The following is a 72,089-nucleotide window of genomic DNA, read 5'->3' on the forward strand; positions in this document are numbered from 1 at the left end:
GCAGTGAAGAAGAAACTAGGAATAGGCAAGAATCAGATGTATGCGTTAAGAGACAAAGGCGGCAATACCATTACTAACATGGATGAGATCGTTCAAGTGGCTGAGGAGTTCTATAGAGATTATTGAATGGTGGAAGGTGGTGGAATGGTGGTGGTGGAACAATAATGGAAGAGAGAATAGTCTAGAGGAATTTGAAATCCCACAAGTAACGCCGGAAGAAGTAAAGAAAGCCTTGGGAGCTATGCAAAGGGCGAAGGCAGCTGGGGAGGATCAGGTAACAGCAGATTTGTTGAAGGATGGTGGGCAAATTGTTCTAGAAAAACTGGCCACCCTGTATACGCAATGCCTCATGACGTCGAGCATACCGGAATCTTGGAAGAACGCTAACATAATCCTAATCCATAGGAAAGGGGATGCCAAAGACTTGAAAAATTATATACCGATCAGCTTACTGTCCGTTGCCTACAAACTATTTACTAAGGTAATTGCAAATTGAATCAGGAACACCTTAGACTTCCGTCAACCAAAGGGCCAGGGAAGATTGCGTAAAAGCTACTCAACAATAGACCATATTCACACTACCAATCAGGTGATAGAGGAATGTGCGGAATATAAGCAACCCTTATCTATAGCTTTCATTGATTACGAGAAAGCGTTTGATTCAGTCGAAACCTCAGCAGTCATGGAGGCATTGCGGAATCAGGGTGTAGACGAGCCGTATGTAAAAATACCGAAAGATATCTATAGCGGCTCCGCAGCCACCGTAGTCCTCCATAAAGAAAGCAACAAAATCCCAATAAGGAAAGCGTCAGGCCGGGAGATACGATATCTCCAATGCTATTCACAGCGTGTTTACAGGAGGTATTCAGAGACCTGGATTGGGAAGAATTGGGGATAAGAGTTAATGGAGAATACCTTAGTAACTTGCGATTAGCTGATGATATTGCCTTGCTTAGTAACTCAGGGGACCAACTGCAATGCATGCTCACTGACCTGGAGAGGCAAAGCGGAAGGGTGGCTCTAAAAATTAATCTGCAGAAAACTAAAGTAATGTTTAAGAGTCTCGCAAGAGAACAGCAGTTTACGATAGGTAGTGAGGCACTGGAAGTGGTAAGGGAATACATCTACTTAGGACAGGTAGTGACTGCGGATCCGGATCGTGAGACTGAAATAATCAGAAGAATATGAGTTGGTTGGGGTGCGTTTGGCAGGCATTCTCCGATCATGAACGGCAGGTTGCCATTATCCCTCAAGAGAAAAGTTTATAACAGCTGTGTCTTACCAGTACTCACGTACGGGGCAGAAACCTGGAGGCTTACGAAAAGGGTTCTACTTAAATTGAGGTCGACGCAACGAGCTATGGAAAGAAGAATTATAGGTGTAACGTTAAGGGATAAGAAAAGAGCAGATTGGGTGAGGGAACAAACGCGAGTTAATGACATCTTAGTTGAAATCAAGAAAAAGAAATGGGCATGGGCAGGACATCTAATGAGGAGGGAAGATAAGCGATGGCCATTAATATAAGGGTTACGGACTGGATTCCAAGGGAAGGGAAGCGTAGCAGGGGGCGGCAGAAAATTAGGTGGGCGGATGAGATTAAGAAGTTTGCAGGGACAACATGGCCACAATTAGTACATGACCGGGGTAGTTGGAGAAGTAGGGGAGAGGCCTTTGCCCTGCAGTGGGCGTAACCAGGCTGCTGCTGCTGCTGATGATGATGATGTAGCAGAACTTTCACTTGTGATCTGGGAGGGAAAGCTGAAATTTCACATAATTTCGTTGAATTATTCCACAAATTCTAGCTACGGCAATGGAAAGAAAGAAAAGGCCATTTGAGGATTTATCTCGACAGCAAAAATGTCGTCGACTTAGTGCTGTAGTCGAAACTTTGGTTTGCGATCTTCGCGTGCCAGGAAGTGTCGAACGAGAGTCACTTTCAAATGACGATACGGACAAAGTGCATACACTGGATTCAGCTTCTTTTCCATCTGTTAGTGTCGCGTCAAACGATGGTGTCTCGGAGCACAGTTCCGGCTCTACAAGTGAAGTGTAGCGAAACTCGCATGAGAGGACTGTGTCAGGACCTATTGGTGCGCGAGACAAAGAAGCAACTGCTGCGTTCTTTCGTGACGAACAGGACAGTTCAAGCTCTACTACATCGCTGCCAAGTGAGACTTGTGAGCCACTTGAGTTCGCGGTAGCGTTTCATCCGTCCGGACAGAGTGGTTAGTTCGACAAAGATGGCTCGCCACTTGAGAAATGGGGCGTACGAGCAAAATGCTACGCATACGGCGGTGTCCGCACTACTCAAAATATTGAAAATACACTCCTGTCTTTCGGACTTGCAATCTGACGCACGGACGCTGCTTAGAACTCCACGAGTGGCTTTGAGTGAGGACTGTGCTAATGGCACGTACTGTCATTTTGGCATTGCAGACATCATTAATTCAATGTTAGCGAACAGTACGAATTTATTGCGAGTGTCGCAAAGCATTGCACGGTCTTTTTATATTGATGGGCTTCCACTCAATAAAAGCTCATTAAGCCAGTTTTGGCAAATTCTTGCCAGCACATCTGACATTCCAGGAAGTGGCGTGTTTTTGGTTGGATGCTATCATGGAAATCGGAAACCATCTTCTCTGACTTGCTTCATTGGCCCTCTAGTCAAAGATTTGCTTCATCTTCTTGATAATGGACTGCAAGTTCACGGCAAGCCAGTTACCATTAGTGTGACAGGTTTCATTTGTGATGCACCTGCACGTGCATTTATTTTAGGCACAAAGTTGCACTTTGGCTACTATGGCTGTGGAAAGTGCAAACAAAAGGGTGAATATGCAGAAGGAAGAGTTGTTTTTCCAGAAACGCAGGCGCCATTGCGAACAGATGCCGACTTTGATCAAAGAGTGCAGGAAGAACACCATGTTTCTGAAATGCCACTTTCAGCACTACCAATTGGCCTTGTTTCACAGTTTCCCTTAGACTACATGCCGCTAGTATGTATCGGGGTCACTAAAAAGTTCATACTTCTTTGGTTGAGAGGCCCATTGCCACATCGTTTGCCTTAAACATTTATTGAAAGGATGTCAAGACGGCTGTTGGCGCTAGCACGGACACATTGTGAGGAGTTTGCCAGAAGGCCACGATCTCTCAGAGAGATTGGTCGCTGGAGAGCAACTGAGCTTCACTGCTTCCTTTTGTATTTAAGTCCATGTGTTCTGAGAGGTATTTTGTCGAAAAATATGTAGTCACTTTCTGATTCTTCACACAGCAATCACCATACTTTCGAGCCCTTCTCTCTGTCGCGAGTACTGCAGCTGTGCAAAGGAGCTCCTTATTTGTTTTGCTTCATCATTCCAGTCCATTTATGGAAAATACAGTCTTTCCTATAATGGTCATTCATTGGTTAGTCTGGCTGATGAACCTCAAGAAGTTGGTAAGGCACTCAAAGAAACTACTAGAGCAGCTTGTTAACCGAATAGTAGAACGACTGTCCTCAGGCACGTTGTTTGCCATCAAACAACTTTCTTTGCAAAGAGTAGAATGATCGCAGATTCACAGCAGTTGCCCACTTGCAGAGAGTTGCATTGGGCCTCAGTACCACATAGCAAGCTTTCCATAATTTACCTTAAGGACTTCTGAGGGCAACAATGTCTGTACCATGACAGATTCCACTATATTCAGGATATCAAACTTTGCACATGATAGTCAGGGAAATAAAGAGCTAATTGGGAAAGCCCTTGAATGTTCTGGTGACCTTTACACTACACCTTGTCCATCATCTCATCTTAGAATAGTCATTGTGAAAAAGGTTGACAGTCCTTTTTCGTCAAGGATGTTATATGATGTTATCTCCAAATGTGTGCTGCTGCCTCTTGCAGGTTCACCCTCCGAATATGCACCGTTGCCCCTAATCCACTCAACTGTATTGCCCCCCCCCCCCCCCCCTGTACATATAAAATCTGAAACTGTGGAATAGTCCATGCTTGTTAAGTGCAGACATCTTCTTGTTCTTTATTTCACTGTAGACCTCACGAAGCTGAATAGCTTTGCTGAGCCACCTTACAGGTGACCTGAGCCATCTGGCTACTAGGTCGCACTTGGGACATTAGTTTCGAACTGGCAGATGTGGCTCTGTTAACAGCTGCAGCGTGTCGTCCAACTGCCACTATCAGTAGCTAAATTGCACATGACATCTCCTCATAGTGGCAATGGCAGTACTTATCAGCATACAGAAACGTAAGCGTAGCTACAACAACACTTGTTACGCTGCACCTGAAAAATGAATGGACTGCACATTACCACATGTAAAATCACCATTTCTGACAGCTTAAGTGGATGTCCCAGTGTGGCCAGGATGCCAGATGGCCTGGCCACTGGGTGACTCGGCAAACTGGCATGCCATTGGTCTGCAAACATTTCTCCCAAATATATATTGAAAAGTAGAATGATAAACTACTCATACAAGGATATTGTATATAAAATACTATGTATTTGGGCCTTATGTGATGTGGTAAACTTGAATGTTTGCATGTAAACCTGTAAATAATGCACATCATGCAATAATACTGATAATCACTGAACACTAGATTATGCCTCTACTACATAACTGTTCCTGAAATAAATTTTGGGTCAAGTTTAACGTTTAAACACAGCACATCTCAATATTTGCACTTTTGGGGGGGGTTTGCTTTTTTATGCCTTTGTTTTTTACATCTGTGGTGCCCTGGACCAAAGCTGTGTCTATTGTGTTGACCTGTACACCCGTTAGAAGTTTTCTGTTCTCTTTTTGTTCTCTATGCCCACAATGATAGGTTATGTATGCTGTCTTGAGGTTTGTTGATAACAACAGTGTTGCTGTTGTCCCAACCAACTGGTTGTTGAAGAATAAAAAGATGTGTTTGTGGCCGACTATGCTGGGTACCCATGAATTGACAAAAGCTGTGAAACGACCTGCCCATCTCAATCCTTCTACGACGCCTACCTTCAAGGTGAAGGCGATCAAAACTACAGGTGTGAAACAGTTTTTTGCAAATTGGTTTTATCATTTTGAGATTGCTGTTACTCTTAAAGCCATTAAAAGCCTGGGCAGCGGTTGAATAAGGGAGTTTGGGGAAGCGTACAGAAAGAAAGCTGTTCAGCATGAATAACACAGATAAATAAATATACTATGGTATGGTATGGTATGATGAACTTTATTTAATGTCCTGAAGATCAACCCTTAGGTTGACGCAGGCGGCTCCCACGTCGGGATAGTAAGGTTTAACCTTACCGCCGTATCATGGGCCTTCTGGACGGCCTGTACCTGATCGAAAAGACCTCCACTGTGTAGGACTCGCCGCCACCAGTCTCTCCTTGTCACAGTCTGTGAAAGTCACAGGACACTGCCAAAGCATGTGATCCAGAGTAATGATGCCATTACACTTCTCGCAATTGATTGGTATCTCTCTTTCCGGATATATCTTGTTTATAAAGTTTGGACTTGGATAAGTTCTTATTTGCAACAATTTCAGAGTCACCGCTTGAGCTCTATTGAGCTTAGCGTGTGGCACTGGGAATTTCCTTCGGTTCATGTAGTAACGCCTCGTGATTTCATTATATGTAAGTAATTGGTCCCTGTTCTCCTCCTGTATATTATTAAGGTCCTGGTCGCGTAGTGTGTACGGATAGTAAGTCCTCGTGCAGCTGCGTTAGCCAAACGTTGCATCGCTGCGGCATAGATATTCAGCTGTGCATAGCTCAAACATATGATGGTGCGAGTGTCATGAGCGGTACCTCAAGGCAGCGCTGGATTAAGGGGGGGGGGGGCTGCAGCCCAGGGCCTCACCTCGGACAGTAGGAGAAGGCGGCTCAATTATTCTAACCTGCTTAGTATATGGAACCATGGGCAACGGAACTTCGAGCGACATGTATGAAGCGAGAAAACCAGAACGAGCAGACGGGGTCCTGCGCCTAAATGTAACAGCATGCGTTTAGCCTGATCATTTGGGGAGAGCTTGTCGAGCTGCAAAAACAGGAATCCCCCGCCACTCCGGCGGGGCCCTCTTTCTTACGAAGCGAGGTGCGTTTGCTTCGATGAGTTTTCATGGTTTCCTGTCAGTCCTTCTGTCCAGTGCTGTCTGGAGAGGAGGGGCAAGGGGGAAACATCTAAAACATGTAATGTGGGATGAGGACCTAAATCTCCCTTTTCCCTCGTCACCACCAGGCCACCCTCCACCTTTCAAATAGTTCCGCCGCTGTCCTTCTCATAGATAGGACGTGCTGCAGTACCCAACAGTGCCTCCCATTCGGCTTTTTTTACCATGATGGTAATTTGGGTGGGGGAGGATGAGTCCGATAGCAGATGATGATGAGTTTGATGGCAGAGTCTAGGCAGGAAATTAAAGAAGACGTCACACGTGCTTTTGTCCGCGTGCCGTGGGGCATAGAATGTTCACTGTTAGGGCTAAGATTGTGGAAGAGTGAAGGGGGAATTTGGAGAGCTGGACACAAAGGCCTGTCTCCAGGGCCCATTCCTGCCTAGTGGCTGCGCACCCTCGCGTGCGCTCGACGGAAAAGGTAGGTCAGACTGGCCGCCGAACTTTCCAGAAAGAAGTAGGAAAAGATGACTCAGAGGCAACGGAGGGCGCGTAACTTCGCCCGCGCTAGGAGTCGCCCTCTCCCATTCGTTCTCGCGCACGAGGTCGCGGGATCGAATCCCGGCCATGGTGGCCGCATTTCGATGGGGGTGAATTGCGAAAAAACCCGTGTACTTAGATTTAGGTGCACTCCAGGTGGTCAAAATTTCCGGAGTCTTCCACTACGGCGTGCCTCATAATCAGAAAGTGGTTTTGGCACGTAAAACCCCATAATTTATTTTATGCGTTGCATATTGCAATCACTCAGTTCAGCCCTTGGGCGCGGCCGGGCAGCCACCATTGACCTTTGGCGCAACCACGTGCCGTGACGTCACGACAGCCGGAGGAAAAGCTGGGCCCCAACTCGCGCGGTCACGCGCGGCCGCAGCCACCACCCGACTCCCGCTCCTCCCGCTATTGCCGAGAAAATCGAGTGCCGCCAAGCAATACCTCGCCCTCAAAAAAAAAAAAAAGACCGCGCAATATGCAACGCATTCTTGGCTTAACCAAGCTAAGCCTGGCCATTTTTTTTCGTTCTCGCGCTGGGCGTCAACGGGGTGAAAGAAAAATCGAGAACCTCCCGGTACAGACGATTGCTCCTAACCAATAGGAAGACGAGACCAGAACGGGAGAAGGAGTGAGTTTGTACGGAGAAGGAGGGAATTTGTACAAGGAACTCTATGCCTATGTGAACGCCTGCTTAGGCGCTAGTAACAGACAGACGTGGCGCGCGTCTATAAAAGGAAGTTGATCGCGGTCTGCGATTCAGCCCCGAGCCGCCAGTTAAGCTTGCATAAGCCCGCCCGCTGATGAGCTCCCTGGGGACGGACCACTCTCGGCCAACCACGGACCATCCAGGCAGCGTGCGCCAGTCATCGGAACGGCCACCGTTGCACACTTGCGGTCGTGTCGGACTGACGAAGTGCGCGGTGAACAATTAGCATCCATTCATGCGAAAATGTTCGGTCGGAAGCATCAAGGTGGTGCGTCTAAACGATAGGCGAAGTTAGAAAGAGAAGAGCGTGAAAAGAAGCTACAAAAGATGACAAAGTACCTACTGAATGCAGCTTCCGCGGAGCAGTATGATCGCTCTACCCAGAGTCCGTGTTAAACTCCCAGTAGTACCGACTGTATTTTTGTGGAGCACTTGCCAACTCCATCACCACGGTTTCCATGCAATAAGCAAGGTTCGACTCATCTTGGTTGTCTGGATCCTGTGAAAACGGTGCCAACCTCGGTCGTCCATATTTCTGAGCAATCTACGCTAATCGAGCCCTGTCTTGTTGCTGAGTCAGCAAGGTCTATGCTACTCTGCCGGGCCTCTGCCACAGAGCTCCAGGTGTCCGGTTCGCCACGCCCGATTTCTACTACTGCTGATCAACAGGTGCCAAACCTCCCCGACGAGCCTTCTGCTACTGACGAGCGCCAGGAAACAACACTCCAAGAACCGTCTCACTTGTTTCCTGTTTGGCTTAAAATAATCACGTTCCCACCCACAAAGTGTAGCTCGAGAGAACGAATGAGACGGCTTCTCGTTGCGGCAACAGAGAAGTACAGACACCCGCAGCAAGAGGTACGTTGCGAGATTCTCCGAAGTGACCCTGCTAAGTGGCCGGACGTTATTACCGACAGCTTTCGGAGTGCGTGCCTTGAGAAAGGGCCATTGTATATTAAAAATCGGGCAGAAATTTTCCGTCTTCCGAAAGGCAATACAAAACTAAGAAACGCTATATGTCACGTCATGTTTCCATGCGAAAAGCTGTAAATGGGGAGGCGTACGAGCGACACTGGTTAATGTACTCGGAGTCCAAAGGTTCCGTTTACTGTTTCATGTGCAAACTATTTTCGATTTCAAGCAACCCCAGTGCTTTCACCACGCACGGCTTTTCTGATTGGAAAAGAGCAGAAGAAAAGGTTTGTGCACATGAAAATAGTATCGAGCACCGGAACTACGTGGCAGCATGGCTCGCCCGCTCAAACTCGAGCAGCACAATTGACAAGGAGATGGTTAAGCATCTTGTCACTGAGACCGCTTACTGGACAGAGGTGTTGAAGCGTATAGTCGTTGTAGTTAAGCTTCTAGCTTAGCGCAACCTAGCGTTTAGGGGCAGTGAGGAGATTTTTGGTTCATCGAGAAATGGCAATTATATGGGAGTGCTTGACGCCATTGCCAAGTTTGATCCCTTTCTAGAGGAGCACATCAAATGCTACGGGAACAAAAGAAAAGGTCACCCATCGTATCTGTCAAAAAACATTTGTGATGAATTTATCGAGCATATGACAAAGGCTGTCAAGTAACGTCTCGTTCACGAAGTGAAACGCGCAAAATACTTCTCTTTAATTGTTGATTCGACTCGAGACCTTACTTACGTTGATCAGCTGTCGGTTGTTTTACGATACTATTTAAATGGGAAAGTGTACGAACGCTTTCCTGCATTTGTTCCAATTTAATCGCATACCGGCTTGTTTCTTTTCGATACCGTGATATCCCTCTTGACGTCCAATGGCATCTCAATTGATGATTGTAGGGGCGAAGCTTATGATAATGCGAGTAATATGTCAGGAAAATACAAAGGACTGCAAGCTCAAATCAAAAACCTGAACGAATTGACATTCTACGTCCCGTGTGCTGGTCATTCCCTGAACTTAGTTGGCGCGTGTAGCCTTGACAGTTGCCTTGAGGCAGTCAAATTTTTTCACTGTAATTCAGAGATTGTATGTGTTCTTTGCTGCATCACCTAAGCGATGGAGGTAACTTTTGGACAGCATAGGCGGAACTGGCCAGCAGCTTGTTTTGAAAAGTCTCTCTGAGACCAGCTGGTCAAGACACGCTGAATCATGTAAGGGCATTCTGAAAATATTCAATGCAGTCTTGTGTTGCCTTGAAGCTATATCAAAGAACGAGGAAGAAAACAGTGAGGCTAGGAACGAAGCGCACTCTCCCTTCAAGAAAATAACAAAACTGGAGACTGCATTCATGTCGGTTTTCTGGAGTGAAATCTTGAAGCGCTTTGACAAAGCGAGCGTAACACTTCAGAATCCAGGCCTAGAGATTTCAACTGCTGTACACCTGCCGAGCTCTCTAGAAGGCTTTGTTAACTCTTTGCGACCTCTCTTTGATATCTTCGAAGAGAGAGCACGCACGCTAAGTACCAATCAATGTTATCAGGATGAGAGCAAACGCATAGTTTTGAGTAAGCACCCGGACAGTCTAGGCTCTGCTTTGCGAGTGCGAAAGGCTGCCTACACTGAACTCTGCGAAAGGTTTGGATTCTTAAAATTCTTGACAGAAGTTGGGAGTGAGGCCTCTCTGGCACAGAAGGCTGAGAAGCTGGTGAAAATCTACAAAAATGATTTGGAGCCACCATTTCCCGCTGAAATCGTTCAGTTTGCGAACTTTCTGCACAACTCTGTGTGCCAGGCCGCGAGTCCCCAGGGAATGATGAAGTTGCTGCACGAAAGAAAGGTTATTGATTTGTTTCCGAACCTTTCTATTGCTTTGCGAATGTACTTAAGCATACCGGTGGCAAACTGTGAGACCGAACGATCGTTTTCCAAGTTTTCGCTGATAAAAGATTGCCTTCGTTCGAGCCTCCTTGACCACAAGGTGAACTTGCTTGATATCATGTCCATTGACAGTGACCTCCTCTGCGATCTATCCTTCGAACAGACTATATCCGATTTCACCAAAGTAAAGGCGCGAAAGATGCCATTTTAATTGAGGACTGTTTGCGCTATACAAGAATAGTTCCAATATGTTCGTTGCGTCGCCTACCAGCCTCCAGGTTGCCAATGAAAGGCTGACCAGTGTGATTCAAGATATGAAAATCTTCGTTCTTCGTCTCTTGTTTGTTCTTGTGATATTTAGCGTGCTTATAAAGAACTGTATTTTTGTTGTTTTTGATAGTGCCACGTTTATTTGGTGTCGTCCTTGCTTGTCTTACCTTTAACGATAATATTTTCAAATAATGTTTTGTAACTACAGTTGGTAGTTTTCGTCTGTATTCTAGTGCATTTTTATGGTGTTTGTATTGCCTTAAGTATTGTATATATCTATTGCATATTTATAGGGTAACGTGTATAACGATTGCTGCAGTCTGATGCTTGAATTTTAATAAAGATTGTTTTGGATACAACCATGCGTCTCCTCACGGGATTAAAGTTAGTGATGCAAACAAAGCCTAGCTTCAGAAGGATCGATATCTGAGCGGTGTTGTCTTTTCTACGTTCCTGTTCGTCTTAAGTGCACTAAACTTTTCCTTAAAGCCTAGCTTTTGCTGAAAACAGAATGCAGAATAATCACAACGTGAACATATGTGTTCGTGTTTACAACAGCACGCGTTTCAAGCAAGTTTTGTTGTTTTCCTTATAATAATAACAATAATAATAATCCCGTTGATCGCGCTTCGTTCTTTTTAATTTGGTGGAATTAAAATGAAACATGGCACATTTCCAGTATCGTAGCAGGCGACGGGGGGGGGGGTTATTGTAGGGAAAGGGGGCCTGCTTGAGCATTAGCCCAGGGCCCCCATTTTTCTTAATCCGGCCCTGTCTCAAGGGGCGTCCAGGCGCTGTTCAGGCAGGAATTGCCGCAGGCAGTCTACGTCCGCTGCATGAGCCACCGCCTCAATCTAGTCATCCTGGATCTATGCAAGGTGATGAAACCGGTGAGAGATTTTTTTATCTCTTTTAGAATGCCCCTATGTTTTCGTGGGTGGATCAGCAATTCACGCTCTGTACATAGACGTGTAGAAAAGTTCTTTGTCAGTGACAGAGCTGCAGCGTCTCAGGGATACAGGATGGGCCTGCCAGATAACGGCTTGCGCATCGGCAATGAAATGCTTTCCTGCTATCCTTGCATGCCTCGCCGAAGACACCGCTGCAAACAGCAGGTGGGAAACGGTAGGTAGGGGTCTGCTTGAGGAAATGAACTTCTCGTTTCTCTTCCATTTAGGCTTATTTACCAAAGTACTCAGCCGCCTTAAGGTTCTTTAGGACCTATTGCAAAGCAGAGACTGCAATATTAGTGAGGCAAGCTTCATGGCACGCACAGTCATTGATGAGTACTCCGAAATGAGAAATTCGCAGAACGCGTTCGACACTGTCTGGGCGCAAACCTGCAGTATTTCCGAGAACAGGGTGTCCCAAAGAAAAAAGCAGAGAATGACGCGCCTTCCGCTGCATTTAGAACAGTATGTATTGAGCGAAGGACAAGCCATTGAATAATACTCTCGATATTCAACGGAAACATTCAGAGTCAGAGTGTTTCTGCCCGTTTTGAACCACCTGACTGCGGAGCTGACTAGGCGGTTCACGGAGGATGATGATGTACTCTGCGGAGTTAGCAACCTCCACCCACGGAGTGAGAATATTATGGACATCTTACTGAAGCCTTCCACCGAGCACTATGCATACGACATCGAAAGCGTTGAAGTTGAGTGCAAGCTCAACGAAATTTCTTCAGCGTATCCAAGCCGAAAGGAAGTGCAAGATAGAGACACTGCAGCAACAGGTGGCTGTGTTGTATTCTTGTATTGTAGTGCATTCTTTCTTTTATCTAGCGCGTCTTTACCAAAGCTGCAACTGATATCCACTTTGCTTAGAGGTGTTAGTCCTTTCTCCTATTGTGAAATGTACTCGTTTGAAGCTATATTGCGATCTAGTTAATAGATGTTATATTGGTGCTGCTGGGTACCTGTTTTTTTTCCTCATTTAATACTGTTTTTTTATGTCTGTACTGTACCCTGTTTTATTTAAATTTTCCTTTTCTTAAGCACTGCTGTGCAAATATGCCGAATCTTAAGTTATATCTTACTGCGATGCTGGGATAACTTATTCAGACTGATGTGTTCAGAAGGCCTTCAGCCCAGTTAAAAACAGAGAAAACACAAAGCACAAGTTCCATCCCTCCTCCCCCCCCTAGTAAAAAAATCCTGGCGCTGCCCCTGGGCCGCACCCGCTTTCACGACTACGTCTTCACTCAGCCGTGAATCCTGGTGGGATGTGACCACCGCCCACTCGAGGCGATCTTCAGAATCCACTCTCAATGTACACTAATGTGCAGATAATGCGCCCGATACTCTAGAAATACTCACTTTGGATAACATACAAACCGGGAAACGATATCTACATATAGCAGATGCCCTGTCTCGGTTTCCTTCGAAAAGTGCCGGAAGAAGAGCAGTTTCAAGTATACGTCATCTACGAGTCTCCATAGAAAGACCACAGCGGATGAAGCGAAACAAACTGAGATGAGGATATCTGTACCCTGAAGCTACATGCAAGCGTAAAAAGGCCAGAAGACAAAAAGTCCGTCCCGGAACAAATCCGAGCCTACTGACCGTGTCGTGACAAGATCCATGTTGAAGACGATGTCCGCTTCCGATCCAACCGACTCACCTTTACCCGCAGCATGATGAACCTCCTGCAAGCGGCACATGAAGCACAGAAAAGATGAAGCAAAGTGCCAGAGACGTATATGTCTTCGCACGGTATGTCACCTATACAGAAGGACTGGAAGGAAACGGAGCTTTCTAGTGGGCCGTCCTCTTCAGTGCTTCTGCTTCTGAATACCGCTCGCGCTCGGAGCCTGTGCTCTGCGTAGACTCTCGCTGCTGCGGTGCTCCTAGCCCGGCCAAATAAACACCTTAACACAGCAAACATCAAAGAGAAAGTAGAAAGGTGTGCACACTGCAGACAACACAAGTCCAGGAACCAACAGCTGCCCATGATGAGCCACAACATCCCCGAGTCGACCTTCGCCGACAGTTGGCATCAACTTTTTCCACCAAGCGGGAGAGGAGTATGGAAGCATGGTTGACTCGTATATTTTGAGCTTCGGCGCTTGAAGCACACAGCGGCAGAAGCTGTCATTAAGTTCTACCAAGAGCTCCTCGCTATGCGTGGCGTTCCCTGGAAACGTCCGCGACAACGGACTGCCGTTTGACAGCCACAATGTTGTGAATACATGGAGCTATGTGACACCATCCACAGTACATTGAGCTCACAATACCCCTGTTTAAACAGAATGGCACAGCGGGCCGTCCAAGAGGCGAAGAAACTTCTGAGCAAGACACTCTTACCACACGACAGAGTTCTATAGTGCCCTACTGTAGTGGAGAAACATGCCAAGAGACAAGCTCCTGCAGTTTCCAGTCCAGCGTCTGACGGGAAGGACAACGACGCAGCTGCCTATGCACACTAAGCTTCTAGAGCCTGAAACATAGCCACCCCCGCAGGTTACTGAAACACTTGAGATACGCCAGCACCAACAGACATGCTGTAACCTGGTGCAAGAAACCTGGAGAGTCTGCAACCTGGGCCTGGGGTCGCACTCTGCGACAGCCGAACCTCCGAGTGGTCCCAGCGGTCGTGGTCACAAAATACTCTACATCTTGGTCCAACATAGTGCAAACGAACATGGTCAAGAGAATTCGTTGCAACAGAGCGTCTCTGCTTCCACAGCCACACATCAACAGCAGCGATGGTGCCACAGCCTACAGCACCCCAACCACAGGCACGAAGGTGAAGGTCAAGACAGCGCTGAAAGCCACGTGCGGGGAAACGGGGCCACGGTAGCTCAATTGGCAGAGCATCGCACGCCTAATGCGAAGGTTGTGGGATCGTTCCCCGCCTGCTGCAAGTTGTCCTTTCATCCACATTCATTTCCATTAATTTATCGTTTCTTTATTTCATTCATTAAGCACAAGTAATTTCCCCTATGTTGTCAGTGTTTGTTGGCTTCTTATGATATGACTAATAAAAATTGGGCCCCTCGGTTAACCGCCTTTCTTCGACGCTACATCGAGTGTGACTGAAGCCTTAGTTCCAACAGTCATTTTATTTCACAAAAGAAAGAGATGTGGCCAGCAACATCGTCATATGCATCACAAGCATAGCCAGCGCCACCTCCCTCATTAATTAGTTGTAAATAAAGCGTGCCCCCAAAATGTCTATTTCTCACGGCCACATCATGCAGTTGTGTGTGCACCACGGTCTACAGGAAGGTGGAATGCAAGTACAAGGACAAGCAGATCAGCGACTTTATTGTGTCACCGAGCCGCAAATCTACCCCCACTACTTACAGGTCAGAGGGTGTAGGTGCGACTCGACGAAGTACACGCTTCAGTGTTGAGCTTGGTCCAAACGCCACGATGCTAGCTGGCTGAAAGGCTGCGAGGCGGCGTCCTGCAGCGTAACTGGCGCCACCTCATCCTTTTCGTTCTTGCAAGAGAACATCAGATAACTTCAGCAGGTATACGAGAGCCACCACATCATGTCGTTGGAATAGGAGGACCACCGTCTTCCAGCACAGCAGGGTCAGGAACCGCCCTGGGACAGTCCTCAATGGACATTGACCGAGTAGTGTGGACACGTAGTGGCCAACGTGTTGTTTGCGCAGATCACCTAAACTTTTGTTTCCTGGCTTCACCTCTCTTCTGTGGCCTTTAAGAGGGGAGACGTAGAGGATGTCACTGTTCTGTTAGTATGCCAAAAGTTTGTGGCTTCCTCTGGATGTTGGTTGACTGTATATATGTACTGGCCTTCGAATAAAGGGGACCCTTGTCCATTTGGGATTGAGCGGGTTAGTCGTATGTCTTTCTATGGCATGGGCCTACAAGTGGCATGGGCCTACACGTCTACACCAGTCATATCTGCACACGTCTTAAATCTACAATATAGTGAGGGCTCCTGCAATGGGGGAACCTACATTGTCTGCACAAAAGATGTGAGGAACATTGTGCAAACATGGTGCCCCGCATAGCACCAACAAAAGAAGCAATACTATACAGCAACTTAGCAATCTAGCTGAAATCTCATTAAATTTCTTGGACATCAAGACAGTCATATTTTAGAGCAAAATTGAGCCTAAGAACTATCCGTGGTTGGGCCACATTCCTTAATATTCGCCTTCATTGTTTTCATTTGGGTTACTGAACATGTGCCTTTTGCATTGTGGCGAGCAAGTCTTCGATTCACTAGCCACAAAATCCGAGACAAACAGGGTAACTGTATGAAATGCAAGGCAAGAAATAGTGCATGTAGACGCTACATAGGGTGGCATTAAAATGTGCACCAGCTCACTTACCCGCGCATTATGTGCAACAGGAAGCGCCACGATGGAGACTTTTTTTTCGTTATCTACGCACAAAACTGATTGGCTACAGCAGCAACGAACGTAGAACCAGTTTAAACCTTTGCACCGTAAGAGAAGAACGGCCAAGCTGAGAGCCCACATGTGCCCCGTTCGCAACGGCAAATTCAACAAACAAGAGCAACAGTACTAAAAAAAAAAATAAAAGCTGCACATGACCAATCTACCAATCTACCAACCACAAACGAGCTGCAAGGCACAGAGAAAGGAGCTGCTCCAGAGTTGCGCCCAAGAGTCCCAGCGTGTGTGTGGAGTGACCTTAAGTTTTGCATGGTTCAATGCTAGTTCAGTGTTCAGAACTAACGATACCTGACGACTGCGGCACCAATAAGCAGGGTGACCAAAGTTTGATTTCTATGTGGGCGGCTGCAGCCGAGCGTGAGCTTCTGGAAGTACATATTTATTATCGAAATTCGAACAAAAATTTTCGCTAACTTCAGGCTGGTGTTAGGTCTTGCCGTTGAGTGCAGGAGTTGGCCGACGTTGAGGAGGACTTTGAGAAATGAAGATTCATTTACCTTATTTACAGTAGTAACACAAAGTAATGAACAGTCATAAAGTCATCGACGGCCGGCAGAAAATCGGACGCTACGGCCCGTAGCAAGAACGAAAAGAAACTCTTCACCCTGTCTCGCTTTTAAACCCTTCAGTCTCTCGGAGTCACGTCATTTTCGGCCAATCGTCGAGCCAGCTCAGGTGTCATTTTTCTCCAATGGTAGGCGCCCATGCAAGTGCCGTCACATTCGGCCAATGCCGTCACAGTGCCGTCAATGCCGTCAGTGCGGCCAATGCCATCAGTGCCGTCACATTCGGCTCGAAGGGCTCCATTGTCCGATGGTTGACTTGCCTCCGGCGTCGCCTCCTCGCCTCGAAGCGCTCAGCTCAAGGAGACGGGTTGTTCTAGAACGACCTTCCAGAGCCGCAAAACAGCTTTGCGCGGGACCAAGATCAACTACCTGGAACCGTGCCAGCCTCCCGTTGCACTTTCGGGAAGAGTCAAGCTTGGGGGGGTGAGACAATAGCTTGACGTGCGGCGCACGAGGTGGGAGTCGACAACAACCGACAACAACGGGAAGTCAATGCTAGACCTTTGTCAGCAACATAACCTCGTTATCGTGAATACAGGGCCTAAGTGTGAAGGGCAGATCACGTGGGAAGTGGGACACCGGCAATCGACCATTGATTACTGTCTGATGACAGAAGGAATTCATAATAAGTTGAGAGAAATGGTCATCGATGAGGAAGGGTTTAGCAACATAGGGAGTGACCATAAACGCATCATTTTGAAAATGGGATACGCATTTGCGAAAGAGAGCAAGGAGAACAAAATGTCCAGTCCACATTCGAATGCTGAACAAATAACAAATATAGCCGCAAGAGTCTAGGAAGAATTAGGCAAATTGCCAAGCAATGAGTGGGAATATAGTGAGCTTCTAGATGTAATAACAAAAGAAATGCGGAAAGAGAAGCAGCATGTTCATTGGAAAGGAAAAAAAGTAACCGAAAAGCTGGTGGAACAGGGACATACGAGAAGCGATCGCCAAACGACAGAAAGCATCCCGAGAGCACAGGCAGGCAAAAAAGGCGCAGTTGCCGCAGGGTGAACTAACCAGTAAATGGGAAATATACCGTTAGAAAAAGTCTATGGTTCAAATACTGGTGCAAGCAAAATTAAAAGGTGAAAGTGAACGTTGGTTGTCCGAGATACGTGAGAAAAAGAAGGCCACACCTAGAATATTTTGGAACCACATAAAATTATTAGGCAGGAAGTCAACAACAATACAACATCTCCTAGACGAAGATGAAAACAAACTGGAAGAAGCAGCAATAAATTACATCCGAAAAATACCAGCCGAATCTTTCCAAGGCAAGAACGAGGTTGTATTTCAAGAAAAAAAGAGCATGAAAGAGACCCAGGAAAAAGAGCTGGTTCTGACAAATTTAAACTGGAAGAAAGCGGAAGAGAAAATTCCTAAGCCCACAGCCACAGGGCTAGACGAGGTTCCCGTTAGACTGATAAATGAACTAGGACCAAAAAGTAAGGAAGCTCTGGTGAAAGCAGTGGAAAAAACTTTTAAAGATAGACGAATACCAGACAGTTGGCGACAAAGTAGAATGAATTTAATTTATAAAGGTAAGGGGGAGAAAGACAGAATTCACTCGTATAGACCGTTGACCATTACATCGGTAATATACAGGCTAGCAATGCAGGCAATCAAATTAAAGCTTCAAGCATGGGCAGAGAATAATGACAATTTGGGAGAACTTCAGCATGACTTCAGAATAGGTATCGTTTATATGATAACTTATTTGTTGTTACTCAGTGTACTGAAATATCAAAAGTAGAAAACAGACCGTTATATGTGGGCTTTTTAGACATTACAGGAGCCTACGACAACGTAAATCGCAACATTTTGTGGGATATTCTGGAAGGGGAAGGCTTAGGTGACGATTGTCTACAGATATTCAGAGAGATTTACCTAGAAATAACGTTTCCGTTGAATGGGAAGGGATGAGGAGCGAGGAGAAAGTTCATATCAACAAGGGACTGAGGCAGGGGTGCTCTTTATCCCCACTGATGTTTATAATATACGTGGTGAGGATGGAGAGGGCGCTACAAGGAACTAATATCGGGTTTAATCTCTCATACAAACGGCGGGTACAGTAGCAGTGCAGCAGCTCCCAGGTTTATTTTATGTGGACGACATTGTGTTGCTAGCTAACAAGCAAATCGATTTGAAACGTCTGGCTGATATCTGTGGACACGATTGAGGTTTGAAATTTAGTGTTAGAAAATCAGGCGTTTTGGTATTCAATGAAAACAGTGAACAGACAGTGGAGATACATGGCCAGGAAATACCTCGGGTAACAGCATATAAATGCCTTGGTATATGGATAAACGAAGGCAATAGATATATGGAAACACAGGAAAAAACAATAACGATGAAGGGGAAGAGAAATTCAGCCATAATGAAGCAAAGAACGCTATGGGGATACAATAGGTACGAGGTCCTCCGAGGTATGTGGAAAGGCGTCATGGTTCCAGGACTTACTTCTGGAAATGCGGTTGTTTGCTTTAAATCAGGGGTACAATCAGGACTCGACGGGAACCAAAGGTCAGTGGGTCGCCTCACATTGGGCGCTCACGGAAAGACTACAAATGAAGCTGTGCAGGGTGATATGGGATGGACCAGTTTTGAAGTGAGATAAGCTCGCAGTAAAATTGAGTATGAAGAACGGCTGAGGAATATGGGCGAATGTAAATGGGCTGGGAGAGTATTGAGGTATCTGTACAGGAAAAACATTGATTCACAGTGGAGGAAAAGAACTAGGCAGCTTACCAGCAAATATGCGGCCTGTAGGGTGGGCAACACAGCAACAAATAACGTCAAGCGGAAAGTCAGAGAGGCTGAAATAATCTCATGAGTGGTAGCAATGGAAAAGAAACCTGCCATGAGTAACTACTGAAGTGGAAAAAACGAAATCAGGTAAAAAACAATTTATGATAACTCAAAGGGAAGCTCATTACTTTTCGAAGCGAGATCGGCATGCCTTAGAACACGCACCTATAAAGCGAGATATAAGAAGGAAGAAGAAGCATGTGCTTGTTGCGGTAAAACTAGGGAAACTATGGAGCATGTTTTATTAGAATACGAAGACGTCTACCCAGCGGTCGATTTAGGCACCACTACCCTCCTTGAAGGCCTTGGGTTCAGCGGGAGCAGTGGTAAAGTAAACATGTCCGCAATAGACATTAGTAAGAGGCGTTTGGAAGATTGGTGGAAGAAAAGTAGGGAAACGACGAAAGACGGAGACGTACAAAAGCTCAGTTCGCAATAGGGGATGAGAAAATTTGGGTGTGGTAGTTCATAGTGTTTTTTCTTCTTTTTTTATTGTTTAACCTAGGTAGGACATCAGGCAGTATAATAGCAGGAGCTTGGTGGTGCAGCCCACTGCCCCGTTCCAAAAGGGACGTTTATAACATCCATCCAGCCAACCTGTCTGACGGGTCCGGTGACGTGGTAGACGCGCCCCGGCGCACCATAATTGGAATGCGACGGCGATTGGATGTGGTCGGGGAACTTGAGTGATGCCAGGAAAAGGGTCCGTATCCAACAGCGAAGGTAGAATTCGCGGAACTGTCAAAACCGATCAGCAAAGCGAAAATAAGTGACGTTAGAAATTATAACGTGAGAAAGACTAAAGAAGCCGTTCAAAATGGACGCAGCCTAAAATCAGTGAGAAGGAAACTTGACATAGGACAAACCAAGATGTATGCATTGAAAGACAAGCAGGGTAATGTCATTAGCAATCTCGAAGGTATAATAAAAGCAGCGGAAGGATTCTATACTGGCCTTTACAGTACCCAGCGGAGTCAGGAGCTAGGGTGGTTGCTTGAGCTAGTTGGTGGAGCACTCTATTCGACACAATAACGAACAGTATACAGAAACTCCTCCTATATCTAGAGATGAGGTCAGAAGGGCCTTGCGAGACATGAAACAGGGAAAAGCGGCAGGAGAGGATGGAATAACAGTCGATTTAATCAAAGATGGACGAGATATAATGCTAGGAAAACTGGCGGCTCTCTATATGGTGTATCCACACGACGGACTAAATCCGTCTTTTCTGCGACGGACGGCGCATCGCGTGACTACGCGTCACGGATTTGTGCTGTCCGCGACCCCCACGGAGGGAAAATGCCGAGCTATTTTCCGCATCCGGATTTTGGGGTCGAATGCTATGGATTTAGCCTAGCAAGCTCTACAGTCTGGCAACAAGCGCAGCTTTGGGATCTTTCTGAAAGAGCTTCATCGCTGCTGACATCATTCGTGTCTGTTTGCGCGCGCGATTCGCACACGAGCGACTGAAATGAACCTGAGCGACGAGGAAACTTTTTTTTTACATCTGGTGGAGCAGTTCACCGCGTTGTTGGACATGACGCTCACCGATTACGCGGACACGAGAGCCAAGGAGACGACTTGGCAGCGCATCGCCAGCGAAATGGGCCTGGAGTGGCCAGCGCATGGGCCATACGACACCAGTAAGTAGACTCTAAGAAAAAGAAGACTAAAAGGGGTAGAGAGGTTATTCCTTTCGGTGACTAACTGATTAGCCACAACCATTAGTCCTTTTGGGGACTAACTGAAATGGGATGAACTGTTACTCCCCATGCGCTTATTCCTTCAACGACTAACAGTTGCCCCCTTGCGATGCTCCTCAAGGGAGTAACGGTAATTGTTTCCGATGCCCCACAAAGGTGGAAATAATGAAATTGGGCATTTATACCCTGATAAGAAAAATACTCAGCTGAAAAAAAAAGCGCCCGAGAGTAGGATTCCAACTCGCATGCTCACACCCACAAGTCAGGTACGCTAACCACTTCACCACGGTGGTTGGTTGGCAGGATCGGATATTCAGACAAGGTTAAGCACCGGAATGCAAGTGCGGCAATATAAAAGCGACTCGGCATTTTGTGCATGCTATTAGAATCTAACTTTGAGTGTACTTTCGACCATAAGCGACTGCGAAAAGAAAGAAGCCCGAGTATTCTTAGGGTGATTTAAACTTAGAAACTACGCGATGTATACTTGGGGTAGCGAGCTAAACGGGACACCCAAGACGACAGGGAAGACCAATTGCTTTGTCGCTTAGCGTGTCCCTTTTGAGCTATACATCGCTTCAGTTAAGTTCGTAAACTCCTTAGAACGGAAGGAACTTAGGTGCTATTGACCAAGAAAATGTAGCCGTGTATCAATGACTAGCGCGTTTAACGTGTATTGCTCACTTATGGCGTGCGCACGAAGGGTATGGCTCTTCACATTCCAGCTTTTAAGTTTCACGCAATTTTCTCACGAAGAGGGAAGGTGCTGCTTTGCATGTAGTTCAATAGAGAGTACACGAACTTCGAACTATTTACAATTTATAGGCAATACCGTTTTCGGCGCATCGCTCCATGACAAGGACGAAAACAGCGAAGTGCATGGGGAGTAACTGTTGTCGTTCGTCCTCCCGTTGCTGTCTTTCCGACCAGGGACTAAACAATAACTCTCCGAAATTTGCACACGGTACGCACATTCATGCAGTTAGTCCTTTGAGGGATGAAAGCGCCCTCTTTAGGACTAGCGGCCCAGTTACTCCCGTTTTCCCCGGGATTTTTCTTAGAGTGCTATAGTCGTAACTATACATATATTTGGACGCTGTCACGTGAATAGACTTCGTGTACATAATAGCGTTGGACACGTCGGCGTCTAGGAACGACATGATTGGTTTGCTTACCGCCAAACATGCTGTTGCAGCTGAGGCACGGTATCGATAATCAACGCAAGGTTTGATCAAGCACCCGTGGCAGAGATCCGAAACGCTGTTACTAGCGGATGCTGACATCTCTGGCTACCGACGCGTCATAGGCAATATGGCGGCGAAAGTCAAGATATTCACGGAAGTAGCCGTCGAAGAATAAGCACGTACGTCTGCTTACTGTAAAGTGGACGGCGTTGTGGAATAATAAACGATGTCTAAACGTGTGACGTCGTTCCCACGACAAAGTTATTTATTTATTTTTATTTATTTATTTGTACATATTGCAGTCTATACAGACCAAGCAGGTGGACGTATTTCTGCAAACACTCATTTAAGACAAAAATAATATATGTTCTTGTGCTAGACATATGGAACAGAAAAAGGAAGAGAGCAAAAAAAAGAAGAAAAAGAACAAGTTGGCCTTTTTGTACTGTAAATGACGATATTCACACCATCTGAAAGATGCACTGGGATAGTCAATGTCATGTCATATGATGACATGGCGACTGACATAACAAGGCGGCGAAATTTTTAAGCGGTACTAATAAATATGTTTTCATTTACAGAAGAGTTACGACGTTCCTTCGACAACAAAAGGTGCACCTATCGCATGGAGAAAAAGACGGTGGAGACGCCAAAGAGCGGAATGGCATGCTGCGATGTTTATAGAGGCCGTTGGAGCTTCTATAACGTTCTGAAGTTTCTGGACGTGGCGAAAGTGCCCTGCCAGCGTTCGGTGAGTGGTGAAACTCACCAAGCTAGGCCGGAGAGCTCAGAGGTAAATTTCCTTTTTTCGTCTGTGTAATAAACCGTTTCCGCTAGATGAAATATTGGAAGTGTCTTATTTAATGTGCGCTTAGCTTCAGTAAGATGTTACAATAGCAACATGCCGTAATACGCGTCCATTAACTTATCTTGTTAAGCATGTTGAAGTATCTCCAAATGCTGTTAGGTGTAGATGAGATATGAAAATAGTTTTGGCGCTTAAGTTCAAATTTAGCATTTTTGTTTGTGCGCTGCAGTAATAACTTATTGCTTGCAGATTATTACTATACAGGTTTTAATAGCAAACGATCCTTTTGTTGGCGTCTGAAAAGAAATTGATAAATTGTGGAAGTACAAGAGACTTAATACAATATTTTCTTTACTGCAGACAGCCCAAGTCAATGAGGAGACTCCAGATGCTACGGATACAGAGACCACAGCGTTGGACGATGACACCAGTACTGTGGTTGGCCTACGGACTGGCAAGACATCTGCTGCAAGCTTTCGTTCAATAGTGGGCAGGAAGAGACGACTATCTGCTATGTCATCAGCTGATATGTGGACACAAAGGCAGGATATGTGCTACAAAAGATAGCGACCAGCATGGACCAGCCAGCAAAAACTGCACAATCCGAAAATGCACCTGAATACTTTGGAAAGTTAGTTGCTGCGCACATGCGCCTCATTCCAAAGGCTGAAATTATTGCATGCCAAACCGCCGTCCTGAAGACACTGGAAAATTGTGTGGACAGCACCGAGTGTGAAAGCTTGAATGAGATCATATCTCAAATTAGAAGTTATTAAAGAGTTGTTTACTTTCATTCTTGTTCAGACTGAGAAAGAAACTCAGTTGTAATTTGAATAAAACACTTTTTCTTTGCATTCTAGCATTTCACTCGCCATTCCCATAGTTAAAAATGCCGACTATTTGGCACGGCGCTAGGCGATTTCTCCCTTATAATATAGACATCACGTTCAATATCACAAAACAAGTTTAATGCATGATACGGCATAATACAAGTACGCCTTGCACTGTCTCTATACAATCTTAAGGTCTTCTGTATGCGTTTGCATCCAAGTGCGCTGATTGCTGCTGCCATGACACAGCACCTCTGCCATTTAAATATGCACATAAACTCTCTCGCACTGCAGAACTAACAGCATTAATTCTTCCAGGGGAACTGGGCTGTGCAGAGAACAGTGATCCGGTAGACGTCTCAGCACTCGAGTCAAGAGTGCAAGTCAGTGGCGAGAAAGTTATACAATACACATGCGGCATTTACCATCGCTATCACCTTTTCGGGCTCAGCGTTGATTACAGTGTGCAGAAATCTGAACCGATTTGCAAGTACTCCAAATGCGTTCTCAACGACACGCCGAGCCCTGGCCAACCTGCAATGTAAACACAAATCGTTATGTTGTTTTATATCTGTTACACCACTGGAGAAGGTGATAGCAGGCTTTGACTACCACTAAATATTACAATCTGTGGTCTCCCCACTGGTTTGCTTGCCCCAACCCAGCAACTGCATTAATTACACTGGGTCATCTCGAAGCTTTCTATTATTTCATAATTGCGACAATTACGGAGTTATCAAATGTTAGATATCACCTTTACATTTCACATAGTGTCGTTTCAGTATAGAGGCATAAATTACCTGTAATTAAAGATTACCTTCTCTTCTGTTAAGGAAGAGCCCCCATAGGGCTTCATCAAGTTTCTTCCTATAGGGAAGGCGTCATCTGCGACGAACACGGATGGGAGGAGCACATCGGGCGAGCTTACCACCTTCACAAGTTATGGAAGACCAGCCGTCATGTTTGATACACGTGTTTGTAGCGGCGTCGTTTGCCAGACGTCCGCATCTCCTTGTGAGCCGGGAGCACCAACATCCGTGTACAAAAACTTGTAGTTGGCATCAACGACGGCAAAGAATATAATGCTGAAGCTCTTCTTGTAATTTCTGTACACTGTTCCAGAATTCGCTGTCTTCGTAATTGGTACATGCTTCCCATCCATGGCTCCAACGCAGTTTGGAAAATTCAATTTTTTATTGAAACCTGTGATTACACCTTTCCACTCATCTTCTGTGAATGGCCTTTTCAGAAGGTCATGTTTCAACTCTTCATAAATCACCTTACACGTTTGGTGGATAATATCATTTACACTGGAGTGGCCCAGCCGAAATTGTCGACTCAAGGAGTGGTGGCTCTCTCCTGCATATACGACAAAAAAGAAAAGCATATCATCAGTAATTAGCAGGCAAATTCTAAGGCAAGGAACTTTTACATCAAGGATGGCCAAGCTGTTAAGAAGGCTTTCGTAGCCTTACTATTTTGCTACTTCCTGAAATCTGACGACTTTACAGGCGCTTCACAATAGACGGCGCAATCCCTTCTCTACCCGCGGACATTTTTCAAACTGCGCACGTAATTTAAACCCAGGAGCCTGAGATACAACGCATGTGAGCGATGTTTTCAGTGGAAATGAAAAGAGGTGAGGCACATGCCTGAAGCGCGGTATCGTAGCGTCACCTGTAGCCTTGTTTCGGCTGGTATTGCTCGCCGCATCACGGTGTCCTGCCTTCCTATGCGAGGTCCCATACGCGACAGCAACTGAAGAAACTGTTCTCTTGTCACTCGAAGCAGCCTCCGGTATTCTTCAATGTCACTGACCAACAGCTCTCGGTACAAGTGGTTTTGCAAACCGAGATGCTTGTTGGCGAAATAGTCAGGAGACCCAGACGCTCGAGGCGTTGCGAAAAAAAAAAACGCGGAGATGAAGGCCACGATCATGCAACTAACCCGGGAGATTGAGAACATCTGCAAGGAGATCAACAACAATGAACAACCAATGGAGCAAGCGCCGACAGCACTGAGCACGGTGGAGCCGAGTATTAGCAAGGCAGCGACGAATGAGCTAGACTCCGCGAAGTAGCCTGCACCAAAGAAAAGAGCTATCAAAATGCAAGGAAGTAAAAAAAACAGCCAGCGAACTCGACGCTCGCTTCTCTGGTATCGACTTCGGTTTAGACAAGCTCGAGAAGGTGATCCTGGCAATGAAGACCACCATCGAGAGAAAGTTCGTAGAGTACGACAGCAAACTCGCCGTCCAGGAGAGAAGCATTCAACTAATGATGAGCCACCCGATTTTCGCTCAACATCAAGGTACCCAAGCACCCGGCAACAACTTACACCTGGGACAAACATGGCCACCGACCGAGCAAGCATAGTTGTGTGGCAGTGAAACTGCCGCGGCCTCCAACGGAAGCGGGCAGTGGTCCAACAACACATCGAGCGCGCCAACCGAAAACCCGACGTGCTACTATTACAGGAAACTCTCACCGCCACACCGTCCCTTCCCGGCTTCAGAGTGCACGCGGGCCCGCCAGACGGCAGGGGCCTGTGTACCCTGGTCAGAGAGGGACTGACCTTCGTGGAGCACGAACTCAAAGCCGTCAAGATGGAGCACACTTTCACGGAGCTCGTGCCAACCAAATGCAGAAAGGAAAGCGTTTTCATCTGAAACATATACTGCAACCCGTCGCACAGGCGACAGCGGTTCAAGTCTGTGCTGCACAAGGCGAGCACCGCAGCAGGGAAGTCCAAGATCCTGGCGTGCGGAGACTTCAACGCCATGGATCAGACGTGGGGATACATCAAGAACAATGTCAATGGAAGAAACTTAGCACAGGACGCGCTAGAACTTAACTACATCCTTATCACGGACCCGGCATACCCCACAAGAATCGGTAACTCGGTGTCTCGCGACACCACACCCGTCCTCACGTTCGTAAAGAACAACGAACCGGTCACTATCACCTAGAGAAACACCGGATAAGACTTGGGCAACGACCACACGATCATCGAAATCGTCGTACCCACGCCGAGAGACCAAGCAAGTGGCACGAGAAAGTACACGTGGGTTGACTGGATCGAGTTCAGGAAACTCGGGGATCGAGAAGCCGCGGTGGACAATATCACGGGCATCGACGCGTGGACTGAGAAGGTCGTCCGAAACGTGCATGACTCAACCCGAGATATCGAGACAGACGTCGAGACAGACAACATGGACAGCCGACTTGCCCACCTCATCGAGGCAAAGAAAGCCATACTAAACAGATGGAAGAAGCAGAGACTCAACAGAAGGCTCCGCAAGAAAGTGGCCGAGCTCAACCGCGCGATCGAAGAGCACTGCCGTACGCTCTGCTGCCAGCAATGGAACGACTTATGCAACGCGGCTGACGGCCAGATACGCAACGGCAAGACGTGGAATTTACTCAAACACCGACTGGATGAAACTAAAACTGCGTCCCACGAAAAAGATCGGCTCGCCAAACTTCTACATCGACAGACCACGGAGGGCGGGGCTGCCGCCGTGCGAAAGAAGCTCCAAGACAAGTACGTCCCGACGACACCCTCGGTCGATCACGGTCCATACCGCGGCCGACCCAACGTGCGCCTGGACAGGGACATAGAAATCGAAGAGGTACGCACAGCCCTGCACGACCTGAACAGCCGATCGGCATCTGGTCCGCACCTCATCACAAGCAAGGCCATAAAAAAATCTCGAGAACCGTTCCATCGAGAACCTAACGGCGTACTGTAACAAATGCTGGAGGAGCGGCACCCTGCCGAAGCAATGGAAGAAGGCCAAGACAATTCTCATCCCCGAACCAGGGAAGCCACTGAGCACGGAAAACCTCCGCCCGATCTCGCTCACGTCCTGCGTGGGCAAGGTCCTGAAAAACGTCCTGGTCAACCGATGGCAAGAGTACCTAGAAAACGAAGATCTCTATCCCGATACGATTATCGGCTTCTGCCAACACCTGAGCACGCAGGACGCCATGATCCAAATCAAACATCTCGTCATCGACGGCGAAACCAGGGACACTAAAGCCGTCCTCGGGCTCGACCTAGAAAGCGCCTTCGACAAGGTGACGCACTCTGCCATCCTCGCGCAGGTATTCCATCTAAACCTAGGCGAGAGGTCGTACGAATATATCAAAAACTTCCTCACCGGCAGGACGGCGTAGCTCAGAGCCGGCGACCTGAAGACGAACGGGAAGACATTAGGGAGCCAGGGCACTCCCCAAGGCTCCGTCATCTCGCCCATGCTATTTAACCTTGTTATGATTCAAGTTGCCAAAAGACTATGCCAGCTTGAAGGACTGAAGCACACGATATACGCGGACGACATTACGCTGTGGGTGGACGGGGGCAGTGATACCCGCATAGAATCCACACTGCAGACGGCCGTCGACACGATCGAAGAAAGCCTGGAAGGTACGGGACTGAGTTACTCCCCAAGTAAGTCGGAGCTCCTGCTTTACCAACCGATCAAAACGCACAGAATCAAGAAGCAAAGGGAACACGAAAAGATCAAGATCCGCACCAGGGATGGTAACACAATACCGACGTACGGTCAGCAAGATCCGAGTCCTGGGCATGACGATCGAAGCGCTCGGCAGAAACGGAGACACCGTCACCTGCATCACGGGAAAGGCGGCCAACGCGACCAGACTGCTCAAGCGCGTTACCACCAAGACTGACCAAGGCATTTCGGCTGGCCTGCAGACTTCTCCCGCCGCCCTGCAAAGGGCTGAGCAGGTAGCAGGCCGTGCTGTTCAGGTAAGTACAAACAAGAACGCTTCCAAGCCCGGCGCTATTGCATAGGATGTACCAAGAATCGCACCCGGAAGACAAGTGCTGAGCGTGCTGCAGGGAGACGGCCACACTCGAGCACATGCTATGGGATTGCTCCAAACATCCAAGCGAAGCTAACTGGGGACGTATAGCGCAACGCGGAGAGACGACCAAGAAAAACAACTCCAGGCCGCCCAGCACGTGATCGAAGCGCTGGCTAGGCAGGAGCCTGGCGAGCCGGCAATGGCAAGCGGGGATCCTCGCAGAGCACCCGCCACGATGATGATGTAGGCCACGTCCGAAGCGCGCCTGCGCGCTTTACTGCAGGCTCAATAAACGTTTTCCCAATCCAACCTACAATGGATCACATCTATGTCATTAACCAGGTTATCGAGAAATCCGCAGAGTATAATAAGCCTCTCTATATGGCTTTCATAGATTACGAAAAAGCATTTGCTTCAGTAGAGACACCAGCAGTCATAGAGGCATTGCGTAATAAAGGAGTACAGACCGCTTACGTAAATACCGCAGAAATTACCTACAGAGATTCCACAATTCCACTCTCCAATGCTATTCACTGCATGCTTTGAATATGTATTCATCCTATTAAACTGCGAAGGTTTAGGAGTAAGGATCGACGGCGACTACCTCAGCAACCTTCGGTTTGCCGATGACATCGTTTTATTCAGCAATACTGTGGACGAGTTACAAATGATTGAGGACCTTAACAGGGAGAGTGTAAGAGTGGGACTGAAGATTAATATGTAGAAGACAAAGATATTGATAAATAACCGGACAAGGGAAAAATAGTTCAAGATCGCAAGTCAGCTTGTAGAGTTTGTGATGGAGTACGTTTACCTAGGTGAACTAATCACAGGGAACCCTGACCATGAGAAAGAAATTCACAGAATAAAAATGGGTTGGATCGCATACGGCAGACATCGTGAGCTGACTGGGAGCTTACCGTTATCATTGAAAAGGAAAGTTACAATCAGTGCATTTTACCGGTGCTGAAATACGGCGCAGAGACTTTCAGACTGCCAAAGAAGCTTGCGAACAAGTAAAGGACCGCGCAAAGAGCGATGGAACGAAGAATGCTAGGCATAACTTTAAAAGACAGAAAGAGAGCGGTTTGGATCAGAGAGCAAACAGTTATAGACGATATTTTAATAGACATTAAGAGAAAAAAATGGCGCTGTGCAGGTTATGTAATGCGCAGATTAAACAACTGTTGGACCATTAGGGTGACAGAATGGGTACGAAGAGAAGGGAAGCGCAGTAGAGGACGGCAGAAGACTAGATGATGCGACCAAATGAGGAAATTTGCGTGTGCTAGTTGGAATCGGTTGGCGCAGTAGAGGGTTAAATGTAGATCGCAAGGAGAGCCTTTCGTTCTGCAGCGGTCATAAATAGGCCGATGATGATAATGATCCAACAGCTCCTCTTCGCCCCGGAAGTTCAGAATGGTTGGTGAACGCAATTCGCTGGCCATGAGGAACGCTGATGGAACATGTGTACTGGTGACGATCCTCGTGGGACGAATTTCTGGATGCCGTGCCCTGGTGAACCTACGTAAAACAAACTAAAGAACATAGCGCTGTACCACGTGCAAGCGCAGGCTCTTCACCCCTGACTTGCCAGGCTATTACTATGTCAAAATCAACCCTGTTTTTTTCTTTCTTTTCCCAATTTTGATAAAGCATTTCCAACCACATTTCTAAACAGCCTTCCATATCTCCTAGAATGCCGACAAGGCCAGAGTGATATTGTCGTTGCAAAAGAAACGGGAGGAAGTTAAACAATTAATGAAAATAACTTTTATAACTATACACAAGCAAAGTTTTGAAGCTACAAGTATGACTTCCAGCCGATAATAACACTTCCTACCTCGTTAGTCAAAGGAAGGAAGGTAATACGTCGGTTTTACCGAACGAACCGGCTCTAACCATCGGCGTTCCCATTTAACTTGCCCATTTTGTAATAGACGATGAAGTTACATTCCTGGAGAACTAGACTCCATCTGAACAAGCGTCCGTTCTTAGGGGACATGTGTCTGAGCCAGGTCAGAGGACAGTGGTCGGCCTCGAAACTGAATTTCGCTCTGTACTGGTAAGTAATTTCTGGACTGCCCAAACTAAGCAGGTGCATTCTTTTTCGGAAGCGCTGTACGCCTCCGCTCTGCGCGTTAATTTTCGGCTAGCATACAGTACCGGATGCTCCTCCTAGTCTTCGCCCGCCTGGCTGAGGACGACTCCCAACCTTCTGTCACTAGCGTCGCACTGCACGATAAGTTCCTTAGAATAATGGGGGGTCCGAAGCACTGGTCCTGAGCTCAGAACCTCTTTCAGGTGCTGAAATTCGCTTTCTTTGGCCTCATTCCATCGAACATTTTCGGGCTCTCCTTTTCAGAGGGTGTCTGTCAGAGGGCTTGCTACCTGTGAGAAATTTGGAATGTACCGCTGGTAATATCCCACGAGCCCCAGAAAGGCTCTGACATCTGTCTTAGCTTGCGGTTCAGGAAAGTTATTGATAGGCCCTATCTTTAGTTCGGAGGGCCGCCGCGTTCCTTGACCTAAGACATGCCCTAGGTAGGTAACTTGCGAACACACGAAGTTGCACTTTTCGTCCGTTACCGTGAGACCCGCGTCTCGTAGACGTGCCAGCGCCTCCTTAAGTGCTCCATGTGATCGTTCCTGCTGTTAGAAAAGATGGTCACACCATCCAAGTATGGGATCGCGTAATCTTGTAGGTCTTTCAAAACAATATCCATCAGCTTGGAAAAGCTAAACGGTGCGTTCTTAAGCTCGAAACTTAACATTAGTGGTCCAAATGCGCCAAGCGGGGTAGTGAATGCTGCGTAGCGACTTGAGCTTTCTGATATGGTCACCTGCCAGTATCCCCTAAGTCGATTGTTGAAATGTACTGGGCTCCGCCTACCCGTTCACTCGTTCTTTTATGTTACGTATAGGGTAAAGTTGGTTCCTTGTAATCGCATTCAATTTCCTATAGTGCATGGACGCGGCTCTTTCCCACTCGCCTCTACGAGAATCATCGGGGAAGTGTAATCACTGTCTGCTGGCTCAGTGATTCCCAACTCAAGCATTCGTTTGATCTCTACTTCCATTATTTCTCGCTGACGAGGTGAGACCCGGTACGGTTTCGATTGGACGGGCTCGTCTGATATCAACTCAATCTCATGAGTAATGGGCGTCGTTCTCCCCGGCAGGCTTCTGAATCATTGGCAAAATTCCTCAACGAGTTTCCGGAGGTCGCTTACTTGATCAGACAGATTCAGGTTGCCTTCTATGGAGCGTTCCGCATCTGACACTCGCTAAAAGTGGAAGTTCGACCGCTACTTCTTCAGACTCGTTTACGACCATGTTCACTACCTCTTCCCTTCCACCATAAGGGTTCATTAAAGTGCAGTGGTGAATGATTCCTTTATTTCTTTTTTCGGGGAACTTCTAGGGTGAAGTTAATCTCTGATATCTTCTGGCTAACCTTTACGGGTCCGTCCCACTGTACCTCAAGTTTGTTTTTTCGTGAAAGCCCTAGGATTATGACCCTTCCGCCTACCTTAAATGTTCGCCTACGCGCATTTCTGTCATAGTACGCCTTTGCTGTTTCCTGGGCCTCCTTTAGGTTTTTTTTTCAAGCAGTTCTCGCGAGACACTTAAGCGATCCAGCAATTTTAAAACGTAACTCACAGCCGTCTGGCTTTCATCTGTCTTTTCCCACGTTTCTCTTAACATTCTTAGGAGGGAACGGATCGCCCGACCGTACATCAGCTCGGAAGGAGTGAGCCCTGTTGCCTTATGTGGGAGCGTTCTCAACGCGAACAGGGTTGCGGGTAAACACTCGTCCCAGTCTGCATTGTGTTCTTGGCAAAATGCACGTAACACTCTCTTTAGCACCGAGTGCATCTTCTCAACGCTGTTTGATTGTGGATGGTACACGGAGCTGTGCATCAGCCGCACACCACACCTTTGTAGGAACGTTGTGGTTAAAGCACTTGTAAATACAGTCAAACCTCGATATAACGAACACGCATATAACGAATTATTGAATATATCGAACTCTTCCGAAATATTTTTGTCAAACACATGTATTTTTAACTTCCTATAGCGAACGCGGTTTGGCATAAAAAGGATATAACGAACTTCGCGACGCCAAGCCCTACCTCACTTTAATAGCAGGCGGCAGGCTTCGTTGCACTACAAGTGTGTTGTGCGGCGCAGCAAACGTTCAGGACTACCTCGCAGGCGCTGACAGCGCCACAGATGCCACGTCGTCACCGAGAGTTGACAGCCAAAGAAATCGTCCGCATCTCACAACCGCTGACAGCGCCGCTTCAGCAGCGGCGGCAGCGGCGTGATCGAATGTTGCTTTTGCGTTTTAGTGTTAGCAGTGGCGTGGCCGTCGTAGCGTTGTGTGGAGGCTCTTTCGGTGGTCGTGTCGAGTGCGGTGCGCGGGTGTGCGTAGTGCTGTGATGGCGATGAATGTGAAAAAAAGTGGCGCTGACGTTAAAGACCAAGCTCGAGATAATTCAACGTGTCGAGAACGGCGAAAAGAAGTGCATTCTTGCGGACTTATTTCGCATCCCAAGGAGCACTTTGAGTACCATTGTGAAGAACAAAGCTGTCATCAAGGCACAAGCACACGAGACCATGCGGACAAGTGCACAGCGTCTTCGGCAGGGCGTGATACGGAATGCGATCAACACCAAGAAGCAGGCCGCGGTAACGCAGTTCTTTGTGCGTAAATAAATGAACGTGACCCAAGTAAGCATCGTTCGAGTTGCTGTGCCTTCTCTGATTGAATTTTGCTCCTCTTGCATGTATTTTTTACGAAATCTTATATTACGAATTATGGATATAGCGAACTAATTTCCGATTTTTTAACTGTTCGTTATAACGAGGTTTCACTGTACCGTCCCCTGGCCAGCCTGAATCTCTGCAGGAAAACCGATTCGCGCAAACGCGGACAACAGAGCATCGGCTATCTCGGTGGACCTCAGTTCTTTCGAACGAATCTCTTCAGGAAACTGTCGCGGGACAGAGCATGGTCAAAAGGTACTTGCACCCTGATCGGCTCGGCGGCAAAGGCCCGACTGTGTCGATCACCACCCGACGGAATGGCTCCGTGATTAACGGAACCAACTTTAATGGTGGCTTGCGTTTATCATTCGGCTTCCCAGTTCGCTGACACGCGTCACAGGACCTTACATAATTTTGCACATCCTTAAAACATTCTGGCCAGTAATATTCTAACAAGAGCTTCTCCTTCGTTTTCTTGATTCCTAGATGGTCCGACCAGCCATTTTCGTGACACAAAGTCAGGAGATCCGCCCGATACCACTCTGGAACGATTAACTGATCGAGCTCTAGGATACGGCACTACGATGTCGGTAGTGCCTATACAGCAGTCCTCCATTTTCGTGGATGGTAACGTTGCGCCTAGCTATGCTCTCTTTCGCCTTGTAGTGTAAACGTGTCATAGTCTGGCCCCTCTGTTGTTCCGCGCTGAGCGACTCCCTGTCCACCTGGAGAAGCCTGTCAAAGCCCCCAGAGGCAGATGAAAGTACAGAGCTGTTCTCCCCTTCTGTTACTTCCACTGAGGACCTTTCTTCGCTACGCAAGTTTTCTACGGGGATCATTTTAATTGGCACCGCTGCTGTCCCACTGTTTCTTTTTCCTCGGTTGTCCCAGGTTCTACTAGGGAATGCGCTTCCTCGCGTTCTACCACCGCTGCGCTGGGGTCCTCGGTCAGCTGAGCGTCGATTTGGCGTGCTCGCAAGCGGGTTAATGCCTGCACCCTTCCTTCTCCGAACTCCTGACCGCGCTCCCGTAACAAACGCTCCGAATGGTTTGAAAAGTGATACGGGCAGTCAATTGGTAGCGCCTACTCAACGCCTGCCTCTGTCTCTAGTTCTCCGAAAGGACCGGAAATTGTCACTCGTGCTATTGGCATTCACACTCTGTGTTCCTCTAGTACTGACTTGATCCAAGTTACCTTCCCTGTATGGTCCTCGGCTTTTACAAAAGAAGGGTGAACTAGGTCCATGGTAGCTCCACTGTCCCTTAATACCTAACAGGTTTTTCCGCTAATCTGTAGGTCCTGGAGGTACGGACGGAGATGCTCGTAGCTTTCGTCGCTTACACCCACGTAGGAAAGCACTACCGGCTTTTTTTTTTTTTGCAATCCGGGGCATAGTGACCTAGGCCCTGGCACTGATAACATCGGACGGGTCGCCTCTCGTTGTTCCCTTCCTGAGTTTTGTTTTTCATCGACTCGGCCCTTTCGGTAGGTTTTACCTCTGTCTATTTTTTGTGGTGGATATACCTTCTCGGATTATCGCTTCCATTTGAATGCTCGTCGTCAGTAGTGAGTTTTCGTCGCATCACGTACTCCTCAGCTAGCCGAGCCGCCCTACCTACAATGTCTACGGCATCTCTATCCTGCACCCAAAACCTCACTGACTGTGGAAAGTTGTAGTAGAATTGTTCGAGACAAATACACAATAATTTTGTGTCTGCTTTCGTAGACTTCGGCACCCTTAACCCGCTCAACAAGGTTTGTTTTCAAACTTTACGGAAACTCTGAGTAGCCCTCGTCGCTCTTTTTTCTCACTTCTCCGGATAGCTGCCTAAATGCTTCCGGGGAAACACAGTACCTCCTCAACAGCACTGCCTTTACTTTCCCGTAGTCTTCCCGTCATTCTCCGTTAATCTTGCGACTGCGTTCGCAGCCTCACAAGGCAACAAAGTCACCAACCGCTGTCCCCTGAGTGAAATTGCACCTTTCACAAGTTCTCTCGAAATGAATCAAGAATAAGGCAATGTGCTCTCCAACTTTGTACGGTTTCATCCAGTGGTCCATCCGACATGGCTCGACTTCGCTTGATCTGCTACGGGTGTCCCCTTCACTGCCCGCCGCTGGACGCGATTTCTGAAGTTCAACCTGTAGCTCTGCCATCTCTTTTTCGTGCTTTTTCCCGTTCTCGCTTACGCTCATGCCCACGTTCTTGACACTCACGCTCCCATCTTTCTTGTACCACTTCCCGAGCAATCCTAATGCTTTCATCATTATTGCCACTATCTTGAACTGCCTTTTGGATAGCTGGCTTTTTCATCTTTTCGTCCGCCTCAAATCCCAACTCGTCGCACAATAACAAGTCTGGCCTCGTAAGCTCCATAGCAGCTGCCCCGACTGGTGGTTAGAACTGTTTTCCTTAAATAATTTGTGCAAACACAATATATGCTACAAACTCCCGATTCCAAGACCCATCAAAATAAACACTCAAAATTTGAAGTCTGGCGAATCACAAGGAAAAAGCCACACACTCACTCACGCATGCAGCACCCTGCCATCTGGTTCATCGGTCCGCTGTTTCCAGTTCCTCAGGATTCCCTGGGTTGAAGGCTCTTTCTTCTTCGCTGTTCCCTGTTCCTCAGGAATTCTTTGTTCGAAGGTTCGTCCTTATCGCTGCCACCAGTTATTAGATCTTGCCGTTGAGTGCGGGAGTTGGCCGCCGTTGAGGAGGATTTTCAGAACTGAAGGTTTATTTGCATTATTTACAGTAATAACACAAGCTAATGAACAGTCATAAAGTCATCGACGGCCGGCAGCAAATCGGACGCTGCGGCCCGTGGCAAGAAGAACGAAAGAACTCTTCTCCCTGTCTCGCTTTTAACCCCTTCGGTCTCTCGGGGTCACGTTATTTTCGGCCAATCGTCGAGCCAGCTCAGATGTCGTCATTTTTCTCCAATGGTAGGCGCTCGTGCAAGTGCCGTCACATTTGAGCAAAGGCTCGATTGTCCGATGGTTGACTTACTCCGGCGTCGCCTCCTCGCCTGGAAGCGTTCAGCTGGAGATACAGGTTGTTCTCGAACGACCTTCCAGAGCCGCAAAACAGCTTTGCTCGGGACCAAGGTCAACTGCCTGGAACCGTGCCAGCCTGCCGTTGCACTTCCGCAAAGAGTCAAGCAGGGGGGGGGGGGGGGGGGGGGCAGACAAAAGCTCGACGTGCGGCGCACGAGGTGGGGGTCGCCAACCTGTCTGACGGGAGCGGTAATGTGGTAGAGGCGCCCCGGCGCACCATAATTGGAATGCGACGGCGATTGGATGTGGTCGGGGAACTTGAGTGATGCCAGGAAAAATGTCTCCGCAACCTTCAGCACGGCTGCATCGCCTAAGCTGTATCATAATATAACTAAAGAACTAGTTAATTTATATGAAAATATATTCATTTGCACAGTGTTTACCAATATAACTGGTACGATAGTTGACTTGGGAATCGTGGGATACACAATGAAACAGCTTTTCACATAATGCTGGAACATGCTATGAATCATCTCGGCAGCTCAACATACACGAGCATACGGTAAGGCTTGCGTAACAGGATGTTATGTAGCATACTGCACACGCATGCATATTCCTAATTAAGATCTGACTGAATACGTTGACACCTACATCGCATAACGGTGCCAATAGACAATTGCTATTTGGGTAGACAGGTTAAAAATAATAAGCAAGCTTTGAAAGAAGACACAGCACTGAAATGGCCACATATTGGTGCACGTGCGTCTTCACGTCGTTGAAACGTGCCACAGTCTGAAGGCATACGTGCCAACAAAATGGCTGAGTGGATGTGGAGGTAATCCTTAGGAATGCAACTTGCAGAACAAAAAGAAAAAGAAAAAATCCTGAAATAAGTTTATTCATTGCATGAAGGTACATCGTAGCCCTATATAGAATTTTTGCGGATTGAATGGAACAAAAATCGAATGGTGCCACAATTGAAAGAAATGTAGAATATGTTTCATACGGTTTTTGAAGAATGAACAGCTATTTCAAAATATATGTAAAACAATAAACACATCCTGGTTTTTATTTCCATTGGCAAGTTCCCGTATTTACATCGCACATTGTGTAGCATTGTTTACTAAAAGCACAAACGGAACGCTACGAACAAATGAGGAAATCACTAGCATACAAAGGGCTCTTCAGGGAGTGCAAATGATCCCTGTATAGTCAGGAAAGTCTAGCTGCCTCACAAGCATACCCATCCTCTTCTATGCACGCTTTCATGTTTTATGCCTATAGTATGCCCTCGGCGGTGACATTTACAATACTTGTGCTTCCATTAGAGGTTTATTAGTGCACAGGTAATGTTTTAGGTGTTCGAAAGCTATCAGAAAATATTTGTATTTACAAATTGCCTACTTTAAAGCATCAAATATTTGCAGGCGCTTAATCTAAAAAGTGAATACTTGTATTTATTATTTTAAAAGCATATCATGTGTACAATTCTGTCGGTGAGGAAATTACTGTTGAGAGACTGGCACAACTGCAATTCAGAAAGAATCTTTTCAAATTTTGAAAAACAGGATTGGTCCAATTTCTCGCCCTCTGCACACAAATGTATTACACAGTGCAGGTTTATAAGCCCAATTTTATATGTGAAGTTTATACAAATATTTATACAAATTTGTGTCACACTAGTGCTTATAGTAATGCTGGTACATTAGTTGAAATAAAATGTAGGAATGAATTAAGCATGGCGGACTTGACATTCATCTCAAATCCTAAATTACTCATCTATGTTACTTATAACAGGTTCTTTCTGTGGTGATAATGAACTTCCAACTGCCGTCACTCAAATTCTCTTGCAGCCCCTTATACAATAAAATGCTAACATTCCTATATTGCATGCTGTCAAAGTATTAAAATGCCAAGAACAGACAACGAATACTCATTTTTTGATGCCCTGATTTGATGCTCTGATCAAACAGAGAGTGGAAAGCTAGCTTACTGAACAATCTATTCCTCTAATAAATGAAGTCATTGGTAAAAAAAAGATTCAAATAAAATAAGATCATAAGAATCCAGGATGAACCATGTAGACCAGAACCTGGAGCCAACAAATGCATGAATTGGTCTAAGAGAACAAGTTCATGTGTACCTAAGAGAATACTGAAAAGAAGCTTAAGGAGCACATCATTCAGACATCTGTAGTGTAACAATAATAATTACAATGAACATACATAGTTTGTAGGGGCATGCAAACTGTTATTGTTGAGATACAAACGAACATCGATTACTTTCCGAATGATGAAAAGCCACAATACAACAAATTGCTATTTTTGCCGACTTCTTTTAATCAAGGTATAACTGTATTTTGAATTGTTTCTCAGCTACAACGGCTTGTGTGGGTCAGTTCTTGAAATTACTTTTTCTGTGTTCCATAACGTGTTGAGAAAAGATCCAGAGAAAATATGGTGACCCCACAAAAGTGTTTCAGGGACCCTTTAAGAGCAAGCTTCAGCTCGGGGGCTCTCATCTAAATGCACGGGAAAGGAGAAATCGTTTTTCTTGACAACTACTGCACCAAACCTGATGATGTTTGTTGCATATAAAAGAAATAGAATCTAGTGACTGTTGGTAGTGAACTTTTGTTTTAGGCCATCAATCTTTTAATAACGATTGTTGAAAATCACGAATTTTCACAAAACGAATCTATTAAGTTGAAAAGCACTGAAAAAGGGATCCGCCGGCTGGCGAGGCGAAGGCGGAGGAGAGAACACCGGCGGGCGAGGCGCTGAAGGCGGAGGAAAGAACACCGGCAGACGAGGCGCCCGTGCAACGGCTTCAGCATACGTCAGAGGCGCGGCCACAGGAGCCGGCTGTGTGTGGAGGGGGAAGAGCTTCGGTCACTTGCTGTTTTCTTATCTGTCGGATCGCTGGAGCCAAACGTTGAGAAGGATTCTCCGTGGTCGGCAAAATCGAGAGCTGTCGTGCAACCTCCTCGCGCACACATTCTTTTATTTGCGTCAGCAAAATTGTGTGCTTGTCGCCAATAATTAATGCCGCTAACGAATCTTCCGTACGCAGTGGGCGCCGAGCTAAGATGCGTTGTTTCCGTAGCTCGTCAAAACTTTGGCACAAATTGATAACTTCAGCCACGGTACGCGGATTTTTCGCTGACAACATTTGAAAGGCGTCCTCATCAATGCCTTTCATGATGTGTTTTATCTTGTCCTGTTCTGACATTGACGGATTCACGCGCTTACCCAGGTCAATGACATCTTCGATGTAATTTGTGAAAGTTTCACCGTGATGTTGCGAACGCCCCCGTAAGCGTTGTTCTGCGCGAAGCTTGCGCACCGCGGGGCGCCCGAACACTTTTGCGAAACTTGTCTTGAATGTGCTCCACGTTGTGAAATCGTGTTCGTGGTTTCGGAACCAGAGGTTCGCGACGCCGATTAAATAAAACAGCGCGTTGTGCAACATGGTGACGTCGTCCCACTTGTTATGCTGGCTCACCCGTTCGTAAGATGACAACCAATCCTCCACGTCATGATCATCGGTGCCGCTAAAGATGACAGGATCACGCTGGCGCAACACACTGGAAACGATGACCGCCGGAGGCTGTGGTGCATCTTCCTGGGTGGTTTCGTCAGGCATGGTCGCAGCAGTAGGTAGCGTCCGGCTTCGGAGTTCCAGTTCCCGAGGTCTACCCCGCACCTCCACCAAATGAAAGGGAGTTTATTGCAGCTCGTACGCGGGATCGCAAGTAGCGCTTCATCGCGAGTTTTAGGCGTTCGCATCAGCAGCCCGAGCTCGGGTCTCGCGCCGCAGCGGTGGCAGTCCGCACAGCGCCACATGCATATTACCCACTACAATTTATATATATATCCGAAAATCCGGAGCTACGGAAAAAACCTTCGCAAGATCTGCTGATGAAAAACTATATGCTCAAAAATACACGCGAGGGTTACATACTGCTTGAAGAACAAGAAAAATATTTGTTCTCCAAAGTGTACTGTACAATAATATAGTAGAGTGAAAGTTAACGAGAAATTCTGTTTGGATTGCGTGCCCATCAACCTTGCCCACGCACTTGTGAGCGCAATTGGACGGAGGCTGTCGAGGCTGGGCGGCTTACCCAGCTCTGGGATTAGGAGGATGATGGCTGATTTCCACATTTCTGGCACTTCAGCACTGCTCCATGCTTGGTAGATGATGTCCATCAGGTATTCGATGGACTTGTCGTCCAGGTTCCGTAGGGATTTGTTTGCGATCTTGTCTGGACCAGGAGTCTATCTGCCACTTAGGACGTGGAGCGCCTGCCTGATCTCCTCAATCCCGAATCTTGCGTCGAGCTCAGGGTTCCACGAACTTTCGTAGTCAGGTGAATGTGGTGGAGGTCCCGATACGGCTGATAGACACTTCTTCACGAGTCTGGATAAAATTTCCTCGCCGGAAGGTTCACGCTTGGTTGCGTGTATGCGGGCCAGTGTGTTGCGTTGGTTGGATTTAGTGTTAGTCTCACCGAGGCTATGTTTTAGGAGATTCCAGGTTCCCCGTTGCGCATCTGTCAGTGGATCTAGTTGCACACCTCATCCCATAACTGTTTACAGAGGGCTCTGTAGTGTTCCTTTATAGTTCTGCTGATTTCCGAGATCTTTATTTTGAACCTGTGGTTGAGGCCACCTGTCGAGGAGGAACCGCTTAGCCTCTAACAGGTGAGCCAGACGACTGTCCATCTTTTCCAGAGGGAGGTTGGTGCAAACGTCTTTGGTCGTAGCTTTGATTTCATATCAAACCTGTGCCACCCATTGCCTCCCGAGGCTGGCCTTGTGCTCACTCTCCGTTCGCTCTGCCCTAATCTTGCGAAACTTGTCCTAGCCTATGTACTAGAACATGTGCTGTCTCTTCTGCGCTACCTGGAGGTGCGTGGCCAAATATAAAGTCTGCCCCAAGGTTGGCCAACTTGACTACTGCGGGGCTCCTTACAAAAGTGAGATCCGTGGTTCAGGTCACGGCTCGACAGTCTCCCGTATCTGGTAGGAAATGCCGTGTCTGTGACCAGCACCATGTCTAGGTTCGTCGCCTGGCGCCAGAGGTCCTACCCCTTGTGATCCCCAGCTCTGGTGCGGGGCGTTGAAGTCACCCGCTATGATCAAAGGGCAGTCGCGCGCTAGTTGCGTTGCCTTGGTGATTAGGGCTCTGAAGCGTTGTCTTATGTCTATGGGGCTGCAGTAGACATTTAGCATGACTATAATTGTGTGCTTCGCGGGGCTGGGTATAATTTCTATCATTATGTATTGAGCTTTACATGCGGTCATCTTGATATCATGAGTGATGTGGGCCAGCTTCTTGTTTATCAGTGCGCCGACCCCCCATCGTTTCTCGTACTTCGTTATCGGCCTGTAGGAGGACAGCTTGACATTAGAGTTTAGTGTTTCTTGTATAAGTATAACATGTGGCTTCTCTGCGTTTGAGCGAATATATTGCTGCAAGGGAGCTCTCTTGGGAAGGAAATCCCTGCTATTCCATTGTCCCATTCTGAATGCGTTAGTTTGTGCGGCCATCGTATTACTGTTGTCTTGCTGTGCTAACCTTCGGAGGGCCGATCGCACTCACGCTGTGACTAGTCGAAGCTGTTGCTGGGGGTGTAGGAGCTTTAGCTCGCAGCAAAAGTGGCCGCACATTATCTAAGAAGGTTTCAATTTTGCTAATCCGCTGATCAGCGCGCTTGTCCATGGAAGCCACATTGGCTTGGAAGAGTCAGAAGTTTTCATTTATCTGCATAATGCTGTCACTGAGAGCACAGAGCATCTCTGGAATCTCTGATTCGGCCATATCTGATGCTCTTTCTTGCTCATTAACGATTGCTCTCTATTTAGCGGGCCTTTCCGTATCACTCTGGTCTACTATGGGGACTTCCATTCGTTGGGGAGCGACCGGCTGCTTGATCGGCTGCTGCCATGAGCCGAGCTCTTGTGTTTTTCATCATGTAATTTGCGAGCTCAAGTTGTGCTAGCCTGTCGTTATGTCTATCATGCTCTGGTGGTGAGTCCCGTGTTACCTTTTCCGACGTTCCTAGAAGTCAGTCAGTCCCCTTGCTGTGGGCCTCGGGTCGGCGATCCCTGGAGCAGGACCTCGAGGATTCTGGCGACTCGAACCGGGCTTGATTACCTTGGCGCCAGGATTCGGAGCGGCCCCTAGAGCAGGATCTGGTCCTGGTTCTAGAGAAAGAGTGCCCTCTGGGTCGAGAGCGACTCCGGGAGCTCCGTCTAGAGCGAAAACGTCCTCTGTATCGGGAACGCCCTCTAGGCTCTTGAGGTGGAGGCTGCTGGAACTGATCCTTGTTCTCGTCGCCAGGTGATGGTAGCGAAGCACCGTTTCTCGAAGCTTCCATCGCCGCTATCTCCTATCATCTCCTTCTGACGACGTACGGGATGAATCTCTGCTTGCGCGTTTTGTCCGCCGAAGGGTGTGGGTCCCCGCACAACTCACGCTTTGGTGTGCACTGGTGTTGGTTGTACGGGTTCACTGCCCCAAATCCGCTACAGGTGGAGTCTGCCGGAGTGGGGCAAACGTCGGCACGATGTCCGAGTCTGCCGCACGCGTAGCAGATATCGACTTGGTTGCGGTAAAGAAAGCACGTCACAACGACTGCGCCATAGCGCACGAAGTTCAGAACCTTGAGTGCGTCTAAAGCTATGATGATTGTACCTGTGTATTTAATTCTCTTGACCATCGAGGCCAGCTGGTTTGTCTCATTGACCATGTTGCGTTCCAGGTCCGGTAGACCGTCTTTGAGATTGATGTTTCTGATTACCCCTTTAACCGTGGTGTGGAGGGCGGCCTCGTATGCACTGGCTTCAAACATTCCTTCAGCTGCACGAATTGCCCTGATCGTCGTGTATCTTGCAGCGTCGTCGCGGTCACGCGCGCTGGCTGCCATATTGTCTTGCTTTATGTTAGGACAAATGATGTCCGAACTAATCTGCATCGGTGTAAGACGCGTCTTCCACGATCGCCTTACAGGTCACGGTAGGTCCTGTCTTGGCAATATTAAGCCCTCCAAGGGGCGTATGATAATTTTGGCATGTTCCTTGGCATATGAGGCATCAGTGGTGCCCTGACGATCCTCCTCTTCAGTTTGTCTCCATTTTGCCGAGTTCTTAGTGAGGCGTCGGCGTTAGGCCTACCCTTACAAAAATTTTTATAGAAAGTCCATAGACAGTCTATAGACATTTGTCTATGAAGTCTATAGACTGTCTATAGACATTTCTTTAGACTAGTCTATAGACAGTCTATAGATTTATGGCCATACACTTTTTATAGACTAGTCTATAAAAAGTCTGAGTCTATAGACTGTCTATAGACATTTCTTTAGACTAGTCTATAGACAGTCCATAGACTTATGGCCATACACTTTTTATAGACTAGTCTATAAGAAGTCTGAGTCTATAGACTGTCTATACACTGTCTATAGACAGTCTATAGACTTATGGCCATACTTTTTATAGACTAGTCTATAAAAAGTCTGAGTCTATAGATTGTCTATAGACTGTCTATAGACTTATGGCCATACACTTTTTATAGACTAGTCTATAAAAAGTCTGAGTCTATAGATTGTCTATAGACTGTCTAGACTTATGGCCATACACTTTTTATAGACTAGTCTATAAGAAGTCTGAGTCTATAGACTGTCTATAGACTTATGGCCATACACTTTTTATAGACTAGTCTATAAAAAGTCTGAGTCTATAGACTGTCTATAGACTCACTATAGACTTATGGCCATACACTTTTTATAGACTAGTCTATAAAAAGTCTGAGTCTATATACTGTCTATAGACTGACTATAGATTTATGGCCATACACTTTTTATGGACTACTCTAAAAAGTCTGAGTCTATAGAGTGTCTATGGATTAATTAAAATTCATGTTTGTAGACAGGTGTCTGCAGAATGTCTATGGACAAGTGTATAGGCTTACAGTTCTACTTTTGTAGACTGAAAGCTATAGAATGTCTATAGATGACATTTGTCTGTAGACATTTTATACACTTCAGTCTACAAGAGTAGAACTATATATACAGTTCTACTTTTGTAGACTGAAGTCTATGGAATGTCTATAGACAAATGTATATAGACAGTCTATAGACATTCTATAGACTTCAGTCTACAAAAACAGAACTTTTTAATCCGATACACTTTTTTCTATGACATTCTGCAGACATTTGTCAACAAACATGAATTTTCATTAATCTATAGACACTCTATAGGCATATACATTTTATAGACAAGTCCTCAAAGAGTGTATAAGGCCATAACTCCATAGCGGCTATCTACAAGTTAGTTTACATTTTTCTTTACATGCAGTAGCAAAACGTTTTGAATGTATTTATGCATGTGCACCTGTTCCTTTTCATCTGCACTTATGCATTACCGTTAGTAGATTAATAATGCTCCTGAACCAGCGGTACTTTCATATATGTTGCATAAACAGAAAGAATTTATATAGTGCTGAATCATGCAGTGCAAAAAATAAAACAAATGCGCCGGCAATGCATTAACCGTTTTTATTGCTCGATATAATAGATTAATTCCTTAAATTCATGTCTTATGCTATTATGGAAACAGATTAAATATTTACACTACTCCTTGGCAAGCATGGTCGCCAGGCTGGCCTTGACCTTTGTGTCATTAGTCCCAAAGGTGCTGCAGGTGTATGCTGCAAATAAGTAGATGCAGCAATATGAGGCAAAAGTAACAAGTGTGTATTCTTTGTATGTTCATTAAGCAGCTTAATATATTTGCTCAAACCATCTAAGTCAATACTTCATGCGGTTTAACTACGACTAATGGCTGCTTGTCAATACAAATCAGCACCTTTATACAATGTTTTATTGCATGGTATGGTGAACAATTAAACAGTCACAACTGCTGCTCGTGCGAGCAACAGTCTGTTCCCTTTTATGACAAGTTCATATATGATGCATTAATGTACTTATCCCAAATGGTCTCTATATTTATTGCTGAAACGTTACTCAGTTGGACTGTCTGTACATTCTTTTTTTTTTGGCTGGTAGTTAAGTATGCCCGTGCAGAGGGATATTTTCAGAATACGTGACTGGAATATTCACAGTATCATGCCTAAGATTGTAATTTATTTTGCTTAATACACATTTAAATGTCTTTCTCATACTTTTAAATGAATGGGTCATTGGCCATAACTTCAACAGAAGGCAGATAGATGGGTTGATTGCATTGATATGGTCACTTAATTTCTTACAGGTAATGATGCCTCTTGGGCATGCTAACAGGTTTCCAAGTTAGGTATAGCACATGAGCACCCGAAATACCACACGGGCACTTTGTCTCATGGCACGACAGATATGCACCTCCTAGGAAACAGAACTGATAGTATAGGTCGAATGAATTCTATCACAGTAAATTATTTAAGGTGCTTGCAAAAGATGAAAATTTTTTCTAGGCCATCGAGGTTCAGGACGTTTAGTTAACGCAACAAAAAACATATTGAGTAAGAAATGCCTTGTAAGTATGCTTGACTTTCTTCTTTTTTTCAATAAATAGAACCAATTTCCCGCAATTTTTATGAAGTGAAACGTTTTAAAAATATATTTAACAGAGATTCTCTCGAAACTTTGTATGACATATAACAAGACAGCATACCTATGTGGCCATTTTAAAATTTACCGATCTTTTTCCAAGCCTTCCCTGGCTGTTTTCCTGAAAATTTTCTGGCAATCTGTGACGCCTGCAGCTTAAGTGCAATAAAAAAAATATTGTGGTTTAATGCTTGCCAAGTACAGCCAGTTCATAATATTTAGATAAAACGAATAACACGTCAGTCACTTGACATGTAGTATTAGATGCAACTGACTTGAATCCCTTGTTTAATAAAGCTGACAAGGGCTTCGGCAAGTTCGTAATTGATAGCCACAGGAGTACAGCACGGAAGACACAGAGACACACGTAAAACAAATGCAACAATGTGAGGGAAAACTATACAATGGGTTATTTTTACGGTTCAATAGTAGTTTTCTATATAATTTGCTCTCATCACTTATGCCTCTAGTTAAGTTTGTTTACCTCTGACTAAAGACTACATGGCAATATTAATCAGTACCATTATGATGTTTCGTTATATTACAGTATGATAAGCAGTTAGACAACCGTAATGGTCGCCGGTGCCAGCAACGGCACGTTTCGTTTCAAGACAGGTTCATGCGACACACAGTGTACTTATAAAAATAAAAGAAATGCGAGAATCCCAAACGATTCCTATAATAATAATTGTTGAAACAAAGATACCCGGCTCGACTGTGCACATTTTTCAATTAATGCAATATGCACGTGCCGAACGAACATGCTCAGCATACTCACTGCAGTTTTGAACAATCACGTTAACATTTGCAATTTATTTCCGCTTAGAACAGTCCGCAATGTCTCTTTTCTCATACTTAGAGATGAATACATTTGCCACACTTTCAGTAGAATGCACATGAATGGGGGCGTACTGATCAGGTTACTTATCAACTAAAACATGTTACGATCTCTTAGGTGTGTTGATAAGGGTAGAACAGATGCAATGTCAACTGAACTATTTGAATAATCTGTGCGTCATCTACTAAGAAAAGACAAGCAAATTGATAATCTGGCTCTTTTCTCTTTTGTACAGCGCATATAGTATGCAGTCTGTCCGAGACGACGGCACTACATTCAACAGTAATGAAAACCGGAACACTTATTACGCACGACAAGGGCTTCATACCATGCACGACTGGCACAATGCGAATCTTCGCCAGCAGCTGCCTAGTGATTAAGAGCACGTAAACTGCATAACGCCGAAGCATCGAAAGGCGCTTAACGCTTTTCATATAGCTCTAAACATAATTTCTGCTGCTAAACTGTTTAAAAAAGAGACAAAAAACAAATCTTCCAACTACCGTCAAACGCAATGCCTTCAGTTTGAAACGTGTAAAGGTGCTTCCCGGAGCGACTAAATTATTGTTCTCCAATTTTTTCGGCTAAGTTGCGAAGCTGCGAGTGACTGAGCTTATCGCAGGTTTCATGTGACAAAGGCGTTTGTGGTTGCATATAAATAGATTGGGTGAACCTAGAGATTTCTGCTAGATATTTCTTCAAGTCTCGTGTTTTGCTAGCGGTAACTTCCCAAAATTATTTAGAGTGGTTGCCAGGAACCTTAAAAATACTGGTACTTTTAAACAATGCGAAAACGGCAGCGCACACACTGCTGATGCATGCCCCGCAAACACGGCCTTTCATCCGAGTACGTTAGCAGTTATTCAACTATACGTGTCTGTTTGAAAATTCTTGATGCTAACTCAATTTCGAGATATATACGTAAAGCGTGTCACGAGAATTTCACTACACATGCGGCGCAGCATTCATCGCGGCCGGATCAAGCGCCACGAAATGAGATCTACCACACTGGCTGCCCAACATACACAATCCTCTTAGTGGTAGCTCAGTATCAAGTTAAAACGTGGTGCACTTCCTTCTTTACGCACCTAAACTATAATGCTAAAATCAACAAGCCCGAGCGATCGCTCGCCGTAAAACATTCCGTATAGTAGAAGCGAGAACAAGAGCGCGTTATCAAAACATGTCAACGACAAACCGACACTATACCCGAGTCGCCTGCGCTACATGCAGCCGCATCGCGCTACGAAATGCGCTCACATAATCATGAGCTATTGACGCAAAACATCTTTGCTAAAGCTTACCGTTCAGTGTAGTTGACGTGTGATGCCACAAAGAAGACACGCATACACAGACACCGACGTTCAGGCAGACACCGAACACCGGTCCAACCGTTTCCGTGCCTGGCGCACTCGTTGAGACGGCGCACCGCCGCGCATGCGCAAGAGCTCCGAGCATGCGCAGGAGCTCCGCACGCGAGGGCGTGCGCGCTCGGAGGAGTGTGAGCGCCTTTTCCTCTTTCATTTTTTTTTGTCTCTCTCTCTCTCTGCGCGCCATGCGCGCCGGAACGGGTGGCTTATTCATCTTTATCACCATTATTCATCTTTTTTCATGGACGAAGGAAATGCGCTGGCAGGTTGTATGACAAACGCTGTGGGCTATCGCATGAGACTGGAACGCTAACATGAATGCGCTGTTTGTAAAAGCCATTACAGGGCCCTTCAGACGTTTCAGACGCATATTGCCAGCGTCAATTAGTAATACAGCGTACTTGTAGCATATCTTCCAGCGTACCGCCAAATGTGATTCCCGCACGTATGTTAGCGCTAATTTTCCGTTCCGATGATAGGTCAAGGCAATCAGTACATCATTGAGGTACTCATATGCGTGGCTGCGCAGGCATACCGCCGGCGAAATACTGGGTGGGCTCAGAGAATTTGGCACCTAGCTACTTTAAGTGAATGAGAAACTTTGATGGGTTTATAGTGCAGGATATCAGTCAACAAAAAACCGCCCGATGTTAGTGACGCAGCCGAGATATGAAGACAATGTGAAAAGTATCCGAGAATCGGACGACACACAACGCGAACACCACATGCGCGACATCGGTTCATCGCACATTGCAAAGTCCGCGTTGTCAGCTACAAACATTACGAGTGTCTTTGCTGTTAGCTTGATGCCTGTTTGGAATCCACTTGTAGCTGAAGCTGGCGTTCATAACATCTATTATAACAATTGGATCGGCGTTTTGCTTTCTTTGTTCTACTGCCGCAAAAGTGATGCGACAACTCTGAAGACTGTCTTGGGATTGCCGAGAGCGACTACGTAGATCATATCATGCGGTCAACAAATGCGGAGGTATACACTATGTGTATACTAACGTCTACAAATAGGCTCTACAGCGATCTCAGCAGTATACAACTTCAGTGGCTTATATCAAACGCAGCTACGTATTATCCACCGGTACCTGCGCTTGGTTACAGCGTACACCGGTTGGGCCCAGATTAACGATGTTTGTCTATTGTTAATCTATAGACATGTAAGACCACGACAACTCAGAGGCAGACCAGGTGGTGGATTCACCACCTGGTCTGCCGGCTTTCGCCACTTATTCACCACCTTTGCCACATCATCACCATCTGACCTTCACCACCTGGTCTTCGCGAAGTGTACGTCCAGGAAGCAGCCACGTTTAGGTCCTTCGGGTGCCTGCAGGACGACCTTGATGACTCGGACGGTGCCTGCTCCGCCGAGTCATATCACCGTGCAGACTAGCAGTCTGCACGGTTTGCCCGCCGCGCCGGGGTTGCGGTGCCGTCGTGCATGAACCAGTGCCATATCATCGCGTTCGCAGAGGGCGGGGTGTATGGGAACCCGGAATTACATATTATCGACTTTTTTCCATAGACATTCAATACACCGGGAGTAGAGAAAAAGAAATAGAAACCTTGTCAACTATTGTCAATAATATAGAGAGTCTATAGACAATGTATGGACAAAAATAAATAGAAACTGTATCGGCTTTCGTCTACAGGTAGCCCATATAGAGGGGAAATAGACAAAGAAGAAACAAACACCTTATCGAATTTTTTCTATAGACCGTCTATAGACTGCGAGTAGACAAAAAGAAATAGAAACCTTATCGACTTTCGTCTATAGAAAGTCTATAAACAAGGTATGGACAAAAATAGATAGAGACTGTATCCACTTTCGTCTATAGGTAGTCCATAGAGGGGAAGTAGGCAAAAAAGAAACAAACACCTTATCGACCTTTTTCTATAGACCGTCTATAGACAGCGAGTAGACAAAAAGAAATAGAAACCTTATCGACTTTCGTCTATAGAAAGTCTATAAACAAAGTATGGACAAAAATAGATAGAGACTGTATCCACTTTCGTCTATAGGTAGTCCATAAAGGAGAAGTAGGCAAAAAAGAAACAAACACCTTATCGACTTTTTTTCTGTAGACCGTCTATAGACTGCGAGTAGACAAAAAGAAATAGAAACCTTATCGACTTTCGTCCATAGAAAGTCTATAAACAAAGTATGGACAAAAATAGATAGAGACTGTATCCACTTTCGTCTATAGGTAGTCCATAAAGGGGAAGTAGGCAAAAAAGAAACAAAGACCTTATCGACTTTTTCCTATAGACCGTCTATAGACTGCGAGTAGACAAAAAGAAATAGAAACCCTATCGACTTTCGTCTATAGAAAGTCTATAGACAAAGTATGGAAAAAAGTATACAGAGACTGTGACGACTTTCGTCTGTAGGTATTCTATAGAGGGGAAGTAGACAAAAAGGAAACAAACACCTTATCAACTTTTTTCTGTAGACCGTCTATAGACTGCGAGTAGACAAATGAAATAGAAACCCTATCGACTTTCGTCTATAGAAAGTCTATAGACAAAGTATGGAAAAAAGTATACAGAGACTGTGACGACTTTCGTCTGTAGGTATTCTATAGAGGGGAAGTAGACAAAAAGGAAACAAACACCTTATCAACTTTTTTCTGTAGACCGTCTATAGACTGCGAATAGACAAAAAGAAATAGAAACTTTATCGACTTTCGTCTATAGACAGTCTATAGACTTTGTATCAACAAAAGTCCAAATCTATAGAAAGGAAAGGTCGTCTATGAAAAGTCTATAGACTTTCTATAGACAGTCTAAAGTCATTTTTGTAAGGGTATCCTCCCGTATGCCGTCATCGGGGCGGCTGTCAGAGTCCGCCTTGACGACATACGTTTCGAAACTGCAGACTTCCATCCAAGTTCTCCCGAAAGTTCTTCAGGCAGAAGATTCTGCCCTTCAACTGTCATCTGCCTATTAGCTGATCTCTCGGAATCATTGCGTCAGCAGCACTTCGTGGCGCCGATCGACGCTATGCCGGGCTAGGCCTATTCACAAGGTGGCGGCGTGGTCCGAGTACAAAAACGTTCATAAAATGGAAAAGAGGCCACGCAGCGGAAAATCCGATATCGATGTGACCCTCTTTCACTTAGACGTGCGTTGGCACCAACATTTGGATATTTGAGGTGAAAAGCTTGTCGAAATCAATCAAGAGCGCAGAAGCCAAGATGGAATCCTGGTGCTTGCGTTCTTCGTCTTCCTGTTATCCCGATATTAACTATGACTATTTTAAGCGCATTGGTACGCGTGAAACTTCAATAATGGGAAATGCGTGCAAACGTTTTAAAGAAATAGAACAGACACTAATAAAATGGCAGATACATGACTGAAAGAAAGAAGGTTGAAAGGAAGATCCCGTGGATTTCACGAAATTTTATGCATATGAAGCGTCGACTGAAGCGCATGCTTGTGAAACAAAATAGCAATAAAATTATGGGGTTTTACGTGCCAAAACCACTTTCTCATTATGAGGCACGCTGTAGTGGAGGACTCCGGAAATTTCGACCACCTGGGGTTCTTTAACGTGCACCTAAATCTAAGTACACGGGTGTTTTCGCATTCCGCCCCCATCGAAATGCGGCCGCCGTGGCCGGGATTCGATCCCGCGACCTCGTGCTCAAAATATCAATAAAGAAAGGGGAAAACGCGATGACGTCACGGCGCTCTCTTTATCGTTCAGAACTGAGTTGGCCACTGCAGAGAATCGATACATAAATAAATCCCTACCATACTTTATTCCAACAGCAGCGCAGAAGATTTGGCGCCCTCTATCAGGTCATGAAACGAGTGATGTATATTTAGCTAGCTAGAACTGCAATGTTGCGGATAATTTCTCGATAGCGTCTACCTCTAATTATTTTTTCGAATAAGTGTTTACGAACGATGACTACATTTTCATCATGTGTACTACTGGACGTGGTCTTCAGGCTCAACTTAGTTCAAGTTGTTCAGGGGCACACTCGGCTACATGAAAGGGGAAGTTCACTACTTCATCTTGTTTTTCTGACCTTGTCTCTAGCTCAATAGAAGTACACTTGTGAAGTCACGGAGCGAATTTCACATAAGAAATTTGTCATTTCTCGCCTATTAGCCCCTTGTCATCAAGAGCGTACCACGAAGACTGTGCTGGTCCTTTATTATTCAACAGCTAACGAGGTTTCAATTCTGGGCTATCCTACCTGGCCAATCATTGATATTGTGGCGACTCAGAAAGGCACTTTTAACCTGATTTATAGCTTGATGTAAAGAAATCAACCGGCTTGCATGGGATTGCAAATGCCTTTTCAAAAGCGTACGCTGCGTAGTGCTCCTATTATTTGACTGAAACATTAGAAAATATTTACAAACAGCAGAGGTTCTTAATGAATGGAAATGTGCGAGAATAATGCCGAGTCATAAAGGTGGCGCTAAAGATAGCGGCAATAACCAAAGGCATGTGTCATTGACAAGCACATGCTGTAAAACACTGGTGCATGTACTTTCTAAGCAAGTAAGGTAATTTATTGAAGAACACAATCTAACGGGCAATGAATAACACGGTTTTAGATGGGACTTCTCTACCGTGACCATTCTCACTGAAGTAACGCACTTCATTAACCAAATCGTTCACACTAGAGGAGAGGATAATATCATTTTTCTTTATTTTAGGAACGCATTCGACAAAATAATGCATCCGAAGTTGTTGCGTAAACTTAGCACAATTTTGCGGAATGATACTCTCATAATGTGGATTGCAGCATATTTGACAAAGAGAGAGTTGGTTTTCATTCAAGGCGCCACGAGTACGACACGAACGGTGAGCTCGGGGGTGCCCCAAGGCTGTGTCCTAGGGCCACTGTTGTTCGCAATTCATATTAATGATATGAGTAGCGGCTTCTTGCTTGATATTTTTATTAGGCATTATGCGGATGATATTGTTATATACTCAAAGGTGGACTCTGAAAACTTAATGAACAGTTGGGAACGACAGGCTGCTGATGCGAAAAGTGGTATTAGTGCGGAACCCTGGCAAAACGCTTTTATGCCAGTTACCCGAGAAAGACAAGCCACTGTTATTTTATTACATGATTCATGACTAACCACTCCTCCGCGTGTCAGAATATAAATACCTGGGTGTTCACGTCAGAGATAACTTGAGCTCCGAATGCTACATAGACATCTGTGATAAATCACAAAAAAAAAGAACTGTGGATGCTTCGTTGTTACCTTGGTGATGTGAGATCTCAAGCCAAACTATTAGCGCATAAAGCTACCATTATGTCGTTGCTAGAATACGTATGTCCGATGTGGAAACAATCTACACACAAAAGAGAGTGAAATGCGAATGGGTTTAAAATAGGCCTTTAAGATATATTTTAACTCATTTCGTCGAACGCAGTCGGTACCAAGACTGAGGACACAAGCAGAAATTCTTACTGTGCTGCAAAGAATGAAAATCAACTGCCCGGAATTGTTTTTCCAGACATTGCATGGCAAATATCAAACTGAAATAGCGAAAACGTTTATTATCCGCACATCACATTCGCGCAAAAGGCAGCGTAAGCACATAAAGCCTTTCAGGCATAACACAGACCCTTTTAAAAATTTATTTATTGTGTGGGTTATCGACACATGGAACGAATTACCGAATGATGTTGCAATGTGTAATGACGTTACAATATTTGAGAGGGCTTTGTTGAGTCAAATAACGTACTGTACTTAATGCCACCTCCAAATATTGAAATCAGAATTGATATACAGAAAAGTACTTTCTTGCTGACTTGTGCTCTGCTGAGTTCTGCTAATATGTTTATTATACGATGGCATTTTGTTTGGCTTTGTGTTCAAATTCATAGCACATGTATTTTTGCCCAACACAGCAACTCCTGCTTTGGCATGTATGCTAACAGTATGGATAAATAAATAAGTACGGCGGACATTGCCAGATCGTGACTCTAAGCGTACCATTATCATTAAAAAGAAATGTATACAATCATTGCATTGCACCGGTGCTAACGTATGAGACAGAAACATTGAAACTGACAAAGCAGCTCGAGAACAAGTTAAGGATCGCGCAAAAAGCGATGGATCGAATAATGTTAGGCCTTACCTTAACAGACAGGACGAGAGCGGCGTGGATCAGAGAGCAAAGCGAGATAGCCGATAATCTAATCGACATTAAGAGAAAAAGTTATGCAGATCCCAAGCACTGCGGGAACCGATGTAAGCGAAGGTTTCCGCACTGAATGCTTTGACTGACGATAAATAGCAGTGATGTTCGCGGCTAACGCCAAATTTCTTCAACGTTCAGTCTAACATGAGACTGGTGAGTTGATGTTAAACGTTACCTTGAATAAAGGGAAAATCAGACATCCACCCGTTCATAGCAATTGCTACAAAGGAAACCCATACGGGTTCCTCGAAAGAAAAGCCTCATAGTTGAAGAAAAATTCGTCCTGGTCCGGGACGAATTTTCCTTTGTAGCAATTGCTATGAACGGGTGGATGTCTGATTTTCCCTTTATTCATTACTTCTCTCCACCTTGCGGGTTTCCGCAGAACTACTACGTTAAACGTTACCTTGCGTGCACCACTGCTGTTTAACTGCGTAGTACACATAACACAAAGGGAGAGGCGTTTGCTTGAGGCGTTGTTGTGCGCCATATTTCATAACCTCTGAGAAAGTTGAGCATTGTCATTGCGTAACATGGCAGCTCCCACCATGGCAGAAGTATTAAACTTGAATTGGATTAGGGGGAATTACGTGCCAAAACCACAAACGGATTCTGAGGCATGGGATAATGGCGGACTCCGGAATAATTTTGACACTGTGATGTTCTTCATCGTGTCCCACAATCTAAGCGCACGTACGTTTTCTATTTTGCCCCCGTCAAAATGTGGCTACCAAATACAGGGCATCTAGCAATGCCATAGCCGCGAAGCTAGGGCGGCAGGCACAGAAGTGTTGATTTGACGGTGTACCGCTTCCGTAGTGTAACCTGGGCCCTACGGTGCGCTTTAATTAATGCGGCTCTAATTCTGCACGCCCTATTACTCAGAAATAGTAGCAACGTACTTTACTGTACCTTGAGCTTAAGCTTATTCAGTTTCCCCGCAACCGCTGTCGTATAGTATGGAAACTAACCTTGCCTTCTCACGTCACCTTCTACCCCCCTCAATTGTGTGGAAACTGCCTCTTCGCTCTCGTCTCTACAGCTTTATCTACGTCCCCTTTGGACTCGCACGTTAGCAAAAAGTGGAGCGCAGCAGTTTCTGCAATGCTTCTGGGGGTAGTCACGGATAATCACAGCTGTCAAGAGGCTAATGTGGCGACACCCGAGAAGTTTCATAGAGCATTGTGCACATTCGACACGATGGGGTGCAAACGAGTTTCTCGTGTCACCTTTTCTCTCTGACTCACTCCTGTCATGTATATACACGCTCTGAAGCACCCGCAGATGCGGTGTGCTGGACAGCAGCAGCAGCAGCAGTAGGGAAGTCGAAGTAAGAGGCAAAGAAAGTTTCGCTTAAAAAATGGAGCTGGGCAGGCCGCGTTGTGCGTACGTTAGACAACTGGTACACCAATAGGGTTACAGAATGGGTGCCAAGAGAAGGGAAGTGCAGTCGACGATGACAGATCCCTAGGTGGGGTGATGAACTTAGGAGTTTCGCAGCCACAGTTTGTAGTCCGTTGCCGTAGGACAGGGGTAATTGCAGATCGCAGGGGGGGGGGGTGGCTTCGCTTAGCAGTCGACACAAAATAGGTTGATGATGACGCAATTTCTGCATATTTCTTTTCTTTTCATGGAACTACTCCGGGCTATGGAATCGACTGAATTGTCCTGTCCTTACGTTCGCACACTCCGTTTGTCTACCTAGCAACTTCTTTTCTGTAAGCCGATACGAGCGCCTTTAACTACACGCGCAGCTCCAGCCAGTCAGTGCAGCGCAGAGTTGCCAAACTCAGAAGCTTGCTTTCCCCTATGATAAAAGATTCCTGTGATTTGCTTGGATTTAGGCAAAATGCACTCATTTTGTATGTTCTCTGTGAGATAAACTGCTTTCTGTTATGCAAATGCAATGCAGATTTCAATTTAATGACTTCGTTATATGTTTGTTTGAAATGATTTAATGAATTCATTGTGTTTAAGCCTAAATGGTTTCACAGTGCAAGTTGCAATGCTTGTAACATTTATTGTGGAAGCCGCGTCGTAAGCCGCGTTTAGTGTGGAAGTGGCGTAGGTGCCATTATGACCTTCTCTAAAATTGTGGCGCCCGTTTCTTCGGACAGTGCTTCCAAGCGGCGGGACAGAAAAGGTTTAAAGCCTGGGCGGTTACGGAACAGGCTGGCGGTGGGCAGTTCGCGAATAACTGAATGGTATTGATGATGGAAATCTCATTTCACCTTCAGGACTTAAGAGAAACATAAATATATTCTTTGTAGATGTAGAGACCATTTGTTAGATTCAGCGTAGAGGCTTTTTGCGGGGCTAGTCCTGAACGCCCCAGTAGCAAGACGGATTCCCAAGTGGCGGAGGGAATCCAGCATCTTCAAAGGAGTAGGCGTGGCAGAGTTATACACAATGACTCCATAGTCAAGGCGTGATCGTATAAGACTTTTGTACAAGCTCAAAAGGCATGTTCTGTCACTGCCCCAAGATGTGCCGGACAGGAGCTTCACTAGATTCATTGTCTTCAAGCAGTACGTTTTCAAATATATTTGGAATTGTGGAAGGAAAGTTAGCTTAGAATATAAAATAAGCCCTAGTAATGTATGTTCATGGCTCACAGATAGCCGTTCTCCATTAAGGTCAATAACGCACTCTCGTATTACACCTCTCTTATTCGAGAAGACAATGCACGTACTATTTTGAAGGCTCAGTTCATAGCTGTTCTCCTCTGCCGGCTTAGACAAATTATTCATGCAAAGCTGCACTTGTCCGCTCGCGGATACTAAGATTATATGACTTGTAACCTATTTGGATATAATATACATATACAGAATAAAACATTGTAGGTGATATGACAGAGTGGAGTGAGTTTATTTTTACAAGAAATAGAGCTCAGCCCCCCGCTTTGTGGGACACCAGTCTCCTGAGTAAATTGACGAAACAGGATGTTATCAATCCGAACACGAAATGTGTGATTGGACAGTTAACTTTGAATCATGTTAACCAAATTGCCTAGGACACCCATTCAAGGTAGTTCACAAAGGATTCCAAAACGCCGAGTAGTATCGTGTGCTTTCTCCACGTCTAAAGATACTGATAAGAATAACTGTCTGTGCACAAAGGCATCCTGGTTATTTGTATCAATGCGGACAAGATTATCTTTTGTGGATCTATGTTCCCTGAAGCGCACTGCTAGGGATCTAGTATTTTGTTGCTTTTAAGAAAATGGACTGGGCGCCGGTTAGTAATTTTCTCAAAAACCTTGCATAGACAGCTTCTTAGAGGTATAGGCCTATAGCTGCTGACCAAATACGGGTCCTTGCCTTCTTTCAGAATAGGAATTATTACTGCTTGCTTCCAAGCGGACGCAATCTAGCTGGCAGAGAATACGGCGTTAAAAAGAGATAGGAGTGTTTTGTGTGCTTCGGGGTGTAGATGTTTAATCATCTCGTAAACTATTCAGTCGTTTCCAGGGGTCGATTTATTACAAGAATCTAGTGCAGCCTGAAATTCCGCCATATTAAAAGGACGGTTGTAGGATTCATTGCTCTTGCCTTTCCGATCAAGAAGCAGTGGCTCGGCTTGTTGCTGGTACTTCAAGAATGTATCTGAGTAATGCATTGAGCTAGAGATGTACTAAAAATGTGCCCCTAGAGAATCAGGTTGGTCCTGAAGAGCATTTCCCCGCGTGTTTACAAATGGGAGAGGATTAGTATGCTGAGCATTGACTTTTTTCACTCTGCTTCAGGCGCTTCTTTCGTCACTGTAAGAGCTGATGATACAAATGTATCTTTGCCAGCTTTCCCTTTTGGCACGGTGCCGCGTTCTCCCACCCTCGGACTTTACTTTTTTAAAAGTGATCTGGTTCTACGTAGTTAGAGGGTCTCGACGGTGGTTCGAAGTATTATTTTCATTTCTATATGATTGCTTACACTCGTCGTTCCACCATTGAACGCGTCGCTGACAGGGCAATCCATTTGTTACGAGGATACATACTGACGCCGCGTCAAGTATAAACGCCATGGAATATGCCACTGCATCATCGATATGAAGTGCACAAATGACATTCCAGCATAAATGCGTGAGCTCCCCGTATCGTGTCTAGTCGGCATAATCGACTTTCAGCCGGGAGACATATGGAGAGCACTCATCACCTTTACTTAGCTTTATGAAAATGGGGAATGGTCACTCCGCTACGGATTCTTAATCACGTTCTACTCGAGATGCGGCAAGAGTGTACTCGATGCAATGCCTAAATCTATAGATGAGAATGTATTGCTTGGGACACTATAACATGTAGGATCTTTGCCATTTAGTAGGCAAGCATCTGTAGTGAAGAGGAAACTATTTATTAAGCGTCCTCTGGCATCACAACGACAACCTCCATAAAGCGTGTTGTGTGCATTAAAATCTCCCACGACAATATAAGGTTCGGGCAGTTCATATTGTTACGGAAAGGTGAAAGAAAAGAGAGAGGAAGAAGAAGATTGCGTGACGCTGGCTGCTGGCGTTTGTGCGTCTATTATCGCCATATAACCAAGATCACCCGAAAAGATGTCTACCCACTACCACGCATCGGTGACGCCTTGGACTGCTTGCACGGAGCTAAATACTTCTCGTCCAGGAATCTTGGATCCGACTATTGGCAGATTTAAGTTAGTAAAATGGACCGAGAGAAGACGGTCTTCAGCACGCCGGATTGCTTATATCGGTTCAAAGTCCTGCCCTCTGGCTTATGCAATGCTCTTGCGACATGTGAACGCATGATGGGCTCTCTGTTGCGAGACTACCAATGGACCACCTGTCTCTGTTACCTTGACGAGGTTATTGTTTTTTCTTCCACGTTCGGCAGCCACCTTACTCGACTCGCTGCCATTCTTGCGGTCTTCCGAAAAGCCGGCTTCCAACTGAAGTCCACGAAGTGTCAATTCGAACGCCGTCAGATTACCGTGTTGAGACACCTCGCTGACGCATCCAGTGTCCAAACAGACGCGGAAAAAGTTCGCGCCGTACGCAATTTCCCTGTGCCACGTTCTGTTTCTCACGTGCGCTGCTTCGTCGGCCTCTGCTCTTACTTTCGCTGCTCATCAAAAATTCCCCGACATTGCTCGGCCTTTGACAAATCTTCTAAAGAAGAACACGCCGTTCTCATGGGGGCCTAAGCAAGCTCACGCGTTCGCCGCTCTCATCCAGTATCTGATTACCCCTCCCATACTTGCCCACTTTGACCAATCTGCACCAACCGAACCTACACTGACGCAAGCGGGCGCGGCTTTAGCGCTGTTCTCGCCCAACAGCAGAATGGTGCCGAGTGCGTGATAGCTTACGCTAGCCGCCTGCTGTCACCTGCTGAGAGAAACTAGTTCATCACCGAGTGGGAGTGTTTGGCTTTAGTTTGGGCTGTCACCAAGTTCCGACCATATTTGTACGGAGGCACGTTCTCGGTCGTTACAGAGCACCACGCATTCAGCTAGCTGTCTTCCCTCCGGGACCCGACAGGATGCCTTGGTCACCGGGCTTCGCGGCTACAGGAATTTTGATTCGTTGTCGAATACTAGCTTGGACGAATTCAACTGGGCGCTCACAGCCTCTATCATCACTCTTTGCATCCTCCTGATCCCCCAACGCATGATCGGTTGCCTGCGTGACAGCTTCTCCTGACGTGACCGATATGCGCGCTGTACAACAACGCGCAGAATCCTTACAGTTCTTCATCGCCCGAGTGCAATCTGGCAGCACCGACGGCACGTGCCCCATGCTGGTGCTGCATGACGGCATCCTCTATCACCGCAATATCAACCCTGATGGCCCTGAATTGCTCTTTGTACTTATTCATCATCTGTGATCCATCGTTCTCGAAAAGCTTCACGATGCACCGCGAGACACCTTGGAGTTTTGCGTGCATACGACCACGTACGACGCCGATTATTCTAGCAGGGTCTCTACCGCTCTGTGCGTCGTTATCTCGCAACTTGCGAATTGTGTCAGCGCCAGAAGAAACTACCCCTGCCACCTGTCGGCCGACTCAATCCAATTGAAGTTCCCTCTGAACCAATCTTTCGCGTAGGCCTTGACCTGCTTGGCCCTTTTTCGAGGACGACTAGAGGAAATAAGTGGATCGCTGTCGCTACTTATTACGCGACACGCTACGCGCTAACTAAGGCGTTGCCGTCTAGTTGCGACACTTACGTCGCCGATTTTCTCCTTCACGACGTCATTCTCCAGCACAGTGCACCTCGATAGTTACAGTCCGCAGCCGCTCGTTCTTGCTTCAAGTTGTGGACGACCTCCTGCGCTCTTGTGCCGCTGAGTAGAAGCTGTTTACTGCCTACCATCGCCAAACGAACGGTCTTATGGAACTGCTGTACTGAACACTCACAGAGGTGCTGTCAATGTGCATTTCCAACGATGACCGCGACTGGGACGCCACGCTGGCCTACGTGACATTCGCGTATAACTCGTCCCGACATGACACCGCAGGATATTCACCCTTTTACCTTTTGTATGGGCGCGACCCCACTTTTTCCCTTTGACACCATCCTACCTTCTGTGCCCCGTGTCACCATTGCGTACACTCGTGAAGTCATCGAACCAGCTCACATGGCGCGTCAAGTCGCCCAATCTCGCTTATTAGCCTCTCAGCGTTTGCAAAAAGAGCGTTACGACCGGTGACATCGCGATGTTCAGTTCGCCCCAGGTGCTTGGGTGCTTCTTTCGTCACCATGTGGTCGGGTTGGCATCTCCAAGAAGCTTCTGCCTCGCTGGACAGGGCCTTATGAAATCCTAATTCAAGTTAACGAGTCAATTACGAGATCGCGCCGTTACAGTTTCATCCATCCTCAAGTCCGCCGCCTGTTGATGTCATGCACGTTTCGCGGCTGAAGCCATACTTCGCTCGCAGTTCTTCACCCACCATGCGCCGAGGCGGCGCTTCACCACCCGGGGGTACAGTTACGGAAGGGCGAATGAAGAGAGAGAGGAAGAAGATCGCGAGACGCTGGCTACTGCGTGTTGTTGCTAGTAAGCCATTTTAACCCCATTGACTCTTCTTGTATATACATTGTAAATACAGTTTTATACTCGCAACATCCCTGTAACAAAATAGAAAGCTGTGAAATTCTGTTTTTGAAAAATGGTAGCTAGGGGGATGTATAGAGAGGTTTTTGTGATCACCTTATTAAAGAGTACCACTCGCACTGCAAATGCCTCTAGGGCCGTTTTAAGATGTAAGCAACGCCCTTACTACTACTATTGCCGCAACACCCGAGGAGGCATGGGCCTCGTCACGGTCTTTTCGGCAAATGGTATACTGCCGTAGAGTGTTTATAAAGGTTTAAGAGGTGTTTCCTGGACATACAGCACATTTTGAAGTTTACCTATTTAAGAGTTCCTTAATGTCGTCTAGGTTGTGGAGTAAACCCTTGACCTTCTACGGCAATATATGTGTATCCATATTATGTTTGTTTTGTCATCATCATCATCACCAGCCTTGTTACGCCCACTTCAGGCAAAGGCCTTTCCCATACTTCTCCAACTAACCCGGTCATGTACTAAATGTGGCCATGTTGTCCCTGCAAACTTCTTAATCTCATCCGCCCACCTAACTTTCTGCCGCCCTCTACTACGCTTCCCTTCCCTTGGAGTCCATTCCGTAACTCTTAATGACCATCGGTTATCTTCCCTCCTCATTACGTGTCCTGCCCATGCCGATTTCTTTTTCTTGATTTCAACTAAGATATCATTAACTCGCGTTTGTTCCCTCACCCAATTTGCTCTTTTCTTATCCCTTAACGTTACACCTATCATTCTTCTTTCCATAGGTCGTTGCGTCGTCCTCAATTTAAGTAGAACCCTTTTCGTAAGCCTCCAGGTTTCTGCCCCGTACGTGAGTACTGGTGAGACACAGGTGTTATAAACTTTTCTCTTGAGTGGCAATGACAACCTGCTCTTCATGATCTGAGAATGCCTGCCAAACGTACCCCAGCCCATTCTTATTCTTCTGATTATTTCATTCTCATGATCCGGATCCGCAGTCACTACCTGCCCTAAGTATATGTATTTCCTTACCACTTCCAGTGCCTCACTACTTATCGTAAACTGCTGTTCTCTTCCGAGATTGTTAAACATTACTTTAGTTTTCTGCAGATTAATTTTTAGACCCACCCTTCGGCTTTGCCTCACGAGGTCGGTGAGCGTGCATTGCAGTTGGTCCCCTGAGTTACTAAGCAAGGCAATATCATCAGCGAATCGTAAGTTACTAAGGTATCCTCCATTAACTCTTATCCCCAATTATTCCCAATCCAGGTCTCTGAATACCTCCTGTAAACACGCTGTGAATAGCATTGGAGAGATCGTATCTCCCTGCCTGACGCCTTTCTTTATTGGGATCTTGTTGCTTTCTTTATGGAGGACTATGGTTGCTGTGGAACCGCTATAGATATCTTTCAGTAGTTTTACATACGGCTCGTCTACACCCTGATTCCGCAATGCCTCCATGACTGCTGAGGTTTCGACTGAATCAAACGCTTTCTCATAATCAATGAAAGCTGTATATAAAGGTTGGTTATATTCCGCACATTTTTCTATCTCTTGATTGATAGTGTGAATATGGTCTATTGTTGAGTAGCCTTTACGGAATCCTGCCTGGTCCTTTGGTTAACCGAAGTCTAAGCTGTTCCTGATTCTATTTGCAATTACCTTAGTAAATACTTTCTACGCAACGGACAGTAAGCTGATCGCTCTATATTTTTTCAAGTCTTTCGCGTCCCCTTTCTTATGGATTAGGATTATGTTAGCGTTCTTCCAAGATTCCGGTACGCTCGAAGTCATGGGGCATTGCGCATACAGTGTGGCTAGTTTTTCTTGAACATTCTTCCCACCATCGTTCAACCAATCTGCTATTACCTGATCCTCCCCAGCTGCTTTCCCCCTTTGCATAGCTGCCAAGGCTTTCTTTACTTCTTCCGGCGTTACCTGTGGGATTTCGAATTCCTCTAGACTATTATCTCTTCCATTATGGTCGTGGGTGCCACTGGTACTGTATAAATCTCTATAGAACTCCTCAGCCACTTGAACTATCTCATCCATATTAGTAATGGTACTGCCGGCTTTGTCTCTTAACGCATACATCTGACTGTTGCCAATTTCTAGTTTCTTCTTCACTGCTTTTAGGCTTCCTCCGTTCCTGAGAGCATGTTCAATTCTATCCATATTATGCTTCCTTATGTCAGCTGTCTTACGCTCGTTGATTAACTTCGAAAGTTCTGCCAGTTCTATTCTAGCTGTATGGTAAGAGGCCTTTATACATTGGCGTTTCTTGGTCAGATCTTTCGCCTCCTGTGATAGCTTACCGGTATCCTGTCTAACGGAGTTACCACCGACTTGTATTGCACACTCCTTAATGATGCCCACCAGATTCTCGTTCATTGCGTCAACACTAAGGTCCTCTTCCTGAGTTAAGGCCGAATACCTGTTCTGTAGCTTGATCTGGAATTCCTCTATTTTCCCTCTTACCACTAACTCACTGATCGGATTCTTATGTACTAGTTTCTTCCGTTCCCTCCTCAGGTCTAGGCTAATTCTTGTTCTTACCATCCTACGGTCGCTGCAGCGCACCTTGCTGAGCACGCCCACATTTTGTATGATGCCAGGGTTAGCGCAGAGTATGAAGTCTATTTCATTTCCACTCTCGCCGTTTGGGCTCCTCCACGTCCACTTTCGGCTATCCTGCTTGCGGAAGAAGGTATTCATTATCCGTATATTATTATGTTCCGCAAACTCTACTTATAACTCTCCCCTGCTATTCCTAGTGCCTATGCCATATTCCCCCACTGCCTTGTCTCCAGCCTGCTTCTTGCCTACCTTGGCATTGAAGTAGCCCATCGGTATAGTGTATTTTGTTTTCACTCTACCAATCGCCGATTCCACGTCTTCATAGAAGCTTTCGACTTCCTGGTGTTCATGACTGGATGTAGGGGCGTAGACCTGTACAACCTTCATTTTGTACCTCTTATGAAGTTTCACAACAAGACCTGCCACCCTCTCGTTAATGCTATAGAATTCCTGTATGTTACCAGCTATATTCTTATTAATCAGGAATCCGACTCCTAGTTCTCGTTTCTCCGCTAAGCCCCGGTAGCACAGGACGTGCCCGCTTTTTAGCACTGTATACGTTTCTTTTGGCCTCCTAACTTCACTGAGTCCTATTATATCCCATTTACTGCCCTCTAATTCCTCCAATAGCACTGATAGACTCGCCTCACTAGATAACGTTCTAGCGTTAAACGTTGCCAGGTTCATATTCCAATGGCGGCCTGTCCGGAGCCAGGGATTCTTAGCACTTTAGCACACAGGAATTTTAGCACTTAGCACGCAGCTTTTGTGCTGTGTGTCAAAGAGATTAGATTAGATTGGCTCACGATACCTTCCAGGTCCCGTGACACGGGATTTTTCGTTTTTCCCGGTGTGCTTGAGGGAGCTGCGCCGTTCCACGGGCGTCTGAGACGCCGGAGTTATATTCGTTGTGCCCCTCGCCTAGTCTGAGGCAGTGAGTGCCTGCGCAGCGGGCACGTTTGCGAGAGTTTAGGGCCTATATGCGGTGGCAGTGGCCCTGAGACCGGCAGGCCTGGGGGTCTGCTGGCCCCCCTTGAGGAAGGGCGGAACAGCGCTGGCTGTTCCAGCCGGGGGGGGGGGGGCTAATGCCGTGGCCGCCGTCATACTCCATGTTACTTGGGCGGCCGCCGAATAATGTAGCGCTGCCTCCGGCGTGCCACATCGGTGTAGGACGGACTAGACTGGTTCATAGAGAAGCGTGTGCACGCCTCTTGGAATGAAAAGTTTAGTTTGACGATGATTTCGATGATTTTTTTTCCAGGTTGGGCAAGAACGGGAGTAGGCAGGGTGATCCCTGTCACTGTTAGCAGAGTGGGTGGTGGAAGTGGAAGTGTCGGACGGGCGCTCATTGGATGTACATTTTGCACAAGTAGTTCGCCCTCGGCAGCTTTGCAAACCGTACCGGAACCGCCAACGCTTGAAGCATCGGCGCGGCTTAGGAATGTAGTGCCTTGGACCGGGGTTGCGGTATCCTGTTTATATTGAATCGGGGAAATTGCTAGTACCAGAAGTTATGATTATGAGTTTTGTGCAGATTTTCTTGCCGTAGTGCCAAAAGGTGATTTCCTGCACCTTTACTACATTTTGATCTTGCGATCCCTCAAGTAGCTCACCCTCGCTAAGATAGAGCAGGTCATGTTCAGAGACAACACTGAGAACTGTGTTCAAAGATCTGCGTGGGCCAACTGATACTGGAATCTCCCAAAAAGCAATCAGTTTTGACAATTTACTCTGCTGCATCTGATCACGAACTTCAAGAAGGTCGCGGTTTCCGTCTTGGTCAATTTGCAGCCTGGGCCGATTGAGTTTGTCAAGGATTTTGCAACAACAAAAAGAGAGGCTGTACGGACTGCCTTGCTTCCGTGCTGACTGTGAAAACGTGGTACTTTTCGAATGCTTCTTTTGGGGCTCATAAAGAAGAACTCTTCGGTAATCTCCTCTTGAAGGAGTGATCGGGGAGTGGATGGAAAGTTGTTTCGATATGTAGTATTAATATATTCAGCAGGGATGACCGCCACCCATCATGGTATTCATCCAGTAGAGGACATAGGACGGGAAGTATTCAGTTCTGCGCATGCCAGCGGTACATCCCCACTATAACGAAATACATATTCCCAAGGCTTGGTATAATCCACAACGTTGACCCTTGCCACCAGGAAATTCGGGAGTAAGCAGAAGTGAAAAGAAGACAGGAAAGATGAAAAGGCGAGAGAGAAAGGCGAAGTTATGAGAGAAGAATAAAAAAGGCGACTGCCGATTTTTTCCAGGCGAGTCAGTCTGGAGGTGGCGTCTATGTGAATCGAAGGCCAAAGATGTGTGTTGCCTCCGCGGAGGGGCCTTAAAGGTTCAAACACCCGGCATCGGCTCAACCCCAGGGTCCCCTTTCCCAGACGCGACTAAGCCGCGCACGGCCACACGCGGGAGGGTCCAACCCTCGTGCGCTCAGGTACGTGGTGCCGCAATACTCCAAACGCCTGCCGACGCCGACGCCCCTGCGGGGCTCGATCGATTGCTGGAAACTTTGACGCCATCTCAGTGGAAACACTTGCTCCAGAGCTCCCTAATACTTAGCCATGCGTCAGAACTTCCAAGTGGTGCGCCAGACATGCAGAGATCAAGCCAAGGGCAGTCGCCCTTACTTGGCTAATCTGCGCGCGTTTCGCCAATCGAGGCAGTTTGGTTATCATTAGACACGCGATAATAATAATAATAATAATAATAATAATAATAATAATAATAATAATAATAATAATAATAATAATAATAATAATAATTATTATTATTATTATTATTACAATCCAGTAATAATATTGTTCGTGCTTGCCTAAAGAAACTCAGTACAGCAGCAAAACGCATAGAAGCTGCACGTGCGCAAGGACATGACCGTGGAACTTCTCTCCTACGCAAAAGAAAGCAGAAGGAGACCGCGTGTTCAGCGTGAAAAGTGAGATATAAGTGGCTGTCATCTACCGGCCTCCACAACTACGATCATTCACATTGGGTGACTTCTACTTTGCAATAAATTTCTCAAAAGATGACTTCGGCTCGGCGCTCTTTACACCAACAGTATAAATAGCTTCAGATGAATCATTCATTAATGTTGTGGAGAAATCAACAACACACCTACGTACGAACTGCAAAGGCACCTTACGAATGTTCTGTTAATTGCTGCAGGGCATCCGCACCTTGTCGCTTACTTGAAAATATGCGTTCACTGACCTGGTGTACGATTATAACTGAGTTACACTTAGTATGCCGATGTGAATGAAGTCAAAATCAAAACGCCCCGTCACCTCTGCAGTTCCATAGTGACAGTGGTTTCTTTCGCCGGGGTGTGATCAGAAAATGTCAAAAAATTTCGGAAATTTGCGCCTTTCTCAAATACGACGTACGTTCCCTGTATTTATAGAAATTTCCCTAGTGTTGGCTGCACTGCTGCAGCCCTAGCGCGCACCACCGCGGGAGCTACAGAAGGCGGCGCGCATTTCGATACATTTTACAGCGAAGGTGTATACCTCTACCGTCCAAGAAAATTTTCGTGTCGTTGTTGGCGTGGTAAGCAAAAAACTCCGCCTACGCGGGTCGATTCCGGGGATACTGCAATGACGGGACAACCTGCGAGGAAGGTTGAAGCAGGCGTTAAGCACTCCCCACACGTGGGCCGATCCCGTGGGCCGATCCCAAAGATCGTGCAATGCCGGACCGACCCGCGGCGGAGGTGCAGTTCGCCATAAAGGGGCCCACACACACAGCTTCGCTGGTCGTCCTTTTTCACAGAGTGGAAGGGCACTGAGATTTTTTGACGACCACGCTTGACCTAGGCACTCAAATGCGTGAGCGTTCCTCGAAGCACTAGTTACTAGCTCCGAAAGAGTCTCTGGGGCAGGTCGCACCGAGGGGAGAGCCGATGAGGGCGTTGCGCCATGCAAAAGTAAGCTTACTGTTTGCACGACATCAAGCGGGACTTACTATTCGGCCGAATACTATACGGTGCTGTTGTGCATGCGCGATGTGGGTCAATTTAGCTATTTGGATAGGCGGTCGCGCGCCAGGGAACCGGGGACAGACGCACTGGCGGCCAATTGAATGAACAAATTCGCCACTTGTACATCCACATCTGCGCAAGAAGCAGGTGTGCGTTATAGCACTAGAAGTGGTTCTACAATTTTGTGGCCGTTTGATGACAAATTTATTCAAGTTGCTGGCAGATCTTTAAATGTTGCGCTAAAACAAATGCTTGCTTATGGTGTTCTTTTCCTTCCAACCCAGCAAGTTGGGCTAGTTAATGTTAATGAAGCAGTGGTGACATGTGTACTAGCGCGGACGGGCCTAGCGGGGGGAAATGTTGGGACAAAAGAGAGCTCTAGCGAGCTTTATTCGGAACATATCACCGCGGAAAGACTCCGTACACATGGTTAACCAGCGAAGTTGAAACGTATGGGCACGGTGTTTATCATTGGGTTAATCCCAGCGGTTCATTAAACGACGGCTTGTTAGGCTGCAGGATCATCCGTACGCACTTTCTGCATGCGCCGGGCTTCAGAAGTCTGTTTTGTGCCTGCGCTGTAGCATCCGCATGGCGCAGATGAGCTCGTTCCCGGTTCTGCTCGCGGCATTGCTGATCGAAAGCTGCCTGCTCCTAAAGAGTACGTAGGATGCGTGGCCTACCCATTTGGGAGCCGGAGACTAACTGCTGCGCGCGCGCTCGGTTGCGACGGTGAGCAACGACGTAAGTACTGGCGCAGCTAATCAAACAGAACTAGGATTGCACAAGGCCTTTTCACTCCGATGCATGACGTCACGTTACCTGGCCCTACTGCCATAAAATCTCATGGGGATGCTCCCGAGTAGGCAACAGTGATTTTGACGTCACCGCTTTCATTACGGAAGCCTTGTCAATGAAAATGTTGGGCCAGATATCGAGACGCCATGGATCAGAGTAAACAGGCCTTGTCCTACCTAGGTCGGCTTGGCTAATTGCGCGACTCTCGTTCTGTCTATCTTTTCGTGCACTCACAAGGGGTTGAGCCAGAGGAGTTTTCAGTGTACAGGTGACCGACGAACGGACGTACGAATGGGCTAGACATATGCGGCTTCGCTGTAAAATATGCAAAGCGGCCAACGTATGCTCAAATGTGTGGACAGATGCCTAAACGAAAGTGCCACGTAGGAAACAACCAAATGTGCGCCGCAGCCGATAAGTGCCCACATCAAGCCATTACAAAGCATTGACCAAGTTCTTCTCAAGGAACGATACTTAGCTAACATTGAGTGCCAGTGACGGAGCGCTTACGCCTTCATCGGCAGCTTTGGAAACACACAATGCCTCAAATAATTCCCTATTGAACGGCCTGGCGACCATCTGAGCACTTACGTGTTATGAAAACACGGGCAGCATTTACGACTACATCTTCAGCAGTGGTCAGCGAAGTGACCAGCGCCTGCTAGAGCGTTTAGAGCGTTCCGGTGCTCCCTAAACTTGTAATTCAGGCAGCTACCTTTTTGTCCAATATAACACTTTCCACAGGGGAAGTGGAATTTTGTAATCTACCACCACATTGCAGTGATCAAAGCAGGTGACATGCTTCTTAGTGCATGGGCCTAGAGTCGCTCCGTTGTTTACCAGCCTGCACATTCTTGCGAGCTTTGGTGGTGTTGAAAAAACAACACCTAAATTTCACTTGTTCGCCTCCTTCTTTAGGCGGTGGGACGCATCGCTCACATATGGCATATCCACATGGTGCCAACTGAAACGTGCCTTATTTCACCGAGCGGCTGCTGAGTCAGCTTTTATCTATCTAATGAGCCTCTCAGTAACTGACACCAAGGTTTCATCGGGATACCCAGCTTTACGTAAATGGCTCGCTTGTTGCTGAACGCTTCAGAAAACTTTGTGCACACAAGATTTAAGTAGGGCTGCTTCCAGGCGTTTAGTAGCTGTGGCTCTTAACTGATTTCGATTGTGTCGAACGGTAGTCAAGCAACGGCTTCTTGCTCCTAGGAGAGAACATCCAACAAAGGAAGGTATAATTTAGAATGATACGAATATCTAAGAATTGCAGGCGACCATCTACTGGCCATTCATGTGTGAACATAAGCTGTACTGCACACTTTTGAAAAATACCAAGAACTTCTTTAACAGTAAAGTCACACTCCTCAGGCTTCAAATCATTAGCGCAAGAAAGTTATCAACATAGCTAAAAATCTTAGCTACAAAAGTATTGTCAAATAATGACAAAATACAATTCCGAACAACGTGTTATAACAAATCACTTAAAAAAGGCACGATGCGCGATCCAATGCAGTTACCCTCTTTTTGGAAGAATTTTGTCCTGTTCAAAAACAGCAATGGTTTAAGAAAGACAAATCTTTGCATCTCCACGAAATTCTCTACAGAAAGGCCAGCTGCATTTCGAAAGTCAACAGGACTAGTCTCTTTCATATGCTCCCTAACGGCAATTGGAAGCTCAGCCTGCGCGAGGGAGGCCAAAGCTCCTCCACGTCAATTAGATGGAAAAGAACGGTTCCCCCGTGTTTTCATGCGCCGAAAGGTAGTTAACCAGTTCATTAGGGTTGCGCAACACGAACGGGTCATTGACATGCAGCCTATTATGGTGTTTCTGAAAAGAATTTGCCATTTTCCGTTTGCGTAGACTATCTTTCAGTTACGATTGCTCTGAGAGGGACGTGTACTTAAGGCGTCTTAGGGGAAAAGAACTTTGTCACAGTGTCTCTCTTCGTGGCGAGCAGACGCCTCCTGAGGCCATCAAGATGCATATCCTGGCATAATGTCTAGGCCCTCTTCTTCACCTTGGTCGCAGCATTATCCGATGGTAAGAAATTCTTACCGACAGCAGCACATGCCTTCTCATGAAAACATGTCTGCGTGAAGACAACATAGCGCCCCTTTTTTTCAAAGTCCAACAAACACAGGTTATTATCCCTTAAATAGTTTATGGACTGCTTTATTGACCTACTAGTGTTAGTAACATTCTGTCCTGTCCTATCCTTTTTTTTTTCATTAGTCTTGTTCGTGCTAGTGACCATGTCAAAGCAACTTTTCCTTTTGTTTTTGGCCGCTCATGAACCGTGCCCTTGTCATCAAAGCACCTTGATGTTATTTGCACGAACGCTTAGACTGGAAACATGCATTAATCTTGATGCTCGGTAAAAAAAGCAAAACACACTAATTAGCATGATGCTGGAATACTGCCTGGAGTGGTTTGACAAGCTTTGAATTCGCAGTAGTGAACAGTTAGCCTGTTGCAATTTTAAACAGCAACAAAGAGGTAATAAGGCTTCATTTTTTCTATCCATATATACAGCTGAAGCTGCCCCCACCGCACCAGCTGTCTTCATGAATATTTGGCGGTGATAACACATCCTATTCATGTTGCATGCACAACCACTAGAAACGTCAGGTTTCAAATAGTAATAATAATTCGAGCGTAGACACTTGGTGCTTTAAGTGATATAAGAAACTGCATGGTCCCATAATTTTCAGCTAGGTCCCACAACACTCATCGCCAATGAAGATCGCCAGGGAGAGCAAACACTCCAACGGCCCAAATTAAACCAAATTCCTCATGAGTAGTCGCATCGTCCTGCTGTTTATTAACAGCTGCTACCCGGCTCAATGAAAAATTCTAATTTGTTACCGGACGTTGCCCGAGCCCAACCACAACGTATGTTGCGTTCAAGCAATTAGAACCTAACAGCCCGAGTATCAACAGGCACGCTAGCGCACTTTAGTGTCTACGCAGCTTACGCAAACCGGCGGTCATCAGAAATTCACTTTAACGAGCCGTAGCGCGCGGTGACGCTGCAGTCACTGCCTGGAGCTGGTCGTGTTGGTAAAATCGCAACCCATGGCAGCACTACCCCGTTTTTGTGACGTCACATACTGTGGTGGGGTTGATAAAAAATGGCTGTGGCTTAGCTAAGGTTAAGCCCAGGATGCGAAGCATACTAGCCTTCATTTTAACGCGAGAGCGTTAAGGAGCTCGTGTCGCAGAAAAGCCGGTGTCGTCGGCGTCGGCTCAGGCGTGCGTCGCTTGCTCAGGCGCACATTTCGTTGTCGCGCCGAACGCTGCGTTGCTCGACGCTCACCGCGTCCGATGCGGGGCGCGTAGTCGCTGCGCCGTAGCCCATTGTCTTACACCCCTTGGC

At 46.3% G+C, this 72,089-nt stretch overlaps 1 pseudogene; it reads right to left on the bottom strand.

The window, feature by feature from the left end:
* Window positions 1-23,881: 23,881 nt before the first annotated feature.
* LOC140214357 (uncharacterized) lies at window positions 23,882-25,629 on the bottom strand (annotated as a pseudogene).
* Between the last annotated feature and the right edge of the window lie 46,460 nt (window positions 25,630-72,089).

Source organism: Dermacentor andersoni, unplaced genomic scaffold (genome assembly GCF_023375885.2).
Source record: "Dermacentor andersoni unplaced genomic scaffold, qqDerAnde1_hic_scaffold ctg00000039.1, whole genome shotgun sequence".
In the NCBI taxonomy this organism is placed as follows: domain Eukaryota; kingdom Metazoa; phylum Arthropoda; class Arachnida; order Ixodida; family Ixodidae; genus Dermacentor; species Dermacentor andersoni.